We start from the raw sequence: 72,089 nt of genomic DNA, 5'->3' as shown, positions 1-72,089 counted from the left end.
CATTCCTTTCATCACCTTTTCCTTTTACAGCCTTCTTCTCCTCCAATTTTCTTATTTTCAATTCAGTGTTTTCTGAAATGTGAGACAATGTTGTACTTGATACCATCTTAAGAACTAAAGGATTTATTTGCTTCCAAAATAATGAGTTCCATTAAACGATGAGTGTATCTGTTAAGGCTAGAGTTCAATCTTTGCATCTGAAACTGGTGGCTTTGTCTTGTTTTGTGTATGTGTATTGGGGTGTAGAGCCAAACTACAGGCAAATGTTTACAGAATGCTAAATTCATTCACTGTTAAAAGGACACCCATGGAAATTGTGCTAAAGGCTCCTTAGGTTGTTAAGACAGTGACATTTTAAAAACATTTGTTTTATCTTAAATTTTGCCTTTAGCTAAGATGGCTCCAAATAAATTCTATTACAGCTGTTTGCTTGTCATTAGAGAGAGGGACTTCAAGCTCTTCGTCCTGCATTTAGATCAACTGTTTGACGGAGATGGTGATTTTTCTTGACTTTATTTCATGCATTTCCTTGCTTGCACGGACCAACTCAGCCAGCTGTTTGGGATTCACGTGAACTCAGGGTCAAAGTGCTGATGCAGCTGAAGAATTGTGAAAAAAATTAATTCTGAAAATGGAAGCAAAAGGAATAAACACCTAAGCCCGAATCCGTGCTTGGGAGGCTAAAACTGATCAATTTCTTGGTCCCTAATTAAAACAAGCCACCAAACACAACAGCGGCATAAAATCCAGGGCTTTTCCTGGTGATGAATGCGACCAGCCTGCAAATTCCTCCTTGCTGGGAACAGAGATTCCGCGTGCAACAACAGTTAAGCAGAAAGCTTGCTGGCCATTTGTGTTCCCTAATATGCATGTCATCTGCTTCCTGTGCAGACCCTGTCCTTACCCTGCTCCATCCCCAGGGTAGCTGCCCACTGACACTAGACCAATAACCCTAAAATGAAAGAGGGAGTCTCCTTCTCTCACCTGTGTGTCTTTGAAGGAGTCCATTCCTGTCTGTTGAAGGGGTAAACAATTATGGCGGGGTATCTAATCTTTTATATTACTTGAGTTGTGCAAATTTGCATGTGAACCATCTGCTTTTAAATTGAATCCTAGCTTTCCATCAATTAGCACAGTCATCTCAGATGTAAAGTAGGTTAACTTCTGATTGATCTTCAATTAACACTAGTTCTTAACCATTTACTTTATTTCAAATTCATTTCCCCCTCCTAGTTTTACGTGGAAGTTGCAGAATGACCTTCCTGCTTTTGAAATGCTGATAGCTCTTTAGGATGAAAGAATTGCCATTCCACCCACACTCGCTTTATCCCCTGAATTAGTAAAAGCTCCATTAATAAAAGTCAGTATAATTTTATTTTCCAAAAGAGCATCAGGGAAACAGGAAGACCTCATTACGTGCAAATATGTTTGGCTTTCTTTGTTTTGTTTTTGCTTTACTTATTTAGATTTTAGAATTGGTAATTTTCACAAAGTAAGTCACAGAATCATTCTAGAAATCCCCAAAGTAACATCTGTAAAACTTCAGTAATCTAGAGGTGTGCAAAATTATTTGGCTTCTTTTATAGGACAGAAACTCTTGGTTTAAAGTCGCCTCAGATGTCTTCCAGCCCACACTCACCCAGGGCAGGACTGTCTATCAGAGCATCCTCCTGCCCACATTCACCCAGGACTGGACAGTTCACCGGAGCATCCCTGCCAGATGGTCAGCCAGTTTTCCTTGTTGCCATCACTGGACAAAGGGCAGAATCTCCTTGATGAGGTTAACAGTGAAACTCTGGCAGCTGAATAATATTCACCAATTGATATAATTCAGGTATTCTTTTATTGGAATGATGCAAAATGTTATTGATAATTTTTTATGTTAAAAAAAGAAAAATTGAACTGAGTAAAATTAAAAAACTAATTGGCTTTATTCCATGATTCACGAATCAGGAAGCATCCCATCTAATAAATCCTAGGAGCTGTACAAACCAAAATGGATGGTTTTCATAGGCAGAATCAGGATGGGACAAGGAAGTTAAAGAATGGATTATTTCAGGGAAGGTCATCTTCCTAAAGGGGAAGGCAAGGGGTATTATTAAGCAGACTACCTCACTAGTGTTTCAGGACTGGTGGGTTTAAAATTCCACTCCTGGGAGAAGCTGAAACTGCAGTCAGGTTAGACATTTAGTCTTGGTGGGGTTTGGCATAAATGACTCCATTTGGGGACTTTTTTTTTTTTAATTTGACAGTGCTGTGTAGCATGAGAGATTTTAGTTCCCCCATCAGGGATCGAACTAATGTTCCCTGAAGTGGAAGCATGGAGTCTTAACTCCTGGACCTCCAGGGGATTCCCTATGCCTATTGTTTCAACACTTATGGTAGTTTATCACTGTGATATGTTATCCAAGTTTTCTTTTGATTTGATTAAATTAAATAAAAATTTGATTCATAAAGTATTTGTTGTATCTTAAAGTATAATTTCATCACACGGGAACTATTTTTTTCTACAGAAAAACATATAACTTGTTCTCTAATAGTTATCCTTATAGAAATATGATTCTCTTAGTAATCATTTCTGATATGATCAACTTACTGGAAGCTTTTTATACCATTAAGTAAAGATAATTTTTTTTTCATGGAAAAGATGTATGAGTTTTTCCTCTTTATTGTCTTCTTTTTTATATATACATCATTGTTTTTCTTATTAGCATGCTATGTTGAAAATAGAACAACAAGGGTCCCCTTATGAGGTAGACCAAGTAATATTTGCTGCTGTAATAAATCCCAAATCTCAGTGGCCTAAAACAATAAACGTTTACTTCTCACTCATGTTACAGTCCAGTGTCCACGTTCTTCCCTGGATGATGGTCCATAGTATCATTCCACTGTCCAGCAGGGATTTTAAATCTTCTCCATTGAGCTAGCATATAAGGAGAAAAAAAAGAAAGGGAAGACAAAGAGTAGGAGTTTTTGTGGGCCTGAAAGTGGGCTTTATCATTTCTTCATACATTATATGAGCCAGAACTCGGTCACTGGCCATACCCAGTTGCAAGGCTGGCAGGCAAAACAGCCCCGCCATAGCCTCAGGGAGAAGAAACAGGGTTGGTGAGCTACAGCCAGTTTCCACTGCAGTTGCTCTCAGCATCTGGTTTTCCTCTCTACCCTGGACACCTTGTGTATAGAACACTTTCTAGAATTTCTATTGCACGTGTGCTCTGAACTTGACTGGTGAATAAATGACGAGGGTTATGAGGCTCTTAAGTGCCCTGAGTTCCTGGGTATTTGCACTGAAGCATAGGGCATCTAGGGCTCCATCTTGCAGTAACATTGAGGGTGTTCTCTTATTCAAGGAGTCCAATAAAGAAAACAATAGGTGGTTAGATCTTCATGGCATTAACCTATTTCCCTGCCCCTCAATAGAAATAGAAGGGGGAAAACTGAAAAAGGTGACGGATTTTATTTTCTTGGGCTCCAAAATCACTGAGGATGGTGACTGCAGTCACGGGATTAAAAGATGCTTGCTCCTTGGAAGAAAGGCCATGACAAACCTAGACAGCATATTATTAATAAATAACAGAGACATGAGTTTGCTGACAAAGGTCCGTATGGTCAAAGCTATAGCTTTTCCAGTAGTCATGTATGGATGTGAGAGTTGGACCATGAAGAAGGCTGAGTGTGAAAGAATTGATGCTTCTGAACTGTGGTGCTGGAGAAGACTCTTGAGAGTTCCTTGGACTGAAAAGAGATCAAACCGGTCAATCCTAAGGGAAATCAACCCTGAATATTCACTGGAAGGACAGATGCTGAAGTGAAGCTCCAATACTTTGGCCATGTGATGCAAAAAGTCGACTCATTGGAAAAGACCCTGATGCTGGGAAAAATTGAAGGGAAGAGAAAGGGATGACCAAGAATGAGATAGTTGGATGGCATCACTGACTCCACGGACATGAGTTTGAGCAAGTTCCAGGAGATAGTGAAAGACAGGGAAGCCTGGCATGCTGAGGTCCATGGGGTTGCAAATAGTTGGACAGGACTTAGCAACAGAACAACCACAGCAACTTTAGGAAGTATAAGAAGCAAGCATTACTTTTTTTTTTTTTTTTTTGACCTAGTCTTTCATGGACTTTATTTTTTATAAAAGTCCAAATTTTAGTGAAACAGTAATAGGTAGAAGTAACTTAAATAATACTTTGTACATTGCCTTTTACATTGTTTGGGGGTATTTTTTGAATAGTCATATTATAAATTTTAAAAGTATTTTTAAAAACTTCATTTTTATTTTTAAATTGTTTCTTCTAGTTGTATTGAGGTATAACAGACTGTTTAAGTTTAAGCTGTATAGAATAATGGCTTGACTTATATATGATGAAATGGTTATCACTATAAGTTTTGTGACCACCTGTCATCTTCTATGGATAAGAAACTTCAAAAATAGAAAAAAAACTTTTTTCTTGTGTTGAGAACTCTTAGGATTTACTCTTTTAGCAACTTTGATATATAATGTACAGTAGAAGACTGCAGTCCATGGGGTCGCTGAGGGTCGGACACGACTGAGCAACTTCACTTTCACTTTTCACTTTCCTGCATTGGAGAAGGAAATGGCAACCCACTCCAGTGTTCTTGCCTGGAGAATCCCAGGGACGGGGGAGCCTGGTGGACTGCCATCCATTGGGTCGCACAGAGTCGGACATGACTGAAGCGACTTAGCAGCAGTGTTAATTATATTTATCATGTTGTACATTACACCCATAGTAATTATTTATCTTATAACTGGAAGTTTGTACCTTTTGACTGTTTTCTCCCAGTTCCCTGTCCCCCTATTCCCACTTTTGGTAACCACAAATCTGATCTTTTTTATTTTTTCTCAGTTTGTTTGTTTTTGAAGTATCACTGACCTACAACACTATGTTGGTTCCTGTTACTCAACACAGTGATTTGACATTTCCATACATTTCAAAATGGTCACCATGATAAGTCTAGGTATAATATGTCACCATACAAAGGTATTACAAGTTATTGATTAGTTATTTCCCATGCTGTGCATAGCTATCTATCATCTATTTATCTATCTGATAATTTTTTAGTTGCTGATCTCTTAAGTTCAAATGCATTTTAACAACCCTGCATTTTTACTCCCCTCCTACCACATTGACTGCTTTTGACCTCATATTTTACAATTCTGTTTTCTGCTTCCCTTAACTACTTATTGGATATACAGATAATTTAACTATTGTTTTTAACCTTCCTGCCAGCTTTATACATGGCTAACTCATGGTTTGTACTATATACTTTTCCTTACCAATGATAATTTCCCTTTTGTAATTTTCATGTTTCTACTTGTGGCCTCTTTTTTGGGGGGTTAGAGGAGTCCCTTAAACATTTCTTGTAAAAGTGGTTTGGTGGTGCTGAACTCATTTAGCTTTTGCTTGTCTATAAAAGAGATTCCTTGGTAGCTCAGCTGGTAAAGAATCTGCCTGTAATGCAGATAGACCCTGGTTCAATTCCTGGGTCAAGAAGATCCCATGGAGAAGGGATAGGCTACCCACTCTAAAACTTTTAATCTCTACTTCAAATCTGAATGAAAAGCTTGCTGGGTGGAGTATTCTTGGTTGCATTTTTTCCCCTTCCATCACTTTAAATAAATTCTACCACGGCTTTCTGGCCTGCAGAGTTTCTGCTGATAAGTCACGTGATAGCCCTATGGGAGTTCCCTTGTATGTAAACTGGCTATTTTCCTGTAGCTTTTCCCATGCTCCTTTTAATACTCTCTATTTATCTGTTATTTTTGCCATTTTAATTATGATGTGTTTTGGTGTTGTGGGCTTCTCTTGTGGCTCAGCTGGTAAAGAATCTGCCTGCAATGAGGGAGACCTGGGTTCGATTCCTGAGTTGGGAAGATCTCGTGGAGAAGGGAAAGGCTACCCACTCCAGTATTCTGGCCTGGAGAATTCCATGGACTGTTACAGTCCCTGGGGTCACAAAGAGTCAGGCAGACTGAGCGACTTTCACTTTCACTTTTCTTTCACTTTGGTGTTGTGTTCTTTGGATTCATCCTGTTTGGGACTCTCTATGCTTCCTGGAACTGTATGTCTATTTTCTTTCCCAGGTTAGGGAAATTTTCAGCTGTCATCTCTTCAAATATATTTTCTGCCTCTTTTTCTATCTCTTGCTCCTTCTGGAATCTCTATAAGGAGAACTTTAGAACACTTGATGCTGGCCGAGACATCTCTTAAATTGTCCTCATCTCTTTTCATTATTTTTTCCTGTTCTACTAAGCGTTTTCCACTATTCTGTCTTCCAACTCACTGATCTATTCCTCCATATCATCTATTCTACTGTTAATTCCTTCAAATGTGGTGTTGCCCTGCTGATGAGTGGGACTGGATCCCAGGGCAGCTGCTGAGGTGTCTTATAGCTTGCATAGGCCTGCTGGTGGATAGAACCCTGGCCCAGGGAGCCTAAGGGTTGTCTATCTGCTGGTGGGCAGAGCCGGGTCTCAGTGTCTCTGAGTGCAGTGCTCTGGGTGTCCCGGGGTTAGTGCCAGTGCACTGCTAGTCAGGTGTAGGCATCCATGTGGACAGGACAGCTCTGGGCTCAGGGTGTCTTAAGGCAGTGGGCTTGCTGGTAGGGGCTGTGTCTCTACCTTGCTAGCTGCTTGACCTGAGGCATCCAAGTACTGGCACCAACAGGCTGGTGGGCGGCACAGGGTCCCAGTGCTACTACGCTAAAAGGAGAATTTCAAAACGACACCTGCCAGCACTACTGTCCACATAGTAGTTGGAGCCCCTCAAACGGCTGCTGCCAGTGTCTGTACCCCCAGAATGAGCTCCAGTTGTCCCCTGCCTCTCTGGGAGGCTCTCCAAGAACAGCAGGTGAGTCAGATCCAGGATCCTTTCAAATGACTACTACTGCCTTGGGTACCAGAGCCTGTAAGATTTTGTGAGTGCCCTTTAAGAGTGGAGTGTCTATTTCTCAGAGTCCTCTGGCTCTCCTGAAAATAAGCCCCACTGGCTTTCAAAATCAAATATTCTGGGGGGTTGTCTTCCAGTTGTAGGATTCCCAGGCTGCAGATTCCTATGTGGGACTCAGACCACTTGTTCTTTGAGAAAATCCTCTGCACTTGTAATTATCCTCTCGTTTGTAGGTTGCCCCCTCATTTGCAGGTATGAGTCCTGACTATATCACATCTCTGCCCCTCCTGTCTGTCTTATTGTGATTAGTCCTTTATGACTTTAGGAGTCCCCTTCTCCTACTTTGTTATAGGAGTCTTTTCTACTAGCTTTCCTAAATTTTCTCATCTGTAGTTGCTCTGTAAATGTTGTAAGTTTGGTGTGTCATGGGAGGAGATGAGTTCAGAGTCTTCCTATTCTGCCATCTTGGCCATTCTCCTGGCACTATTCTTGTGAAACTGAGTTACAAGGAGATTCGGCTTCATTGGTTTGATATTGGTGCAACCGCTATATTTGGTTTGGAAAGATGTGGCTGACTTTGATGTATATAATTTGAAAGAGCTAGTGTAACTCTTACCATGGGTCTCCAGCACATGAATATCTAACTAGTAGCCACTTTCCTCTCTGGCATCCTGTCATACCTGCTCATTCTAGAACCTGCAATAAAACGGATGACCCTCCCTGACCAAAAGAGAACTCAGAGCTTTTTCAGAGTTCATAGGCTACCGGGCCAACGTCCGTCCATCCATCAGCACTGTCCTCACCCTGTTTGGGCCAATAAGAACTATAGCCCTGGGCCAGAGATGTTCACTTCTCTCCACTTGGGCTTGGGGTAGAGGGGGCAGCATTAAGGCTTGTTGGTATACTACTTACGTCTAGTGAACCTCCGGGAACTTCAGTGTGAATTTATGTGAACTTCCTGTGAAATGACCAATTTGGTTAAAGGAAAACTCTGCTTGTGGTTATTCCTTTAGCACTGGACATTAATCTTTTGTTTTGCTTTGGTCTTGATTTTTTTTTTCATTTTTTATTGGAGTATAATTGCTTTACAATGTTGTTTGGTTTCTGCCGTACAATAAAGTGAATCAGCTATATGTATACACATCATCCTTTCTCTTGAGCCTCCCTCGTGTTCCCCTATCCCATCCCTCTGGGTCATCACAGAGCAGCGAAGTGAGCTCGCAGTACAGCAGCTTCCCACTGGCTGTCTATTTTACACATGGCAGTGTGTATATGTCAATGCTATTCTGAAATTAATCTATTTTTGCTTTTGTTTTGTTTTTGGCATTAATCTTTATTAGGACTAAAGTAGAGCGTCATTCCTGGTGGGCTTCCCTGGTGGCTCAGAGGGTAAAGTATCTGCCAGCAATGCAGGAGACCTGGGTTCGATCCCTGGGTTGGGAAGATCCCATGGAGAAGGAAATGGCAACCCACTCTGGTACTCTTGCCTGGAAAATCCCATGGATGGAGAAGCCTGTAGGCTACAGTCTATGGGGTCGAAAAGAGTCAGACACGACTGAGCAACTTCACTTCACTAGAGCATCATTCAATAACCCCAGTTCTGAATTGTAGCCAAGAATAAGGAAGCAGATAAAAGAGATTCTCAGTTTGAGTGGCTCCAATGGTAAAGGATCTGCCTGCAATGTAGGAGACCTGGGTTTGATCCTTGGGTTGCGAAGATCCCCTGGAGAAGAGAATGGCAACCTGCTCCAGTGTTCTTGCCTGGAGAATCCCATGGACAGAGGACAGAGAACTAACGGGCTATAGTCCATGGGATTGCAAAGAGTCAGACATGACTGAGCAACTAACACTGATCACTTAATCAGTTCGAAAAAGCTGCCACTATCTAAATTCAATAGTCAGAAAGGAGTGTCAATGAAAAATTAACCAGTTAACCTAAGAAAGAAATAGGAAATTTTATTCAAGCCAAATTTGAGGATTATAGCTCAAGAAGAACATCTCAGAAAACTCTGAGAAAGATTCTGCCCATTTGAAATCAAAGCACAGTTATATTCATTTTTTGAGCCCCCATGGCTGAACATTAACTGAACTATTATTGACAGTTTACACAATCAAGATCTAAGTACCACATGACGCCTTATCAAGAATGAATGTTATCTTTAAAATGTTGTCTTTTGGTGCTAAGAGAACGTTGCCCTCTATGACTGAGCAGGTATTTCTGCCCGTGGTGATGTGTGTGTGTGCTGTGTGTGATTAGTCGCTCAGTCATGCCCCACTCTTTGCGGCCCCGTGTACTGTAGCCCGCCAGGCTCCTCTACCCATGAAAATTTCCTGGCAAGAATACTGGACTGGATTGCCATTTCCTACTCCAGGGGTTCTTCCTGATGCAAGGATCGAACCTGCCTCTCTTGCATCTCCTGAATTGGCAAGTGGATTCTTTACCACTAGCACCACTTGGGAAGCCCACCCACTGGGGAGGTTTAGTCAATGCATAATATAGATACACAATGCACATTGTGGGGAGAGAGGGGACCAAAGGGCAGAGAAAATGTTTTATGTTTAAATTTTTCTTGACTTGCCATAAAATATGAATTTTATTTCATGTGAGAGGTTATGCAGGCAAAGCACTACTTCCTACACAGGAGGCCTTGGAGCCTCAAGAAGATGTAGAGAACGTTCCCTTGTCTTGGGCAGTTGAGAGTTGGCTCCATCCACTTCTTGAGGGTCACAGGGATGAAAGGAGGCAGGGAGAGGATTGTAGCCCTGCTGTCAAAACCAGGTTGGTTTTCCATGTTCTTTTACCAAACTCAATGCCTTTGACTATCTGTGTAAAATCTTCTGCTGTAGAAGTCAATAGTGGTGAAGCCAAAAGCTCAGCCTCTGTGCATCAGTGCTAAATCAAATCACAGAGATAGAGTTTTGGGTTAAGTAGAAAAGAATAGTTTAATTGCTCCATCAGACAAAGGGGACACAGCAGATTTGTGCCCTGAAAAACTGGGTGTCCCAGTGCAAGAGGATTTGATGAGGAGTTTTATAACACTGGTTCAGGGCAGGGCTGCTTAAGGATCAGCGTGTGTGCAGGGGCTCAGGTGGTTTCCTGATCATCTCTGAAGAATGCTTCACCAAGTAGTTAGCATCTTCCATTTGTTGGGAGTTTTAGTTCTGCAGAAAAACTCAGAGATACTGTTGTGTTCCGCCCTTGAGGTGGAACCAGGACTCTCCCCTAAGAAGGCACTACTCTTTCTTGACTGCCCCTCCCTTGTCTCTTCATCACTTTATTCCCTTATTAGCCACTGAAAGGTTTCTGTGACCAGGACCTCCACAAGGTCCCACTTGGTTTCAATAGCAAAACTCACAGAGCTTGCTTTCCTTGCAAAAAATGATTCAGTTATCACACCAAATCTCAAATCTCTCTCTTCTCCGCTCTCTCTTTTCTCTCTTGCCTATTAATGAGGACCTCTATCTTTCCTTTTTCTGGCATTTTCCCCTTATTGGTGAGTATGTTCACTTCTCAGTCTGGCTTAAAAATAGTTTACTTCTTTTCAAAAAGGCAGACAAAGATTTAGTGAGAAACTAATTAATTGGTATGTAGTCTTGAAAAAAAAGTGGCGGGGGACTAAGTTAGGAAATCTAGATTTAAATATTCCTTGATGACTAGCTGTGACTAAAGAACACTTATTCTTGATGACAGCGTGTTACTTGGGGGACATCACAAGCCAATCAGGTAGGTTAAAAGCCTCACTGGCCTTATGAAGAATTTGGCCTTTTACAATGAAAGTGACTGTCCTTGCTCTCTGGTGTGTAGGAATGTGAAACAGCGAAGGTTCAGAGGCAATTTATGCCCCCCGTGCCTATCACAGTGCCTCAGCCATGAGGGACACTGAATTCGTGATTTTTGAGTGCTCTGATGGAGGCTCACCTGCAGGTGTGCGAACAAAAGACAAGGGAAATTATATAGGAGGGGCGGAGGGCAGAAAGAATGGTTTTTCAATTTTAAGAGCCTGTGAAATGCTTGAGAGGGCAGAGGTCAGTGCATTTTGATCTCTGGGGAGATGAAACACCCTGAGTCGGACAAGAGACGAGGAACCCCAGAAAAGCGTGGTTAACTTCGAAGTCTATAAAAGACTTGGCAGGGAGGGTAAGAAGTGCAAATCCCATTAGTGGAGAAAAAAAGTATTTTCACAGCCACCTTTTAAAAAGCTGAAAGGCAAGACACAGAATTTTCTTTCCCTCTGCCCTCCCACCCTGTTGGGACAGAATGAGGTGCCCCAGAGCTGGCACACTCAGAATAATGGCACTAGAGTAATAATGAGACCTTTCTCCAAGGACCGATTTGTCTGCAAAAAGGAGAAGTCATCAGGTATCCATTGTGGATGAATTGCACCTTCTCTTAACAATGGCTCTGATGAAGCTGCTAGAAGGTTCTTATCAGGGAGTAAAGACTCCTCCAAGCAGCAGAAGGGGAGAGGGGGAGAAAAATGAAAGGCTAGCAACCCCCAAATCATCGTCGAGGAGCAGTGGAGAGAATAAGGGAGGCACGCTTCCTGAATGCAAGTAATGTTGGCTGGTCAGTCAAACCGAGCCTCTGAAGAGAGATATTAAAAAAGATGAGCCGGGCCAGCCTTCCCACAGGCAGGCTTTTTGCACGGAGGGTGAGGGTGGCTGGGTTTAAGCTGTGGAATTCTAAGTTCCTCAGGTGGAAGTGAATAGCCAGAGGTCATACCAACACCTCCTCTGTCCTCCACCTCGGGACTTTCTAGACCCCAGAGAAGTAGGGCAGACCCTCAAGATTCAGAACCAGTGGATTTTCAGGGTGCTATTGAAGGGAGAAGAGAAATAGAATTGATTTTGTATTTATTAAATTTGTTAGATGCTTCGCTGTTTTGGGGCTCATTGAGTCTTCATCACCTCTGGAGAGGTGCCTATTATTACTTACCATGGGATCAGTGGACTCTGATAAAGACTCCAATTAAACTTGCATCCCCATCCAAAATACTTCATTGGCTCTTCATATTTAAATTGAGTTAAGCACTGCCCTTCCTCTACCTCCAGAATTCAGTTTCCAGGATGTGACTACCATCCACCTCTCTGGATTTTTTTCCCCCACAACTTATAAGTGTATCTTTGATTTCCTGCTGGAAAGTTGACTCCTTGATGTTGTCCAGTTGAGACCTCACTTTTCCACATTCCTGCCTTGGTTGGTGCTAACCCCTCCACCTGGAATGTTCTTCTGACATTTCAGCCTACTCTACTCACTTGTTGAAGCTCTACCTACCTTTCAAAGTTGGGAGAATTCTCCTCCTTCACGAGATCTTTATCAAAAAGGAAGTAGCATCTCCCTCTCTGAAATGCTTAGGGCACTTCTCTCTCTTCTGGGGCTTCTCCTATTGCACCGTGTTTATGATCATTTACGGTTTTATCTAACCCTCTCTAATGAACCCTGAGTTCTTCAAGGGCAAGGACTGTGTCTTTCTTATCTCTCTTTATCTCCCACTGACTAGCACATTGTAGGTGATCATTAAATAGTGATTAAATAAGAATTTGCATTAGCATCTGTATTTCTAATTTTGAAGTTGCATGAGCTTTCTAAGTCGATTTGAAAAACAAATTTACAGGAAGCAACTGGATCTGGAGAGGCAACATTCAAGTCCTCGATGGACAGTCACACAAGAAGAGTTGTCACTGACTAATATTCTTCCCAGGGACAGACTGCTTATATACTTTGGATTTTGGCACTTTCCCCTTCTTTTCCTCCTTACCTAACGAAGGTGGGATACAGGTGGAATTTATTGCATATTTAACTCTATGTCTACCCCTTTGCTGACCATTTTACATCACTAACCAATTTAATCTTTGCAATAATCCTTTGCAGGTGCATTATTTCCATTGCATAGTTGAGTAAAAAACAAAACAAACAAAAACAAAGACCTGAGAGCCACAAGTCTAGGAGACAGAACATGGATGCTATCCCCAGAAAACTACGGTTCAAGGTCAATCTCTGTCACAAGTCAGTCAAGTGAAGTTTAACCAAGTTATGGAAACTTTGTGGGCTCAGTATTCACATCTGTAGGATGGGGAGCATAATGATCTCTGGAATGTTTGTTGTAAGGATTTAAGGAAAGGATTAAATGTGATTAAATGATCAAAAAAGTGAAATTTCCACCATGGTGCTTGAGACACAATCTATTAGAAATTAAAAAAAAATAAGATGCATTGTTTTGTATTATCTAAAAGTGACCAACTCCATGTGACCCAGTGTTGTATTTTAACCCAGTTCAATCTCTGGGCAGGAAACCATCCTCATTCAGCACTAAGCTACATGTCCTTTCAGGGTGTCCCTGGGATCTCCCTGTGCACACATCTCTCTTCACCCTCTCTCATTCACAAAATTTTTATAGAAGAGTCTTGTCAAGATGACACGCAGGCAGAGGGTAGAACTGGAGAAGTAACAGTGTCCCATTTTTAAGAATACCAAAAAACTGTAACAACTTCTGAGCCCATGTGACTAATTAGAGCCAGAACTAAAGATCAGACCCCAGGGCTCCTCTCTCCTACACCAGGAGACTCAAGAGGACTTGTCCTGGACTAGGGAATAGGTGACAGTCCAGAGACAGATGGGACTGGTCTTCAACTCATCTTTAATTTCCCTTGATTTCTATGCTCTGGTTACATGTTAATGGCTTGGCAGAAACTTCAAAATTAAACTTGGGAAAGACATCACTGTTATTGGACCTCTAGACAATTAGAATAGCTGTCAAAGGTTTTAGAGCCAACACCCAGCTTGACCCTTTCTAAATGACTCAAGAGTGGCATTTTAATGAGAAATGAAAGCAGAAAAGTGTTTTTTTTTTTTTTTTTAAACAGGCGATTTTAATGGGGAAATTGGGACTGAATTTGCCTGCCTATCCAAAGGGTACTGGTGGGAAGGGCGAGCAGAGACCAGGGCTTTTGACTTCTGTTTGTTTCAGCAGCTTCCTTGGTCTCTCCCCCTGGAACCTCAGGAGAAGTCACAAAGAGAGATGCTGAAGAATTACTCCCCGGGAAGGCTTCAAGCTCATGAGTGCATTTGAGATAGCTAGATTACCAGCTCTGGTCAGTCGCCCTTTTCTCCTTCATCTCTGGGCCTGGTCAAGAGTAACCGACTGGGTGCCAAGGCCAAGCTATCTTTTTTTTTAAAAGACAAAATTCATATACCCTAAAATTCACCTATTTAAGGTATACAATTTTGTACATTAACAAAGTTGTGCAACCATCACCATGATCTAATTTTGTAATGTTTTCATCACTCCAAAAAGAAGCTCATACCCATTAGCACTCATTCCCCATTCTTCGTTTCTTTGACCCCTGGAAGCCACTAATCTGCCTGTTTCTATGGATTTGTCTCTTCCAGACATTTTGTAAAAATGGAATAATATGATAGATGGCATTTTGTGTCTGGCTATATTCACTTAGCATAATACATTCAAAGTTGAGAGGTTAAAGGGAGCAGTCTGCAAGATCAATCTCACTTCTGACATCACTTGCAAGTTTGGGGACCCAAAGATTTAAAAGTTAGCTAGAAGGACTCACAAAACTCACTGAAAGCTGTTATACTCATGGTTACTGTTCGTTATAGCTAAAGAAGAGCATTAAAGTCAGCCAAAGGTAGACATACATAGGCAGAGTCCACCAAAGTACCAACTGCGGAAACTTGGTATACAGAGCTGTGGTGTACAAAGTCTATATTGGGGCTTGATTATGTAAACCTGTTTGACTACCCGCGTGGCTGACTTTAGTCTCCAGTCCTCAAAGGTCAACCAATAATATGTGTCCCAAAGCCCCATCCTAAATTCCACTGTTAGACTCTGGCTGGCCCAAGGCTCCAAGTCAAACAAAAACACTTTTAACAGTCAGGACATTCCAAGGGCCCAGATTCCCAGGAGCCAAGGGAAAAGGCCAGATCTCTGTTTGGGTAAAATTGAATTCTTTACTATATAAGCATTCATCCGTGTTGTAGCCTGTATTAGTACTTCTTTCCCTTTTACGGCTGAATAACGCTTGGTTGCAGATATACTTTTTTGTTTATTTGTTCATCACATGATGAGCTTTGGGTTGTTTCTAGTTTGGGGCTAGTATGAATAATGCTACTATGAAAATTTGTGTACAAGTATTTCCATGAGCATATGTTTTCAATTTTCTTGTATATATGCTGCCTGCTAGGAAAAACAGCCTTGTGTGTGTGGTCTTTTGGCCCCTACATGGCTGCAAAAGAAAGGGTTGGACTTGGAGCACTTGTTTACCAAGAGATTAGGGGCTCCCAGCCCGTGCTTCTCACCTTACGTGAGACAGTAGTGGCCCACAGGGACTTCACAACTGTGTCATGGTCATTCTTTTGGAATTGAATTCCAATGAGATAAACTGTTAATGTGAATTACTTTGACATAATTAATAAACATGGACATTGAATAATAGCTGCAAGTTCAATTCTGGAGGGGGAGGAAGCAAGGGAAAAAAGTTCTAGAAGGCAGAAATAGTAAAAAAAAAAAGAAACAAGTAGGGGTTGCTTGTGAGGATCTGTGGGAAGAGTGCCAGGACCCAGGGTTGCCAGAGCAGAAAGGGGCAGTCTACAGGGGAGGTGAGAACGCACTCAGGGCACAGCTCACACACACCACAGTCCTAGATCCATGGAGGCTTGGCTGCTGAAGCAAAGCTATTTGATTTTCTAGGCCAGGCTTGATTTTCCCTTAGTGATTCCCTCAGGATTCTTGTTAGAGGACAGTGGCAACAATGGAATGAGACATGCTCTCTTATCCAATTCTTTTGGAGAGAGGAAGATTGATGGGAAACAATACAAACATCTTCCTGGCACAGATGGGCAGAGCATTTTGCTCGAGGCAGATCAGTCCTAGCATACTGGAGACAGTTCCAAGAACCACATTAGAAGGGCTTCAGGGAATCACGGAGTTGGCTGGGAAAGGAATAACAACAACAGCTAAATATGGACCGGCTGGTTCATCACCTCTGAAGGGGAACCAAGCAGTTATGGCGATGATCTTGTGGGCAAAATGCTACGGGGAATTTGCCTGGGCTGTAGGCATAAGATGAAGCAAATGTACGGGGAAGGAGTAGCTGGGAAGAATACCCCGCACCGATGGATTTACAGCATGCTCTCTCTGCTTCTTTTTCTTCCCCTGACCTGATGCATTCCTCATCTCTGTTGCATGTGCATCTCCAGTGTAAAGAAATGTGAAAAGACAACTTGAAAATTGCCTGAAGAAAGACCACATGGTGCATGCTCGCCTAAGCAGATGATGTGAGTAGCAACACCTGGATCTCCTCCCACGTTTATGCACCTTGATAGGTGGACACCCTTTGGAGCAAGTCTTCTTCATAAAATGCTGAGGCAGTCATCTGCTTTTTTTTTTTTTTTTCATTTCTATTTTGTTTGCTGGAGGGGAGGAAAATAAAATTCTTTCTACCCTTCTAGGCTTTCATCAGGGGATCTGTAACAGAACACAGACTAACAAGAGAGTAGCATATACTCTCATATGTATTTCATATCAATTTTAGGGACTTCCCTGGTCATCCAGGGGTTGAGATTCTGTGACTCCAATTCAGGAGGTGAAGGCTCGAACCGTAGTTGAGGAAAGATCCCACATGCCATGTGGTGTGGCCAACAAAACAAAGGTCTCTTTAAAAAAAAAGTTTATAATTTTATATGCTATGGGAGCCTTCATAAGGAAATGAAGATCTAATGAAATAGTTAAAACTGGAAGTTTTTATACAGGTGTGATGAGGAGCGGACAGTAGTGGGGAAATGTGACAGGACAAAGGAAAACAAGCTAAAAGGAATAAATGGGGCGGACTTGGCAAGGCCCATTCATTCTGACTCCTCTTGCGGTTCCTCTGACTTGGAGCTAGGATGCTCCTCTCCTCTAGGTGTAGGGCGGGCACCTCTCACATGAGGGTCTTATGGACTGCTTCTGGAGAAATTCAGGAAGTCCTACCAGCGCCTATGGTTTCTCAAGTGCCTTTAGCTTAAAATATTCAACATGCCAAGGTGTTGCATTTTGGGGTAACGTGTTCTGAACCTTGTCATTGCAGAGAGAAGAACAGTAAAATAATGAGTGCTTCAAACTCTATTTTTAAGTCCATGAGATAGTTTGGTGGGTGAAAAGAGACTTCAATCGCTCTTGTACCTGGATCATTATCATGATGGCACTCTTAAGCTCATTGCCTTTCTTACTTTTAAAAATAGATTCAAACTGACTCTGGATAATGTCTTTGAAAGCAAACAAACAACTCTGTGATTCCCACCCATAAATTCGTGAGACATTTTGGGAACCGCTGTTGGAGTATTGCCATAACAAGCAAGCGAGGGTGATTCAGGGTCTGTAAATATCAAGGAATTCACTTATGCTTAAATTTTTTTTTAAGTTTCAGGGAACTGGTTTTGAGTCATAGGGCTGCCCTGTTCATTTGGCTTTTACATAGCAGCCCTGTGTCAATAAGGCCAGCAACTTAGGCCTTACTGGTTGGGAGATAACTGGGTGAAACCTTTAGCTCTTGGGTGAAGGAGAATGGAAATTGAGATGCAAGAGGAAGGACAGAAATCTAGACAGCGAGGAGCGGAGCTGAGCCATAAACCTTCCTGGCAGTGGCCCTGATGCTCCAGGACTGCTCGGCTTTCAACAGGGACACAGAGGCTTGAGCACCATTATTTATGGAGAGCACCCCTGGGGCCTGGTCTTGGAGAAACAGCCTGGGCTGTCAGTCTGTAGAAATGGCTGTAAACATTTACGAATCCTGAGTATTTCCAGGATGCAGCGGGCAGGCTTTTCAAAAGCAGACCGTCCACTTGCTGAGCACACCTCTGGCTGCTCGTAAACGCTGTCTCCTTGGAAAATGTGCTGACTTCTATTTCATTCCACCTCACCTCCATCTCCTTTTGACTTCAAGAACTGGAGTTGGAGTTGCAACTAAACCACCTCTTCCTTCCAGGGCTGGGGGTCATCTCGCTGCGAGAATGTTTTTCCTCCTGCAGCCCCCTTTTATGACAATGACCTCCATCTTGTGTGCAGGAAGTATCCATAGTCCCGTGAAAGTAAGCCAGCTAATCATGAGGTAACCGAGGCCTCTGGAGTAGAAAATATGAAGCTGAATGACAGGCATCCAGCCACAGATGTACTAATTTAATTTCATGCCCCGACATCAGCTGCTCCTCGCCACTTAAAAGGAATATTTGCATCCGTCTGTCATCAACTCTCCCTTTTCATTTTAAAATCTCTTTACTCTCTTTTCTTCCCCTTTGCTCCTTCCCCCCTCACTACAATTTGATGAAATAATGGGGCACATTTAAAATCCAAACTCAGGCAATTCAAATACTGAGCGGATGCGATTTTGTTCCATTCTAAGTCAGCCTGGAAGAGTGTCTGGGGAGTAGAAATCAAGGGGCCAAACAAAAAAGCAAGTGAGAGAGAGAGAAGATTTTGAATGCAAATCAACCTCCTCAACCTATTTGAAACAACCTGCTGTGAACCGGGCTAGAACGCATGGCCCATTAGCACCTTGTTAGGCTGTCAGAGCCCTGAGCAGCTTAACAGGGTGATAATGGGGAGGAAATGGCCAGGAACTTTAGGGGCCCAGCCCCAGCTCCTTGCTATTCTACCCAGTCCACTCTTGGGACCCCCAGGTGGGGCTGGTTAGAGTAGCTCCAGAGAAAAGGAGGGGGAGGGAGAGCAACATCATTAAACTTATTGTTGACTTTTTAGGTTAATTTTAGTTTCCTGGAGTTGGGGGGGGGGGGGGGTGGGCAATTTATTTATTCATTTTTGGTGGGGATATCTTTGTGCTTGCTTTCTCTCACTTCATCAAATATTGAGGTTTAGTGAAAAAAAAAAGATAGGATATTAGGGGCTGCATGGTGAAATCTCAGTGATTAAGTTTTAAGTAAAATAATATGGTTGATACACAGGCCAGTGAGCATTCATTTGTGAATGCTTTTAAGAATGCAATACCAGGACTTCCCTGGCGGTCTAGTGGTTAAGATTCTGTGCTTCCAATGCAAGGGTCTCAGGTTTGATCCCTGGTCAGGGAACTAAGATCCCACACACCATGGGGTGAAGCCAAATAAATAAATAAATAAAATGCAGTACTTGCTTTAGAGAGGGAAACACTTGCTAGAACGTCCTCCATTTTCTTCTCTCCCAAGGGTTTTGGTGCCAAGTGGGGTTCGTGACAGTATCTCTAACTCCCTGACATGTAGAAAGTATCAGTTCAGTTCAGTTCAGTTGGTTAGTCGTGTCTGACTCTTTGCGACCCCATGAGCTGCAGCACACCAGGCCTCCCTGTCTAACACCAACTCCTGGAGTTTACCCAAACTTATGTCTGTTGAGTTGGTGATGCCATCCAACCATCTCATCCTCTGTCATCCCCTTCTCCTCCTGCCCTCAATCTTTCTGAGCATCAGGGTCTTTTCAAATGAGTCAGCTTTTCGCATCAGGTGGCCAAAGTATTGGAGTTTCAGTTTCAGCATCAGTCCTTCCAATGAATATTCAGGACTGATTTCCTTTAGGATGGACTGGTTGGATCTCCTTGCAGTCCAAGGGACTCTCAAGAATCTTCTCCAACACCACAGTTCAAAAGCATCAGTTCTTTAGTGCTCAGCTTTCTTTATAGTCCAATACTCACATCCATACATGACCACAGGAAAAACCATAGCCTTGACTAGACGGACCTTTGTTGACAAAGTCATGTCTCTGCTTTTTAATATGCTGTCTAGGTTGGTCATAACTTTCCTTCCAAGGAGTAAACATCTTTTAATTTCATGGCTGCAGTCACCATCTGCAGTGATTTTGGAGCCCCCCAAAATAAAGTCAGCCACTGTTTCCACTGATTCCCCATCTATTTGCCATGAAGTGATGGGACCGGATGCCATGATCTTAGTTTTCTGAATGTTGAGCTTTAAGCCAACTTTTCCACTCTCCTCTTTCACTTTCATCAAGAGGCTCCTCACTTTCTGCCATAAGGGTGGTGTCATCTGCATATCTGAGGTAGAATGTATAGAGGCCACAAATCTAGCTGATGACAATATTTATTTCTAGATATTAGAATTAAATAATATAAAAGAAATTAGCAGATATTCTACTACTAGGGAATGGGAGCATTTTCCTTCCATCCTAAAAATGCACAGTTTATGTGGTTTAGTATGAAACAAACTAGAAGAGTCTTACTGTCTTTAATGGCACTGGGGAAAAAAAATCTGTTGCATGATATTTGCTGAAAAGTTTAACTGAGATGGTGTTGCCTTTAAAGTCAATGTTCTTACAAACTTAGGACTTAGTGCACAGAGGAAAGCCCAATTACCATACAGATTAGTGTGGAGAAGTTTGGGCCAAATGAACTCTGCCATTTTCAAACCAAAGTTCTTTGACGTGTGTTAAAATTATCCTGCTGTCTTTACCAGAATGATTTTTGTGTGATTTTGCTTGGTGGAATAAGGGAATAGATTTCATAACCTCGTAAGGTCACCAGAATATTTCTCCCCTTCTCAGGCTATGCACCAATAAGAGATAAATAACCCAAGGGTATTTGCTTTAGTTCTCATCTCAGAGTGGAGGTGGAGATTAGGATTTACAATGCTAGATTGCTTCTTTTGTCTCACTGTCAAGATAAAAAATGAGTAATAAATAGCCATATTATACTTAATTTGACGAAAGTGCAAAGTAAGTGCAAAATTTTGCAAGTTTTTAAATAGTGCAATGCACGTGCTAAATGCTAATCGTCCTTTGCTTTTATTCCTCAGGGAGCTCTCTCCCACTTCTTTCTACAGGCAGGATCTCTGAGGCTAAGTAGACATTCTGCTTTTCTTAAAGGATATGGAAATGTCCCCGGGACAGCTGTTCTCTGCTGGCTGAGGAGCCCACAAGGTTAATGAACACCCACAAAGACTGAGGAGGAGAGGGGGCATTCTCCGCTGGGCGATTAGCATGCCCACATTCTTTCCTTTGTGGTAATGATGGTCAAGAAGGTGCCTGGCGATAGAAGGGAGAATGGAGGGCTTCTGCTTCTTCTGCCTCCAAAGCTTATTAAAATTCATTTCCATTCAAATAGCCATCCTCTGATTTTCATCATCAAATAAGCACACACTGTACATATTTAACAGGCAGGAGACCTGTGCCGAGTTCATGTCTCTTTGAAGTGAAGGCCTGTTCTCTTAATGACTGTCCATGCTTGTCTCTGTATGTAAATTTTGCGCCCTCCTCTTTCTCACCCCCTCCACTCTACTGCTACCCCAGTTCTGGGGTCTTTGATGAGCAGCCTAGATGCCTATTATAATGATAATTTACTTGGAGCGGAATGGAATCTCCTTGTCTAGTCTAGCTCATTATAAAGGTGAAGCCCTCGGGAGGGCAGGCTGAGAAGGAACAGGTTTACAGAGCTATTTTTTTTTTCTTCTACAAGAGGCAGAGGCAGGATGGGGGGTGGTTTCCTTCCCTCTGTTCCCTTGTGTTTATCTCCGTTTGGGGCTGACCCCTGTCCCTAGACGTGGCGACTGTTCTCTAGCACTCCTGGGGACCATCATCAGCTGGAAGGCATTTCAGCCCAGCCAGTTCTATACTGAACAGCTGCTGGGAACAGCTGGGCCTGCCCTGCTGTTGCCAGTGAGAAACCAAGTGGCAATGTGAGCATACTGGGCTTCCTTAAACGGTTCACATGATCTGATAATTCACTAGGCACAACACAAATAAGTCGGCCTCTGGTAGTGCGCCAGGTAGATACTTGTAAGACTTATTTTCATTTTATTTAAATATAAGGGACATAAGACATCTCTGAGAGCTTGGAAATCTCAGAGAGCATGATCGAGAAGGGTATCAAGAAAGCAATCTTATTAATGGTGAGAATTCTCTTAAACTCATGGCAAGACTGCATTTTCTAGCATAATTCAATTTGTAAATGATCTCATGATAATTATAGTCCAATCAGGGCAGAACAGCCAGTAACTTCCTTTTACTTTTTTTTGTTTTTCTCTCACTTGCCTTACAAAACAAACAAACAAACAAAATGCAACACTTTAGGTCTAAAATTATCTAACTCAGTCTCATAGGTTGAAAAATCATCTCTACATCTATAAAGAGTCTTGGTGAGGAGAGTGGGGGAAGAAATTAGTTCTACAAAGCATATGCTGAAACAATATAAGATGGATGAGATACGAGGTAAAGCAAAGAAAAAAATTTCTTGCTCAGGGTCTGGTTCTTGTGATTTCTTTCTTCTGTTGAAACACATCATGTCTCCTAATTTGAGAGAATTGATAATTCATAGGAAGTTCATGCCTTTTTTTTAAGTTGAAATATTTGGTTGATTTGCAATAATTTCTGCTGTACAGCAAAGTGATTCAGTGATACATATATACATTCCTTTTAATATTCTTTTCCAGTATGGTGTATCACAGGATACTGAATATAATTCCCTGTGCTATACAGTAGGAAGAAATTTCATTCTGATGAGGCAATTTTCCTGTTTCTCAACAAAGAAGTGGGATACAGTCAGGTTTGTCTAATCTCCTTATCTGAATGCTTGGAGTGAATCACGGCTACCACTATTTGGTAGCATTTGCTAGAAGCTCATCTCTAAGAGTTGCCTGGCCCAGTCTCATTTAGGCACACAAATGATTTGGTGATATCTGATTCTTTATTGTTTTGGCACATTCTTTTTTTTTTTTACACTTGGGGGTTGTTGCCCAAATCCCAAGGACAGAAGAGTTTGGCAGGCTACCTTCCATGGAGTTGCAAAGTCTGACAAGACTTAGTGACTGAGCCCAAGAATTAAGTTGTATGGATGTAGAATTATTAGAGTAGCTGTTTCAGTCTCATCGGTATCAAGGTTGTCAAATGTTTCCCTTTCTTATCTGTAACAAAAACCAACCAAGGCAGTGTGAAGGATTCCAAAAGAACCAATATGAATGAAGCTGTTTATTAGATTTATAAGAGCAGAAGGAAAGCACTAAAGCTATCCATCTTCTATACTTTATTGAGAATAGGAGCAATGACTCAGATTATCAAGACAATATCTCCAAGGCAGAATTGAAGTACTAAGGTAAACTGAGAATAAGTTCAGACATTTTAGGAGAAAAGGGATCAAAAAGTCAGAGTGAAAAGTGCATGTAAGACTCCAAATACATTGTATTTGAGTAAAGGGAATAAGAAAATGACACAATGTATTAATACTTTCTTCTGAGACAAAATGATACAAGTACCATAATAAAGGTACATACACGAAGCTATGGGCATTTATAGGAAAGACATGCCAGTTTCAGCAGAGACGGAGGTGGTCAGAAGAAGTTTAGTTAAAGAAGAGTGAAGATGCATTCTTTAAGAATGAATATAAATTTGAAAGGCAGAAATGTTCATTTATTTAACAAATATGTATTGAGTACCTGCCAGATACTCCTTCATGTGTTAGAGATTCAGCTGTGAGCATACACCTGAATTGCTTTGCTTGGTGGAACTAGGAAGGAATATTTGAATGAATGCTCTTTGGATCTGAAAAAAAAAATCTAAATTTTATGATGACAAGTAACAGCGATTTCTGAATAAATATCTTAAAAATCACAATACCTCACCTCTATTCAACAAGCATAAAATTGTGATCCATTTCTCAAATTTAGAAAATTAGAGGCAAAACTTTATAGATAGACATAAAGGTATAAAATCTTGAAGCAGAAAGTATAGTCTGTTTCCTTGACTCATCCTCACATCCATTAAGTTTTTCTATTTGACATAGAGATAATAATTTTCTCTATATATCTGTATCTATATTTATAATCTTTCCATCTCTCAGTATTTTTTTTTTTTTTTGAGAACAGCATATCTAAGCTAAGTTCTTTCATAACTAAGAGTCTGCATTTTATTTTCTATCTTGCCCACTTAGCACATTTCAGTTCCTGCCCCTTTATTTCTGCTTCTAGCTCATAGCACAGCACTCTGAAATGTGTCTCCATAGTATTCAAGACAAGTTACTGAAAGAAACGAAAAAATCCAGTTATGAAATAGTACCTTTAATGATGGTCTCACCTCTCAGTCTTCTCAAGGGAATGAGGGAGAAACCTAATGCTGATGTATCCTGGCACTCTGCTTCTAAAATACTAATTATTAGATTAAATTCAACATAATTGTTAGCAAATCAGGTGACATCATGATTTGTAAAAAATACATTGTCTATTGGACTGGCACATTTGCCCTTGGTCTGCTTGAAGGCTTTAGCCCCCTGGGCAATATCGATCTTCATTGAATTTTGAAATCCCAGTGGCTCGTGCAAACCAGATGGCCCCCCGAAATTAAGATGAATGTGTGTAATTGCCACTCAAAACTCTCAATACCCAGTGTTGCCGTATGCAGTGAGAATTTTGCTGCTTGTGTGTGTTCCTGTCCATGGTCCTGAAAAGCTCTCTGTGACCAGATGTAGGAGAGCCATTAATGAAGACAGTAGTAGATATCAGAAAAGCATGTTTGAAAATAAAGTTCTGGCAGTACTGTTTCTCGAAGATATATGCACTTCATTTCTAACTATTTTTCATAATGCTTATTTACTAGCACTTTTTAAATTAGCATCCCCTCTCTTTTTCTGATTGATTGACCTTGGGTCACAGGAAGAAAAAGTCAGGGTTTGCAGGGGAAAGGAACGTGTATTTATTAAAGGCAGATGGTTGAACTGAGCTAGGATTTGTCGCTTCCTATTATAAAATCCTATTTTCAAAGGTTTTACAACTCAACCATAAAAAAATTATACTGCCGGATAAAATTTAGAAAAGAAATGACTCTTTGCAGGCTAACTAATTAGGGGAAAGTCCTGTAACCTAGAAGTTATGCTCATGGAAATAAAGCAATGCTGGACTCTAAGCGCCTAACTATTTACCACTTATTGTGTAGAATTATATAATTCGGAAATTGATAACTGGTAGTCTATTTAAGACTTCCAACCACAGAGTTGTACAACGTTAACCAATTAGAACTGGTATTTGGGGAAAAACATTGATAGTGGTGCAAAGAAATGGCTGAGATGCGGAAGTTCATGAGCCAGCTGTTACGCATCTGGTGTACTTTTTCACCAATATCATTATGAGGAAGAGAGTTAGTGAGTTGGCAAGAAAACCTAATGCCTGATGCCTTTGAAATCATTAAATAAGATGGCATTACTTCAGCTCATATCAGGGCCGCCTGAGCCCTTTTAGACTAGGTACAGGGATGTCTTTAAACAGAATTTAAAAATGGAAGACAGGACAGGTTCAAATTCAAGAGTTCTAGTCTTATACAATAAATTGGCTTATATCTCTCTTGCTCAACAGAAAAATAAAGAGCAAACTATTTTTTTCCCCCTCTTGGAGTGGCTGAAAAAATAAAACCCATAATTCTACTGTAAGAAATGCTTGAAACTCGTATTTCAGATCTCTACAACCATTAATATGTTTGTTCTTAAAAAATAAATTACTAGTATTTAATTGTATGGCAAATTCTTCACAGCTGTGAATAGATAAAAGAACATGGAAAGGATAATTGTGTGAAAGTGGTTCATTAATTCTTGTGAATGAGTTAATTTATTAAATGACTTACGTTGAGCCCTTAGAACAATGAATGGCACAAAACAAGCCCTTTTATCACAAATATATTTTGTTGTTGCTGATGTTGTTTTCCTTATTGTTGTCATTATGACAGATATGATAAAGAAGCTCATTCCCACGGCCTAAACCCCACACCGTCAGTTAAATATAATCAACAGAGGTGCTTGGACAACCTTCTTCCCTTTTCTCCTTCTCTTTGTCTCCACTCCTCTATCTCAACATGTGGTTTCTCATCCTGATCATCTTGGGTGAAATTACTATAGCTTAAAAGTGAAAGTCAAAATGCTAATCAGTCTTTGAGACCCCATGGAATGTAGCTCACCAGGCTCCTCTGTCCAGGAGACTCTCCAGGCAAGAATACTGGACTGGATTGCCTTTACCTCCTCCAGGGATCTTCCTGAACCAGGAATCGAATGCAGGTCTTCTGAATTGCAAGCAGATTCTTTACAGTCTGAGCCACCAGGGAAGCCTCAATATAGCTTAAACAAAAGGCAATTGTAAAGAGGCAAAAAACTCTCTCTGAAGAATCTCAGAGTGACAGAATGATCCTTGGTTCAAATAGTAAAAATGTATTCTAAAGGATAGTCAGAGTTTTAGTTTGGAATCTAAAAATTAAAGTAATACCTCAGTTTCCTCATTTGGAAAATGGGAATAATAAGATCTATCTCATACAGTGTAATAAGAATTAAATTAAATATCTTCAAAGTAATTAGTACTATGCTTGGCACTTGGTATCTAAATGTTTTTAAACCATTTTTAAATATAAAATTAAAATTTTTTTTATGATTCTTATTCTTATTTTCTCATTAGCACCAAAGTAGATATAGAGATCTCAAAGTATCTGAAATTGTTATGAGTAGAAGCCAGACAGTGAAGCCCTCCTTCAGCAAACTCTCCTGTCAGGTAATAAAATTAACTCAGTCGCCAAGGCCAAGGCAGTTCTCATGCCAGGCCCCCACTTAATATAAACTTTTGCTTATGGGTCTCTCCAAGGTAAACCTTCCTCCTAAATAGAGAATACACTTAAGATCAGATCTGCTCAGTCAACCATGGGGCATGTATAACCACTTTAGTCATATAAGGGGAGAAGGTCATACCTGGTAGTGATTTACAGACTTCAGGAGTCTCTGAATCCAAAAAGACTCTGCTGAAGGCAATGCTCAGGATTTCAGGGTAGCTTCTATACTTTGTTTTCTAATTCTGCCTTGGTTTTCACCTCTACTCCGAACTACAGGCCACCTCTTTCTATTTCCTTGAGGATGGAGGCAGCTGTCACACCTAGTTTCTGGCTGGTATGTATCAGACAATGTGTAATCCAGTTTTCAGTATTCTGAGTGTCCCTGTCCTATAACCATTTCTAACCATCTTCTTAAAATTCTTTTGTTTTTGCAAGTCACACATTCTATGACCATTTCTTTGTTTCAAGTTTTCCTAGGTAACTGTCTCCCTGTAACTCCCCAATCTATATAGTTTTCTGATTTTCATTTTTTTCCCACATCCAACCCTCTACAACCAACTGTGGTTTGTTTGTTTAACTTGACTTCTAGCTTTAGTTTTCCTCACATATGCAAAAGCGACTGAGCCCATACATAACATGTTTAATTCCATATTTATATTATAATTCTGCCAAAGTTAGGCATATGTTTATAATTTGGAAGCATCTGCATCATAACTCAGGAGAACTGATAGAAGTATTTATACTTTAGGTGATTTGAACTAATGTTTTGATCTGTGTAAAGATTATGTATCTGTTTTCTGTATTCAACCATTTTTTTTCCTGGTAAACATTTTTTTAAGCTGGTTTTTGCACACTGACTCCATTTCTGTAGCTGCATATCAGAAGACAACACAAATTCTTGTATCTTCACTGCTTGAAATGTGATTTACAAACTTTGTTTTGGTAACTGTTGATTTGTTTTAGGTAGGGCAATTTAATCTGCCTATAGATTCAAGATGACAAAATGGAAAGATAAAAGCAAGAAGAGTTATTTTCCTAGGCAATAGTCAAGAAAAAGGCCAATGTTTTTCAGGGGTGGCAGAATGGCAAGCATTCTTCTGAGTTCTCACCTCTTCTGGGTCCAGTTCTTTGAGATAACTCAGCAAGATGACCATGTGTGTACAGATAAGCAATTATCTTTTATTCTGCAGAACGTTCTCCAGGACTTGCTTGTGCAGAAGGCGAATGCAAACCCTGTGTTTTACCATAACAGAAATTTCCTTCTACTGCTAAGTTGCTTTGAATAGTCAATTGTTGAATCTTTGGCTACCCCTGAGTGTAGAGTAAGGAGATAATTGCTCTGATCCCAGGGCGAACCATCTGCTAGAACAAATTGCTCTGCTATCTGCTTCGTTGAAATGATTGCGTTCGTTATATTATGTTGAAATGTTCATCTAACGTGGTTTATCCTAAGCTATGTTCCTGGAAAATTTGATTCTATAAATGGGCAGAACACTCTTAATTGCAAAGGCTCTTCTCTCTCTTAGATTTCTAAACCGCTATGCTGATTTGGTCTGGGTCCCTGGAGAGCCAACATCCTGTGAGGGTGGCTGATTATTGATGCTAGGTGGATACAGCAGTGCAGTCCAAATTTGCAAGACTCATAACAGCTTTTTGTTGTTGTTGTTAGTTTGTTTTTGAGATGGATCTTTTAACAATTATTTATTTACTTATTGTTTTTGGCTGCGCTGGGTCTTCATTGCTGTGCAGGCTTTTCTCTAGTTGCGGTGGGCTGGCTTCTCGTTGCAGAGCACTGTGTCCAGCGTGTGTGGGCTTCAGGAGTTGCAGCTCCCAGACTCTGGCGCACAGGCTCAGTAGTTGTGGTTCACGGGCTTAGTTGCTCTGTGGCATGTGGGATCCTCCTGGGTCAGGGATTGTATCTGTGTCTCTTACATTGGCAGACAGACTTTTCATCACTGGCCACCGGGGAAGCCCTCATAGCAGTTTTCTGAAGCAGAGGTTTCTGAAACCTCCTTGCAAACAGATGTTCCTGAGTTCTGGAATCTGAAAAAAAAAAAAAAAAAAGTCTTGTTATTATGATATAATTTGAATGGTCTTTTTAAATACTACTATTGGAGAGTTCAGTTAGTGCCTCATCCATCAGCTCCATGTTTATATATGTTTATATAATACCAGCCTGGTAACTCAGATGGTAAAGAATTTGCCTGTAATACAGGAGACCTGGGTTCTATTCTATCCTTGGGTCGGGAAGATCCCCTGGAGAAGAAAATGGCAACCCACTCCAGTATTCTTGCCTAGCATTCCATGGACAGAGGAGCCTGGTGGGCTGCAGTCCATGGGGTCGTAAAGAGTCAGACACGACTTACCACCTGACACTTAACTAACCAGTCAGGAGAAAGTATAATTTGATAAATGCTCACTCCCAAACCTTTTATTTTGCTGTGTTAATGTAAGATCAATGACCAGGAGTCCTTGAGAAGAGATCTTGTTGTTGCTTTATGTCTTCCAATATCAGGCACAAAGGGAGAAAATAATGATTTCAGTAGAAAACAGGAGTAGGGCTTTCAATTAACAAGACATTGTTAACATTTGTGGATGGATTTTATAATTCTCCAGGCATATTAGCTAGAAATTTCAGGAGTAAAAGTGGTGAGAGGCAGAGAGACTATGTTAAGACATTAGCAATTTCTTCCTGCCACAATATTTCTTACTCCTTTGTGAACAAATCTAATGCTAATGTATTTATCTATCTATCCTTTGAACTGCAATTTAAAAAGCCATAAAACAAAGATTCAAGCAGGGTGGCAGGTTTTCTCAGATTAAATACTCCAGTGGTTTTTACCATCTGAGATCTATTGATGCATAATGAATATTAGTGAACTTGGAATCACCAACTTGGGTCTCTCTCACTGTTACCTTCATGATTTGTATACACCAAATATTTCTTTGGATGGAGTGACTTTTACAATTGATGCTTGGAATTTTTATATATAAGGCTAAAATTTAGTATGTACAGCTTTGAACAAAAAGTTATGTATATAAGAGTCTTCTATCACTCTCAGATAGACTAGACAGACAGGAATTTAGGCCCTTGTGTGGTGAAGTTAGTTTTAAAATTCCTTCTTTGTCTTTCCCAATAAGAGCCAAGACTGAGAGGAGAGCTATTTATTTGAAACATCTCTCTCCTATCTCTTCCTCATTTTTCATAAAGTTGATTCCTTTTTTATTATCATTATTTATGTTTTGTATAACTAGAAGAAGAATTTGTCATGGATTATGTCTTATTTGCAAGAGACTCCAGGAAGATGGCAACAAGGCATGTCCAATATATCATCATTTAGCAGCTTCTCTGGTAACTCTACTGAAGTAATGGTGGAAAAAAATACATATAAACAACTCTGAGGACAGATTTTGAATGATCCAGTAATTTTGATTTATTCTTGGTGTTTGATGAAACTGTATTAGCAGTTAAAGTCAATGGCTAAATGATTCCCGGCACAAAATGAGCCAGAAGTACAAAAGAAGCTTTACAATACACGATTGAGAGTGCCGAGCCTCCCAGCTTAAATTTCCAAAGTGCAGTGTAAATTACAGGCCTGGTTGTCACTTTCAACTAACAATTCCACCCAATATGGTCTAGCTGGGTAATTTGTCCACTATGCCTTTATGAAGCAGTAAACATCAGCTTAATTCCATTGGCTTTTCTACAGCAATCAGCCCCATTTCTCATATCTACTGCAGAGGAGGGGTGGATCTCCCTCTGATGACAATGAGCCCTCCGTGACAAATGCGTGGAACCTAGGATTGCATAGAAATGCTTTCCATGCCTATTAATAGCATTGGCTGCCAATCATGTGAAAGAGATCTCAACCTTCCTGAGTTCTCTAGAGAACAGGGCTCTCATATTCCCATGTTTATTTCCCTTCCTCCTCCAAGATGCCCTTGCACCCCTAAACAGCCATTTTCTCTTCATTTGCTCCCTCTGTGGCTTTCTCTGTCACAAAGGGGAAATAAACACAAAGTATTGGAAATCAAAATCTATCTCTCTAACTACCAATATTAATAGAAAGGGAAAGTTGTTCCAAATATCAATAAGAGTCTCAAATCCGACCAAGCAAACTATGCAATTAGGCAGGCAGATGCTGGCTCGGCAGTCGCTGAGATAGACTGATTTCTACTACTTCATTACTTTGACTTGGCTACTCTGGGCAATTTGATTCTACCCTCACAGCAGATTCCTTAGCCAGAAACAGATCCCCAAAGATTACAGATGCTATGAGGGAAAGACCATCCAAACATGAGATCTTTGATCTTCCTGGCCCAGGTGGGAAAGCTAATAGATTTGCATAAATGCTTCTCAGGGCATCTGTATTTAGCAATGATGTGAAAAGTTTCATTTAAGAGGTTGGATGAGGACTGGCGAATCTTGTTTCTTCTCTAACACCACCATGGCATTCATGTGCAGGGAAGTTGATCCTTATGTCTACTGGTTTTTATTCGTATGAAACTGAAAGTGTTAGTCACTCAGTTGTGTCTGACTCTTTGTGACCCTGTGGACTGTAGCCCGTGAGGCTCCTTCCTCCATGGAATTCTCTAGACAAAAATACTGGAGTGGATTGCCATTTCCTTCTCCAGGGGATCTTCTCAACACAGGGATGGAAACTGGTTCTCCTGCATTGCAGGCAGATTCTTTACCATCTGAGCCACAGGGAAGCCCTTTTGTTCCTATAGTTTGAATCAATTTTGATATGAGCCCTGATACTGGCTAGGAAGGTTCTTTTGATGCTTAAAATGGAACAACACAAGCTTTATTCAATGGCCAAAGAGTGGAGAAGCAGAAACTTAGTTGACAAATCAACTTCTCAACCCAGTTTGGGCAGAGACACCAAATATATAGGAGGGTCCAGGTAAAAGGGAGGGCATTGGAAAGAGTGGGAGGAATATTTATGAGTTTTCTGAGATCAGGGATGTGATTTGGAGCTGAACTGATGCATTGCTCCCTTGTAGTCCTTTTGTGGGACTTTTCTGGTTGTTGTCATGGCAATCTTCAACTGCCACGTCAATTGTCAACTGTCATGTCACTGGCGGGTGTGTCACTTAGCATGCTAATACATTACAATGAACATACAGCGAGGCTCAAGTCTACAGGAAGTCAATCCCCTATCTCGGTCCTCCTTTGTTCCAACCAGTTGCTTTTCTCTCTTTGCAGCTTCCTCCTGAAACTTAGTTAAGAGTAATTTTTTTCTGTTCAAAGGTGGGACAAAAATACGATTCTGGAGCAATAGCCTTGGTAAAAAAACTATCGTTTATTTGAAAAGACTCATCAGAATTATCCAATCATTCATTTTTTACCAAATATTCACTAATTTACGTTTGCTAAGCACTGCAATGGATATCAGTGAAAGTCGCTCAGTTGTGTCTGACTCTTTGTGACCCCGTGGACCATACAGTCCATGAAATTCTCCAGGGCAGAATACTGGAGTGGGTAGCCATTCCTTTCTCCAGGGGATCTTCCCAACTCAGGGATTGAACCCAGGTCTCCTGTATTGCAGTCAGATTCTTTACCATCTGAGCCACCAGGAAAACTCAAGAAGACTGGAGTGGGTAGCCTATCCCTTCTCCAGTGGATCTTCTTATCCAGGAATCGGAACTGGAGTCTCCTGCTTTGCAGGTGGATTCTTTACCAGCTGAGCTACAAGGGATGCACTTAAAGTAATGGACATTAGGGATGTAAAAATGAACACTGCTTGGTCACTATCCTTGCTTTCCCTCATGGGAAAGTGAGATACATAAATAGACTATTATAACACAATAATTACAATACTATATGTACATAATTGCCCTAAAACCCTGAAGAGGGAGGACAAACTGGGAGAATTATGAAAGGGTTATGTTAGGTAGTTAGAATAGGAAAAAGGAGTCCAGCATGGTGGTGGCTAAAAGACAAGGAAGGGAAAAACCCTTGAAAATAGAACAAAGGAAGGTCTGAAGACTGGAGTGAGGACCTCAGGTAAAACAAACAGCCCTCCTGGCTAGCCCAATTTACGTAGGGCAGGCCCAGGGGGAGGAGAAAAAACATATAAAAAAAGGAGCCAAAGGGTCAGGGATCTCTCTCTGTCTCCTCTTCGCGTCTTTTGGGTTGGCATGTCCTCATGCCTCGAGGATGTATTTTCCTTTATTTTCTAAATAAAACTGAGCTGTCACACGGAGCTGTAACACTGGCCCGTCCGAGGGCTGTAACAGTGTCCGAGGGCTGTAATGCTGGTCCGTCGCTTCAGATGTTTGTTGTGATGAGACAGAACCGAGGAAATTACACGCCCCTCCAACATCCATAAGAATAAATGGTATTTGAGTGTATTTCTAAAAGATGCCCAGGAACTGGCAACTATTGGTAAGGAGTTGTTGTGGTGGGGAGGGTCTGGGGGTGTGTGGTCACCACTCGGGAGGACTTTATTGAGCCAATACTGCCTTCCCAGCATTGTGTTAGGTGAATTCATTATGCTCACACAACTCCATTATTCACCGTCCGATCTTCCTGGGAGGCATCTCCAGGATGGAAAAGAAGCGGGTGGAGCTGTGGGGAGGAAACTCTGAGGTTCATTACCTAAAGGTCATTTGGAGAACAAGGTGACTGTGACGTGGCTCCTCTTCGGAAGCTTCTCCTGAGCTGCCAAAATGCCACCATTTAAGAAGACACTTGCAGAGTTTTACTCTTTAATTTCTCTGCTCATTAAGCCTTCACTTCTGAGGTGTGAAAATGGCTCCAGGCTGGTAATAAACTGCTAGAGAAGTCATTATTTTAAAACCGATCTTGCTCCCAAAGGGGATGGGATGGTACAAAGCACAATTGCTCAAAGATCAGCTCCTGTGTAGGACAATGATTGTTCAAATGTTTCAGTTATCAAAAGAATATGAAAGGGCTGTCTAGTTACAGCAAGAAATGATGAAGCACGAAGCACCCAGAACTACTCAGTAATCACACCAATCTGTTTTGGGGGTTGGGGCGAGGGTACATTTCAATGGAGGAAAATTAGAGCATTGTTAGTCTGTGTATTATAATGCAAAGGAAGCTGAAAGGACCCAAGTAGTCAGAAGTCACTTTCAGTGGTAAAGCAGGGACAAGGACAGGAAGAAGCTGGAATAACAATAGTGCTGTTAATGATAACAAGATTGTCTTGAAGCAGTAAATGTCACTCACCTTTCCTCCCCAGAGAACTTAGTGCTGGATAGATAGGATCTGGTCAGTTTTGCTTGTTCACATGATTCTTATTTTGCCTCCAAATTAGTTAAGGGGCAGGGAAATTTCTCTTGACTAGGACTTTCCCAAGGCAGTAAGTCCCAGACCTTTGGGACATTAACCTTCTGTGTCCTTTCTCTTCCTTCTGTATCCGTCCCTCCTTCCCTCTCTTTCTCTCTCTTTTTTCCCCATCTTCCTTTTTTTCTTCTTTCTTCCTGTCTTTTTTTGTTGTTGTTCAATGCTTAAGGCTATATTTTTCCTCTCAAAACCATCATGTAGAATTTCTCTCTAAATAAAAGTGGATTAAGACAATTTAATTTCGAGAAATTTTTGAGTGCACAGTGAAACCCAGGGAGATAATCAGAGAGGTCCTGTGTTGTTGCCTAAGTGGGGGTTGTGAGAGGTGTAGAGAATGAAACATGATTGATTAAATGAGGATAAAATGTTATTCTAGGGGTTTTGCTTTTCATCCCTTTGAGCAATCAGCCCCCTCTGCTTGGACCAATTAAGGGGCATGATTAGAGGGAAACTGAAGTTTCTGGCTGGTGATACAGAGATGCTGTCCCTCAGGAGACAGTCTCTTCTCTGGGGCAGGAAAGTCACGCTGTCACCTCACGTCTGACCTAGGGCCAATGAATCTGAAGGGGAGCGGGAACTGTAAAACGCCTGTGGTCTATGCAAGGTTTTGGCTTTTCTCCCGAGGTTACTAATCATTTCCCTCGATGGCAGTTTGGTCACATGTCCTCACTGTAAATCACCAGGGACCTCCCCTTCACCTCTAAAGATCCAGTCTCAGGTTTCCCTGCTCACCAAGTGCATGGCCTTGTTCAAACACATAGCAGATGTTATCAAGGCATAAAATGATTAACTGTTCTTTTGGTAACTGCTCTCGGATTCTATGGTCCCATCAGTAATCAGAAGTAATATAGCTCACCTCTTCTCAGAGCCCATATGTTATGTGGCCAACTTCCCTTTGAAAATCAGTTCAGTACCAGATGGCAACTAATGAGAAGATTGAATTTTAGGGATCTAATCAGAGCACAAAGGAAAGAAGAGAGAACACACAGTGATCTCAAGTGGAAGGATGTGATCAAATTTCTCATGTTTTTTGGCTCATATTGATGACTAAGGCTTGTCTGTTGCCTAGGAAGTTTGGCAGATAGAACCTCTATGGTCTGTGGGAACAGCTCCAAGAACTTGACTATCACAGCCCCGACCAGAATATGACCACTATCTCCAGCACCAACTTCACCACCACCTCTTCTCCACCTCTACCACCTCCTCCATTGCCAATGTCACCTCCACAGCCACAGTGATCCCCAGGACCATCACCTTCATCCTCTCACTCCCATCCCCTCACCATCACCAGCACCACCACCCCACCCACTTCCCATCAGCACATGAGCAGGTGGCAGCGTTGTCCCTATGTTTGAATGAGGGCTCTGTGAGTCTCCCTTCCCTCTAGATCCTTTTGACAACTTTGGCTAACATTTTTTTTTTTAATTCAAAATTTTATTTACTTTTTTTTAAAAAATGCAACTTTCATTTTGTTTAAAAAACAGAAATTATGAAGAGTATAAGCACTGAAAATCTCAAACTCTAAATAGATCCCTTTTACACAAATGGTAGCAGATTTTATACGTTAGTTTTTAACTCTTCACAAGATGTCTTGGACACCATCCCTGAAGTGTTCACAAATAACTTCATTCTTTTAAAAATGTTTTTTAAGATTAAATTTCAACTCTTACCTATATTAATTCTTTCCCTCTCTGCTCTATTGAGTTAATTTTGGTATTTTTAATTCTAATTTCTTCTGAGAGATGCTTAGCTCATTGATTTTTCAACCTTTTCTAATATGAATAATTATGGCTATGCTTATATATATGTGTGTGTGTATATATTATATATATATATAAACTTATATTCCATTTTTATATATTTTATTAGTTTCATCCCAGGTCATGGTATATACATAATTTTGTAATATTTTTGTTCAAAATATTTAAAAACTTTTATTATGCTTTATTCTTTGTCCGATTTTAAAGTATATTTCTTAACTTTACCAAACAAGCTTTTTCAAGTTTTCTTTTGTTATTGATTTTTACCTTGATTGCGTTGTTGTCAGAGAGCATATTCTGTGAAGCTTATTTTTTAAGTTATTCACTTTGCTTTATATCCCAGTATATAATTACATTCAAAAATGCTCAATTTTGTATGCTTCAAAATATATATTCTATAGGTCTTGAATGGAGTCTTCTACATATGTCTATCAAACTAATTTTGCTAATTTTCTTGTTCAAATATGCTGTAATTTATTGATTTTTCTTGTTATATAAATTCCTTGTAGTTATAATTTTTGTTTTATGTATTTTGATATATAATATTTTGCTTTTATGTATTTTGCTTCTGTATCATGAAGCACATGCAAATGTAAAATTGTTATACTTTACAGTTTAAATTTGGCCTTTCCAGGTGGTGCTAGTGGAAAAGAACCTGCTTGCCAATACAGGAGACCCAGGTTCCATCCCTGGGTCGGGAAGATCCTCTGGAGGAGGAGGGCATGACAATCCACTCCAGTATTCTTGCCTGGAGAATTCCATGGACAGAGAAGCCTGGTGGGTTATAGTCCATGGTCTGCTAGTCGCTTCAGTTGTGTCCGACTCTGCGCAACCCCATAGACGGCAGCTCACCAGGCTCCCCCGTCCCTGGGAGTCTCCAGGCAAGAACACTGGAGTGGGTTGCCATTTCCTTCTCCAATGCATGAAAGTGAAAAGTGAAAGTAAAGTCGCTCAGTCATGTCCAACTCTTAGCGACTCCATGGACTGCAGCCTACCAGGCTCCTCTGTCCATGAGATTTTCCAGGCAAGTCGCAAAGGCTGGGACATAACTGAAGTGACTGAGTACTGCACGCACAGTTTAAATTTAGCTTTTTTCCTTGTAATGTTGTCTTTATTGCTAGCGAAGCTTTTCATTTGAAAGTCAACTTTGACTGATATTAATATAGCTATGTGAGATTTTGCTTAAATTTTTCAATTTTTAAAAGCCTTTCATACCCTTAACTTTTAGATATGTTTCTTTTAAATAACATATAACTATGCTTTTGAATGGAGACGGCAATGGCACCCCACTCCAATACTCTTGCCTGGAAAAATCTCATGGACAGAGGAGCCTGGTAGGCTGCAGTCCATGGAGTCGCTAAGAGTTGGACATGACTGAGTGACTTCACTTTCACTTTTCACTTTCATGCATTGGAGAAGGAAATGGCAACCCACTCCAGTGTTCTTGCCTGGAGACTCCCAGGGACAGGGGAGCCTGGTGAGCTGCCGTCTATGGGGTCGCGCAGAGTCGGACACGACTGAAGCGACTTAGCAAATGCTTTTTGAAAGTCAATTTTTTGTCTAGAATATTTTGTCTACTTATACACAATGTAATTCCTGGAGCTTTTGGGTTTAAATACAGCATCTTATTAATATTTGTGCTTTTTGTTTCTATACCTTCCCTTGGCTTTCCCCCATGGCTCAGTGGTAAAGAATTGGACTGCAATGCAGGAGATGCAAGAGACGTGGGTTCAATCCCTGGGTTGGGAAGATCCCCTGGAAGAAGGCATGGCAACCCCCCTCCAGTATTCTTGCCTAGAAAATCCCATGGACAGAAGAGACTGGTGGGTTACAGTCCATGGGGTCATAAAGGGTCAGACATGATGGAGCATGCAGTACATATTCAGTTCAGTTCAGTCACTCAGTCATGTCTGACTCTTTGCAACCCCGTGGACTGCAGCACACCAGGCTTCCCTGTTCTTCACCATTTCCTGGAGTTTGTTCAAACTCACGTCCATTGTGTCAGTGATGCCATCCAACTGTCTCATCCTCTGTTGTCCCTTTCTCCTCCTGCCTTCAATCTTTCCCAGCATCAGGGTCTTTTCCAATGAGTCAGCTCTTCGTATCAGGCAGCCAAAGTATTGGAGTCTCAGTTTCAGCATCAGTCCTTCCAATGAATGTTCAGGACTGATTTCCTTTAGGATTGACTGGTAGGATCTCCTTGCATTTCAAGGGACTCAAGAGTCTTCTCCAACACCACAGTTCAAAAGCATCAATTCTTTGGTGCTCAGCTTTCTTTATAGGCCAACTCTCACATCCATACATGACTACTGGAAAAACCATAGCTTTGACTAGCTGGACCTTTGTTGGCAAAGTAATGTTTCTACTTTTAAATATGCTGTCTAGGTTGATCATAGTTTTTCTTTCAAGGAGCAAGCATCTTTTAATTTCATGGCTGCAGTCACCGTCTGCAGTGATTTTAGAGCCCCCCAAAATAAAGCCTCTCACTGTTTACACTGTTTCCCCATCTACTTGCTTTGAAGTGATGGGACCAGATGCCATGATCTTAGTTTTCTGAATATTGAGTTTTAAGCCACCTTTTTTACTCTCCTCTTTCATTTTCATCAAGAGGCTCTTTATTGCTTTTTCACTTTCTGCCATAAGGGTGGTGTCATCTGCATATCTGAAGTTATTGATCTTTCTCCTGGAAATCTTGATTCCAGTTTGTGCTTCATCTAGGCTGGCATTTGGCATGATATACTCTGCATATAAGTTAAATAAGCAGGGTGACAATATATAGCCTTGACATACTTCTTTCCTGATTTGGTACCAGCCTGTCATTCCATGTCCATTTCTAACTGTTGCTTCTTGACCTGCATACAGATTTCTCAGGAGGCAGCTCAGGTGGTCTGGTATTCCCATCTCTCTAAGACTTTTCCAGTTTATTGTGATCTACACAGTCAAATGTTTTGGCATATTCAATAAAGCAGATGTTTTTCTGGAACTCTCTTGGTTTTTTGATGATCTAATGGATGTTGGCAATCTGATCTCTGGTTCCTCTGCCGTTTCTAAATCCAGCTTGAACATCTGGAAGTTCACAGTTCATGTACTGCTGAAGCCTGGCTTGGAGAATTTTGAGCATTAGAGATGAGCGCAATTGTGCTGTAGTTTGAGCATTCTTTGGCACTGCTTTTCTTTGGGATTGGAATGAAAACTGATCTTTTCCAATCCTGTGGCCACTGCTGAGTTTTCCAAATTTGCTGGCTTATTGAGTGCAGCACCCTCGCAGCATCATCTTGTAAGATCTGAAATAGCTCAACTGTAACTCCATCACCTCCACTAGCTTTGTTCATAGTGATGCTTCCTAAGGCCCACTTGACTTCACATTCAAAGATGTCTGGCTCTAGGTGAGTGATCACACCATCATGGTTATCTGGGTCATGAAGATCTTTTTTGTACAGTTCTTCTGTGTATTCTTACCTCCTCTTCTTAACATCTTCTGCTGAAAATATTAAGATCTGAGGCATACAGTTTTTTCAGTTCTATTTCCTCTGTTATTATATAGGAATCCTAATGATGTAAAGTGTGAGGGAAGAGAAGTGTTTTATAATCTTACGATTAGCTGTCAGTCCTTCACAGAGCCTGGGCTCCTGGGCTACGACCTTCACAAGTGCTTTTTGTTTTGTCTTGTTTTTCCCCGCCTTTACATGAGGCAGGATGCTAGCATCGGCTGAAATTTGGTATTTCCCTACCTCCAGGTCAGTTAAGGTTTGATATAAATCAGTGTGTTAGACTCTGTTAAAATAGTTTCTCTTAAAGGGACGCCTTGTTAAAAAGAACAGAATGCTCTAGTGTACTTAGAAATGGTTTCTTGAGGGGATTTTTCTCTAATATTAACTGTGAGATCTTGATAGACCTTCTGGAGGGAAAACTCACAAATGTGAGTGTGCCCTCAAATACTGAGCCTCTCTGGAGTTTTTAACTTTCGGAATTGTCCACACTGAGTTTTCAGCAATTCATCAGTTAGAGTTCAGGTTTTCCTACTCTAGTCCTGGATCCTGGGAAGGTTTTTTGTTTAAGTTGTGCTTCTTTATATCTGCCTATGTGTCTCTCCAATTCTGAGATATCCATATGCCCTGTGACCTCAATTCTCTGATGGATCTAAATTGCTGATTTTCAGTTTGTTCAGCTTTTTTCGTGAGTATGGGAATGATGATTTCCAAGCTCCTTATGTACTGAGTTCAGAACAGTTTTCCTCAAATGCTATCATTTTTAAAAACAGATATTTTAACTTCTGTTTTCTTTAAATAGTAAGTACAATGGTTTAAAATAGATTTCTAATGGTTTCAGCATTGGACGGCTTTCAGGATCAGTTTCTGCTCACTGTTTTCTGTTGCTCTGTATTGGTTCCCACTCCTGTTATCCTTTTTCTTGACATAACTGAAAGCTGTTCTGTGTCTCTTATGGCCTTTGAGAATTATGTTTAGGCTCTCTGAGGCCCTGGATGAAGATACAAACATCCAGAGTTTATCTGAGTTTGCCTTTTCAATTATTTTGTGTTCTTTGTCATGCAATTCATGTATCTCCATTTCTTCCAGGGGGCTTCCCTGATAGCTCAGATGGTAAAGAATCTGCCTGCAATGCAGGAGACCCAGGTTCAATCCCTGGATTGGGAAGATCCTCTGGAGAAGGAAATGGCTACCCACTCCAGTGTTCTTGTCTGGGGAATTCCACAGACAGAGGAGACTGGTCGGCTAGTCCATGGGGTTGCAAAGAGTTGGACACAACCGAGCAACTAACACAGTTACCCTGGGAGTTTGTCGTGTTCCTTTGGTGGTGTCAAGTTTTCCTGATTTTCTTGATCCCTGTAGCCTTGGGTGGGTGTCTGTGCATTTGAAGAATTCTTTCAGAATTTATGGACTAATTTCAGTAAGGAGAGACATTCACCGGGGGTGGGGCTGCACTGTGACTCCAGTCTGGGGGTGCAGGGCACCAAGAGCAGGGGCATGAAGGGGGTTCCAGCTAGGGAAGGTGTGATGTCTCACCAGCTCAGGCAGCTGGGGGCCACACACTGAGCACTGTGTGATTCTTTTCAAGGGAGCTGTGGGGGGTCCACAGTGGCTGTTAGAGGTGCTGGGGTCCATAGCAGCACCCCAAGAGCCAGAGACCTGGACAGCCAGGAGTGGGGGGTGTGCACATGCTTGATTGCTGGGGCCTGGCTGCAGATGCTTGTGTAGCGGCAAGGGCCGGGTGCAGACGCACACAGAGGCAGGGGCTGGGGTTGTCACCAGAGGGCCAGGCCGCCTGCAGGCTCAGTAGTAGTTGGAGGTCCCTGGCTGTCAGCACACACTCATGTCGCTGCAGTTTCTCACCCGGGGAGACTCATGATGGGCGTCTGGATGGCAGTGTGCAGGGACACAGCTGTAGGGGCTAGCTGCCAGTGAACCCAGAGGTGCCCGCCAGTGACAGGAGTCAGGGTTGGATCCATTCAGGCTCCCAAACATCTGTGGGGGTGGAGGGTGTTGGCTGTCAGTGTGCACTCCTGGGCTTCCGGGGATAGCCAAGCATACATGGTGCTGGGAGTCATCAGTGAGTTTTTACAAGGGTGTCTTACGTGCCCACAGCTGGGAAGGCTGGAGCTGGCTGTCTGTGTGGCATCCTGGGCTCTGGAGAAAGGAGAAGATAGGGAGTCAGGAGTGACTCTTGGCAGCTGGCATCTGTAAAGGTGAAAACCCATGAGGAGACAACTTCAGCAGTGAAGTCTGATGGGTATCCAGGGTGGCCATACTGACTGTTGGTTTCCTCTCAGGTGAAGCTCTCGGGATCTGCTGCAGAGCAGTCTCTTGGGGTCTGTGGCAAGGTTTCCAGTGACAAAAGTTGGGCGTGTGTGCAGTATCCAAAGAGGCCACTGAGGTCCTTAGCAGTGGAGGCTACTGGAGACTGTGAAAGAGCAGGACATGGTGGCTCCTGCTGTGTGGCTGATACTGGTGACCCCTGCCCATCTTGTTCCTAGCATTTTCTAGATATCTCAGCTCTGAAACTCCAATACGTAGGCCACCTGATGGGAAGCGCTGACTCATTTGAAAGGACCCTGATGCTGGGAAAGATTGAAGACAGGAGGGGAAGGGGACGACAGAGGATGAGATGGTTGGATGGCATCACCGACTCAGTGGACATGAATTTGGGTAAACTGTGGGAGTTGGTGATGGACAGGGAGGCCTGGCGTGCTGCGGTCCATGGGGTCACAAAGAGTCGGACATGACTGAGTGACTGAACTGAACTGAATGGGGTGAAATCAAAGCAGGTTCTTTGTGCAGTGCCCTGAAAGGTGGAGATGGTGGTTGCTCACTGCACTCTCCCTCTGCTGGCCAAGGAAATTGTTTCTGAGTTGGGAGTTTCCTATTGGCACTGAGCGGTGCTGGCCAGGGGCATGGGATGGTGCAGGCAAAACGGAGCCATCCTTTTTATACTTGGTGTGTGTGGTGGTATTCTCAGGTTTTTTGGTTTGCTTCACTGTGTTGCAGCAGCTTCTTTTCTTTTTTTTTTTTGCAGGAAAAAAAAAAGTCTTAACTGAACTTCTGAGCTCTCCCAGAGCTGTTTTCAGTCATGGATAAGCTATCTAGTTCTTTGTTGGGGGATGGAGTCCGGGGTCTCCTACTCTGCCATCTTGGTGAAGTCACTGCCTCAGCTCTTTAACACTTTAAAGAAAACATTCAAAAATATTTTGTCCAGCATTTTTTTTTCTTGGCTAGAGAATTAGTTCAAATAACCTGATGTGCCATTACTATTCAATAGAAACCAAAGTCCTCTGTATGTTTTCAAACTATCCCTTGGTTACATGTTTGAACTTTGTTTCAAAGGTATGTCAGTATATGTTTTCCACCAACCCCCAAAACCTATTTTTAAAACCATTTAAAGTTGGAATTCTTTAGAGCAAAGTCTAGACAGGCAGTTTAGTCTCTGCTGCTGTTTATTCATTTACACAGAGAAGGGGATGAATACAACCCCGGAGATCTGATCTACTTGACTAGTTCTGATCCTGGGCAGAGGGTGGGAGAGAGGAGGGGTTCTGACCTCACTTGGGTGGTCCAGTTGGATGTTTGGTCCTGTAGGCATGAGATTTCAAAGACACCAAATCATCTTCTTCACCCTCAGACTTTTATTCCACCGAGGATTTTTCTCTTCTTGGATCATTGCTGACTTTCCAGTTTGCTTTGTCTTTCTTGGATCTACATTGTCTCTTTAGAATGCCAGTTCTTTTTTTTTTTTTTTTTCAGACTGTTTCCTAATTTGCTACTCTTTCTTTCTGAACTACATCAGGAGTCAAAAAGGCCTGGATCCAAATGAATGCCTTTCTACTTTCTAGGCAAAAGCACCTTGTTGAGTCATAAACAATATTTATTGAGTGCTTACTATATGTGCTAAGTATTTTTACTCATTATCTTGCTGAAACTTTATTCACTTGTCATATATGATTACCTTGGTTATTTTGAAGATTAGTGTATATGTGAACAATTTTGTCATATATGTGCACATTTCAATTTCATTGTCTTGTTTTATTTAAGTGGTGTCTCTCTTTGCTTCAGTTTGAATCTTTGGGGGTCACTGATCTAAAATTTTCAAAGATGAATAAACTGAGACTCGAGTTTAATTTTTTGAGATCATACAGGTAACAAGTTAAGTCTAGATGTACAAAATGTTGCAGTAATAGTGCAGAGAGTTTCCTTCAGCCCCAATTCCCCCAATGCTAATATTTCACATGATCGTATAACGGAGATTGAAACTAAGAAATTCATGTTGGTATAATAGGTGGCGCTAGTGATGAAGAATCTGCCTGACAATCCAGGAGATTCAAGAGATGCCTGTTAGATCCCTGGGTGGGAAAGATCCCCTGGAGTAGGAAATGGCAACCCACTCCACTATTCTTGCCTGGTAAATAGGAGCTATTTCCTCCTGGGAAAGAGGAGCCTGGTGGGCTACAATCCATGGGGTCAAGAGAGTCAGATACGACTGAGCAAATGAGCATAATGCTACTGGTTAAGCCAAAAACTGTATTGTGAATTCACCAGTGTTTCCTCTGATTTCCTTCTTGTGTTCTGGGATCCAGTCCAGGATGCTACGTTGCATTTAGTTTCATGTCTTTTTAGTTTCCTGTAATCTTTGACAGCTCCTGTTTTTCCTTGTCTTTTATGATCAGGCTATTTTTGAAGAGTGCTGGTCAGATATTTTGTACAATTTTCCTCAATTTGTGTTTGTCTGATGTTTTCTCATGACTGATTGGGATGATACATTTGGGGTGAAAAACCCTCGGCTGCAATATGCCTTTCTCAGTACAGGCAGACCTCGTGTAGAGGTCGTGTAGAGGCAGACCTTCCCTCTATTGCCCTTTGCAGATACTGTGTGCTTTACAAATTGAAGGTTTGTGGCAACCCGCATCAAGCAGGTCTGTCGGAACCATTTTTTCAGCAGCATTTCCTCACTTTGCTCTCTGTGTCACATTTTGGTAATTCTTGCAATATTTTAACTTTTTCATTATTATTATGTTTGATAAGGTGATCTGTGATCCGTGATCACTGATGTTACTATTATACTTGCTGAAGTCTCAGATGATGGTTAGAATTTCTTTAGTAATATTTTTTAATTAAGGTATATATATATGCAGGGTTTTTTTAGACATGCTATTGCACACTTAATAGTATAGATACAACAACTTTTAAAAATAATTTTTTATTGAGATATACTTGATGTACAAGTATTACATAAGTTACAGGTGTAAAACATAGAGATTCACAGGTTTCAAAGGTTATGCTCCTTTTATAATTATTTTTCATATTAGCTATATTCCCTGTGTTGTATGATAGATCATCTTAGCTTATTTATTTTATGCATACCTCTTAATCCCCCACCCCTGTCTTGCCCTTTCCTCTCCTCATTGGTAACCACTAGTTTTTTCTCTACATCTGTGATAGACATAACTTTTATATGCATTGGGAAACCAAAAAATTTGTGTGCCCTGCAATATTGCAATATTGGCTTTATTGTGGTGGTCTAGAGCTGAATTGGAGAAGGCAATGACAACCCACTCCAGTGCTCTTGCCTGGAAAATCCCATGGACGGAGGAGCCTGGTAAGCTGCAGTCCATGGGGTCGCTAGGAGTTGGACACAACTGAGCGACTTCACTTTCACTTTTCACTCTCATGCACTGGAGAAAGAAATGGCAACCCACTCCAGTATTCTTGCCTGGAGAAGCCCAGGGACGGGGGAGCCTGTTGGGCTGCCATCTATAGGGTCCCACAGAGTCGGACATGACTGAAGCAACTTAGCAGTAGCAGCAGCAGCAGAGCTGAATACACAGTCTCTCCAAGGTAAGCTTATGCATCATACCAGGGCATACAAGATATATGTCTTATAACTGGGGATGTTGACTTTGACCGTTTGATTAAAGTTGTGTCTACCAGGCTTTTCCCTGAAAAGGTATCATTTTCCTTTTATAAATATACATTTTGGGGAAGATACTTTTCTTGTTTCTCCATAAACTTTTACCCACTAATTTTAGCATCCACGGATTGCTTCCTGTATATTTTACGTTTTATAGAGTGCACTTGTCTGGAACAGGAATGGTATCAGATTTTCAGATTCTGCCTGAGGGACCAAGGTGACAATATGGGCCAGTTTCAGTTGAGATCAGAAGAAGGTTGAAATATGAGTTTGAACCGTTATGGAAAAGTGATGTGTCAGAGTAGGGTGTAATCTGGAAATACAGATCAAAAGTAGAGGTGAAACCAAGGTGCAGCTGGCATGCATTGCTAAGATGAGGCTGTCACAATAACAGAGAAATAAAGGAAACTTGGACAAGACTTAGAACCTAAAGGCATGCAAAATAATAAAGGCAACCACTCAATTTGAATATAAGGGTAGAAGGTGAGTGACTGGAACCACCTATGTGCTGTGAAAGGTGTGTTAAAGGGGAAAAGGTATTTGCCAAGGAGAAAGATTATACAAGGGTTTTGGTAGAGCTGCATTGTAATCAATTAACGGGAGATTTTGTAATAACAGAGAAACAGTCAATTTAAGCAGATATTGTAATTATTCAGGGAGAATGGTTACTTTGTCATATCCATTAAGAGATGAATAATTGGAACCTAATTGTCATTGTTCTTGTTTTGCTTTACGCATCCATTATTTCTTCCCCTTTCTTCTCTTTCCCTTCTCATCTCAGAGAGGGACTCTAATGGGGTCAGGAACAAGAGGACCCAAAGGGGACATCACAGAGTAATTCCCCCCTTTGCCTCCTTCTCTGGGTAGAGAATCCTTTAATAGGAGAAGGAGAAATTGTGTTACTATTTCTCATTGTTTCTTGGCTTCCCTTTTCCACTTCTCTGAAAGAATGGAAGCTGGAGCAGATCCTGTCTTTCAGAAGAAAGCCAGCCAGAGAAAGGGGGAATCAGGAGGTCAAAAGTGGGGAGTACAGATCTGCTCAGTCCAGAGCTCTGGGACAAGAGAACGGCAAGGGATTCTAGGAAGCAGGGTGTGCAATTGTCTGGAGTATCCTTATGGCACATTTCTCAGGATTCCAAGCAATGGGGATAAGCATAGGTGCCGTTGAGGCAATCCTAACCGTACAGATTGGGGATCCCTTGCCAATTTTTGCTCTGTACCTTCATGTTGATAACGTTAATCCCAATATTTTAAGTTTGTTGATAGAGAGCAAAGGTACCCAGGTCTTTGTGATGGGTACCCCAGTCTCAGAATCTTTCATTTTTTCCATATTGCTCCCAAGTTTGAAGAGGAATTTTCTCTGAAGAAGGGTAAGATAGCCAGTCCAAAGCACCTTAAAGTTAATCTGCTTGTCAGGGACAAACAGAACAATTATCTTTGAAACACTTAAGGCGCCGTACTAGTTTTCTATTACCACTTTAGCAAATTAGCATGAATAAGCTGCTTTCACTAACACAAGTTTATATTTCACCGAATCTTTAGCTCAGAAGTCGGAAATAACTCCCACAGGACGAAAATCAAGATGTCTGCAGAGCTGTGTTCTTTGCTGGAGGCTCTGGGCAAGAATCTGTGTCCAGTCCTCTCGGGTTGTTGGCGGAATCCAGTTCCATGTGGTTGTAGGACTGAGGCCTTGGTGATTTCTTTGCTGATTGTTGGACAGGGGTTGTTTTCAGCTCTTAGAGACTACCTGCCTTCCTTCATTCACGGTCCTCTTCATCATCAAGTCCTGCAACAATGCATCAAGTCCTTCCCACACTTTCATCTCCCTGACCTCCACTTTTGCCTCATCTTTTCTGCTTCTTTTTTCGTCACATTTCTGATTGACTCAAGCTGGAGGGACTTCTTACCTTGTAAGGGCTCAAGTGATTAGATTGTGCCTGCATGGATAATCCAGGATAATCTATCTTCAGGCCTCTAACAATTAAATCTTCGAAGTCCCTTTTGCTCTGTAATAGAATATCAACACAGTCACAGATGCCAGGATTTAAGGTACGGATGTTTTTGGTGGGGAGGGACATTATTTGGCCCACCATAAGTTCAAATACAAGAAGGCTTTACAAAGAGTTGGGGGAAGAGATGTGAGGTCAGGCCAAGTCAAGGACTGCTGCCTGTGATAAACCAAAGGACTCTTGGGAAGACACCACAGGGCAGTACAGAGGCGGCGTTGAACTATTAATGCTGTTATTCATCGCTCACACGGACATCATGACGAAACAAAGTGGAACGCCTCGGATGAAGCAGTTAGCCAAAGGACTTGATTTCTGTATTTCAGGCCTGTTCTTTGGAAGGAGAGGAGGCCGAAGAATAGAGAGAGAGTCCACATATGGAGCTTAAGGATTGAGTTTTCTTTAGGGGTGGTTAAAAGGCCAGATTCTATAAGGCTGGAATGAAGACATACACCCTAGAAAAGAAGAGTCCTTGGCTGTGGATGAAATACAGAGTCTTAAAAGTGCTTCTTCCTGTTGGACATCATTTCTGGTGATTTATCATTTGTGAATCATATTTTTCTTGTCTGAAATTTGTCAATAGTAGCAATTGTATTCTGATGACATTGGATAAGCATCAGATGATATGATGTCTGTAAACCAAAATTAACATAAAACAAACATTTGGTAAGAACCGACTCTGTACCAGGACTGCCCTGGGCATGGCAGGATCCAGAGATGAATGGAACATGGTCCTTGCCTCTGAGAAACTCCCAGGGTATGAAGACAGGAACAGGTGTGAATTTACACAGAAGGCAATGGCACTGATAGAGGGAAGAAGAACCTGAGGAATCCAGAAGAGAAGCAATCCACTTTTCTGGGTGTGGGAAATGAGGAGTTGACATCTAATCTAGCAGGTTAGTAGTTTTCTTAATACATAGATAGAAATGAAATATGGTGGGGAAGGTAAGAACATTCCCCAAAATGGAAAAACAGAACTAAAGGCATATATGATGCAAGTGAGAAACAGAATGAAGAAAATAATACTTGTGTTTTGGAATTTATTAAATTTAAAATTCCCACAGAGCTTCCACAGTGTTATTATTCAATAAGAAGTTGGATTTAAGAGTCAGAGAATTGAGGGGGAATGGAACTGGACAGAAGGATTTGGAAGTAATTTGCATGCACATAATTGTTGCCGTGAGATTGGAAAAACTGCTCAAGAAGGCAAATATATTGAGTAAAGCAATAATTGGCTCAAGGACAGAAATTTGTGGAATACCAATATTTGGGTGGTGGAGAAAGGAAGATGAAACAGGATATTAAACTGGAAGCTTTCACTGAGTCAAGGAAAAAATAAGTATAAAAATTGCAATACAATATATCAGATCATCAGGAAGAAATTTAAAAGTAAGTGTCTGAAAATGTTTTGCTGAGTTTCATGTCAACAAGGAAAGTATGAAAGGATCTGTAGAGATGGATGAAAGAGTTTATGATGGAGGCTTCTTTGGGAAGAATCTATTCTGGGATTTCTATTGTTTCTCACCCTGATCTGTTAGGCAGAGCCTCAAAGGAGATCACTTGGACACCGTGGTATGTAAACCTTGTGTTTGGGTGTGGGGTGGGGATCATGTGACATCTAACACATGCCTTAGGAGTCACAATGTGAGGGAGAGGCCAGAGGAACCAACCTCTGGTGGTGGTGACGTGAGAGATGACTGCATTTCCTTCTGATAACAGGGCCAAGGCAGATGCTTCTGGAGGAGGGATGTGGAGCTCACAATACGATGTCATTTAAACAGTTATTTTGGCCAAGAGACCTTATGTCAGAGAGTGTTCTAGTTCTGGAGGCTTTGTAGAGGAGCTTCCAAAATACCCACTTGTTTGCTCATGAGAGACTCAGCTTTACATTCCTGCCAAGCCCAGAGACCTCTGAAGACAACAACAGTGAAGAAAGAACCTTCTCACTCCTCTGCCCTCTTTCTTTCATCCTATCCCCAGTTCAACTGTGGTAAGTTTAAAAAATGGCAACTAGCATGAGGCACTGAAGAAAAAGAGGAAAAATTGAACCTCACCTCCTCTCTTGAAGGTAGTTATTCTGCTTTCAACTGTGACTTATTTGGAGTATGAAGAGCAGAAAGAGGATAATTTAACTTTGAATAAAGATTAAAATTCCAATTAACAATTTTTAACCAGGAATTTCTAATTTTCAAATTGAGACTCTGTGACTTAACTAATCCTTTGATTTATTTATTTCCCGAGAGTGACTGTCCCAGTGTTTTTCCCAGGGACTTGGGAAAGATGCCTTCTAATGAAAAAGCATAAATGGATAGGAAAGACTCAAATTTTTGCATTTTGAATAGGTCCCACAAATTGTGCTTTTCCAAGCTTGATATGAAGAGGATTCGGACAAAGAAAGAGAATAAAAAACTAGAGAAGTCAGTAGGGTTAGTGTTGCAGAAACTTAAGGGAAAGAAAAGTATCAAAAACAGGGCTGGTGCAGGAGACAGTAGTTTTCATCCTAACAATGAGGACAATCTGGATAAACTATAAAATTATAGTGTTTTTTGAAATGCCTGTCAGCGAACTGAAGATTTGAAGAATTCTGAATCAATTAAATCCAGAAAGAGATGAGTCCTTTCTAAGAGAAAAGAGTCTCATGGCTGCTTTAATTGCTGAAGACATATTAGAAAATAAAGTGAACCCACCATGAAAGTGTAATGAGATGTCAGCCTAACACTTTTTTTTTTTTTTGCCCATACCATCTAGCATGTGGGACCCTGGCCAGGGATTGAACTCATGCCCCAGCAGTGGAAGCGTGGAGTCTTAACCACTGGACCACCAGGGAAGTCTCCCAGCCTAACTCTTAATGAACATTTAATGGCTACATATGGACTGGCATAACAAGACAGAATTTTGAAAAGCCCCAGTCACAGAGTGATTCTGCATATAACCACCAGATCTTTTCCATGGGTGTTTACTGTATCATCCTGCCACACCAGGACCATATGCCAAAAGCTGGGGCAGGACAGAAAAATAGAGACAATTAACCTTGAGTGCAAGGGGTATTTTCTAAGGGAAAGGCAGTGGTCCAGCAAGGTATAGGTAGAAGTGGTAGAAATGCCTTTAAGTTCCACTAGAACTTTACCAAGTACCAGTACCAAGTGACCCAATAAAGGCTGCTGCTGCTAAGTCACTTCAGTCATGTCCAACTCTGTGTGACCCCATAGATGGCAGCCCACCAGTCTCCCCAGTCCCTGGGATTCTCCAGACAAGAATACTGGAGTGGGTTGGCATTTCCTTCTCCAATGCATGAAAGTGAAAAGTGAAAGAGAAGTCGCTTAGTCGTGTCTGACTCTTCGTGACCCCATGGACTGCAGCCTACCAGGCTCCTCCATCCATGGGATTTTCCAGGCAAGAGTACTGGAGTGGGGTGCCATCACCTTCTCCACAATAAAGGCTAGATATAAGCTGAAATCAAGATTGCCGGGAGAAATACCAATGACCTCAGATATGCAGATGACACCACCCTAATGGCAGAAATGGAAGAGGAATTAAAGAGCCTCTTGATGAAGGTAAAAGAGGAGAGTGAAAAAGCTGGCTTAAAACTCAACATTCAAAAAACTAAAAATCATGGCATCTAGTCTCATCGCTTCATGGCGAATAGATGGGGAAAAAATGGGAACAGTGACAGATTTCATTTTCTTGGGCTCCAAAATCACTGAAGCCATGAAATTAAAAATGGCTGCTCCTTGGAACAAAAGCTATGACAAACCTAGATATCGTTATTAAAAAGCAGAGACGTCACTTTGCTGACAAAGGTCCATATAGTCAAAGCTACAGTTTTTCCAGTAGTCATGTATGGATGTGAGAATTGGACCATAAAAAAGGCTGAGCACTAACAAATTGATGCTTTTGAACTGTGGTGCTGGAGAAGACTCCTATGACTCCTTGCTCTCCATTGGACAGCAAGAAAGGAGATCAAACCAGTTAATCCTAAAGGAAATCAACTCTGAAGATTCGTTGGAAGGATGGATGTTGAAGCTGAAGCTCCAACACTTTGGCCACCTGATGCCAAGAGCCAACTCACTGGTAAAGACCCTGATGCTGGGAAAGACTGAGGGCAGGAGGAGAAGAGAGCAACATAGAATGAGATGGCTGGATGGTCTCACTGACGCAATGGACGTAGTTGGAGCAAACTCCAGGAAATAGTGAAGGACAGGGAAGCCTGGGGTGCTGCAGTCCTTGGGGTTGCAAAGAGTAGGACAACGACTTAGTGACTGAACAACAATATCCTTCTGATACCGGATAGTTTTCCATAAAGAATGCCACAAAGGGTGGGACTGTGGGTAAATCTAAAAGATCTTTATATTTTCTTTAAACTTCCCTATTAAACTAAAGACTATCAACATAAAATTTTAACAATGTAAGCTGAGTTGTGAAGAACTGACCACTTGTTCAGTATGTCTTATGGGGCCAGGGATAAGAAATTTACTTGGAGTGATCTAGTGGGGTGAAAGCTAATAAACCATTTTTTATGGTCAGGAGGAGTGTGGCTATGGCCAAGGAAAGGATAAATGCAGGGAGATGGGGCAAATAGCAAACATTTTGAGGAGTGTTGGGGGCAATTTTCTGTTACCCAGGTGAATTACAAATATATAGACAGAAGTGGCCATAATAAGCCTGTGGTGTTGGGTTACAACTGGAGTGTTGTTGCAAACTCATGCTTTTATATCTACCTCTATCTGTCTGGCTACCTGCCTATTGATATACATATAAATGGAGTACATGCGTGCATGCTCAGTTGCTTCAGTCATGTTTGACTCTTTGCAACCCCATGGACTTTATTTAGCCTGGATCCTCTGTCCATGGGGTTTCCCAGGCAAAAATACTGGAGCAAGTTGCCATTTCTCCCTCCAGGGGATCTTCGCAACCCAGTGACTGAACTTGGGTCTCCCGAAGTTCCTGAATTGGCAGGTGGATTCTTTACTACTGAGCTACCTGGGAAGCCCTGTATGAATGGAGAAATGGAAATATGGATGTTGTGTGTATACCCACCAATGTATTTGCTAACTTTTCCCATTGAGAGGACATAGAATCAATGATGTGTCAGGAACAATGAACGCACCTTAATTTTGCTCTCTAATTACCATTGCCAGGATTTCTTGAAGAAATAATCAATTCTTGGAATGGGTCAGGGGATGTACCAGTTGAGTCTGCCACATCTCAATGCATCAGAAAGTAAGAAAGTGCTCAAAGAATGTTAAAAGTTTTGACAACAGCATATAAGAGCCTGCTTGTGTGAACTCCTACTGGTTAAAAATGGCAATTTGAGTATCAAAATAAATAAAGATAGTAACAGTAAATAAAATAACAATCCATGTTTCCATATTAATATAAATTAATGAATAAATGGAAGAGAAGGGTAAGCTATAGTTTCTGGTAGGATGCCAACTAGTAAATGTAGAAGTGGTATAAGCATTTAAAAGCCACCATTTCTGTACCATCATAATATTAATTAATTCAGGCAAATATCCACAGATATGTAGTTCAGTTCAGTTCAATTCAGTCACTCAGTTGTGTCCGACTCTTTGCGACCCCATGAATCGCAGCACGCCAGGCCTCCCTGTCCATCACCAACTCCCGGAGTTCACTCAGACTCATGTCCATCGAGTCAGTGATGCCATCCAGCCATCTCATCCTCTGTCGTCCCCTTCTCCTCCTGCCCCCAATCCCTCCCAGCATCAGAATCTTTTCCAGTGAGTCAACTCTTCACATGAGGTGGCCAAAGTCCTGGAGTTTCAGCTTTAGCATCATTCCTTCCAAAGAAATCCCAGGGCTGATCTCCTTCAGAATGGACTGGTTGGATCTCCTTGCAGTTCAAGGGACTCTCAAGAGTCTTCCCCAACACCACAGTTCTAAAGCATCAATTCTTCGGCACTCAGCTTTCTTCACATTCCAACTCTCACATCCATACATGACCACTGGAAAAACCATAGCCTTGACTAGATGGACCTTTTTTGGCAAAGTAATGTCTCTGCTTTTGAATATACTATCTAGGTTGGCCACAACTTTTCTTCCAAGGAGTAAGCATCTTTTAATTTCATGGCTGTAGTCACCATCTGCAGTGATTTTGGAGCCCCCAAAATAAAGTCTGACACTGTTTCCACTGTTTCCCTAACTATTTCCCATGAAGTAATGGGACCAGATGCCATGATCTGCGTTTTCTGAATGTTGAGCTTTAAGCCAACTAGACATGCAGAGCGGTTGTCAAAAGTCTGAATAGGAACAAGTAATTGATGTATCATCAAAGCATCTCCCACAAACTGCTTATTGATTAATAAATACAAAATACTTAGTAATTAACTTTATAGTGGAGTCACCAGGAAGGCTTCATTCTAATCAAGAGATAAACTTTAACATCACCAGTAATAGGACACACAGACATTATGCTTCCTGTTGCGTTTCATTGAGAGGAACACAACATCACTGCTGTGGCATTTCTGCAAAAAAACACACACATAACCTTAAAATAATTATGAGGAAATGTCAAACAGTTCCAAATTGAAGGTTTTTCTACAAAGTGACTGGCTGTATACAGCAATGATTTCTATTTTTAAAGAAGCAGCCAGGTGGATTGCCAGCGTCCACTGCAGTTCAACATATAAATGGTAAGCTTTCAATAGACTGAGCCAAAAAGAGCAGCAGTCTAACCAGGCTTAGAGGAGGCCATTTCTTTCCCGTGCATTTTGGACATCCATTAGGGACTTACTTTATGGTTAATGAGCTTCCTGTTTAAGACAAAACCCTTATAAGAGTTAAACTTCATATTCTCACCTTAGTATGAATTTCTTTAATCAGATAATTAAATGCTTTATTTTGGGCACTTCTCAGAATCACAAACTGTGAAAATCTCCCCCCCCCCTTTTAATTAAAAAGCTTTTGGGGTGTGATTATGGGAGCGTGTGGCATTTAGGAGAAAGAAGGTGCCTAATCAGAGAGGGGGATGTTTAAGGGCAGCTGAAGGGTAGCTGCTCAGCCTGCACGTGTGAGGAGAGTGGGAGGAAAAGTTGAAGATTGGGAGAGGAGAAAGCTCCACCAAAATTTTTGCAACCTTTTTTTTTTTTTTTTTCCTTTTGTGGACTCAGCTATCTGCCTTCATGCCCCGGAAAATCACCCAAATGGCCATTGTCCTATGGGAAGAAAGTAATTACCAATCCCCTGAACAGAACTAATGGCCAGTCAAGACAGTTTCCGAGGAAATAAGTGGTGAGGTTGCAGCAGCCACCCACCCATCTGATCACAGTACTAAAGAAAATCATCTTCATCGGGAGGGGTTGTTGCCCTGTTGGATACACATGTCTGGAAAGTCATCTGGTCCTAGAAACATCTTACAAAATGCCACAGAGTCTGGTTTTTCTGTTGGCCTCAGAAATCTGTCTCCTCTGACAACCTGATCATCAGCCCTGAAAAGGAAGACTGTCTCCAAATAGGATCTGAGACACTGAAATCTCAGATAAATAAAAAGCAAAACAAAGAAAAAAATCCTGCTCTCGGTCACTTAATAATGCTGGCTATGAGCAGCCGGGGAGGCCATGCTTTCAGTATGATGAGACAAGAGGTTGTTCTCATCAAACAAAGCTTGGCAGAGAGGAAAATCATGCCTGGGAAGCTTTGCTGTGTCCAAATAGCTTTTGATTTTATTGTCTTAGATTCTGGGAGGCAAGACTCTTATTTGAATGACTGTGGGCAGTTGTCTAAAGATCCATTCTCTTGTTCAGTGGAACCCTACAGGGCAGAATGCAGACACATAGTTACAGCCTAAAGTTCCTGCAATGGAATTTACTAAATGAGAATGTCCCAAGTGTCCTACTGTTGAAGGTTTTCAAGTTAGAATACTGAGGGATGGAGAATAAATGTCAGCGTCATTTGGCAATGAGCTTGGGTGACCAACCCACCTTGGTTTGCCTGGGACCCTCCTGGTTTTGAGCCCATGTCTCAAACACCCCCTCAATCTCGGGCTAAACAAGATGTCCAGTCACCCACCCACCAGGTTGGCCTCAGTGGTTTGTAATTCCTTCCACAAACTCTAGAACCCTTTCAGTCTGATGCCTGTGTGTGTAAGTGCAGGACTGCCTTCATGAACTCTGGGCTTGGTATAACAGGAAACAAAACTTGTGTCATTATTTTGGTTTGGGGGGCCAAGTGTTAGACTGGGAGTTGGTGGCTTTACCAATAAACCAATAAAATGTGTAATCTTAGGAAAAAAAAAATCTTTCCTCTCTGAATGTTTTATTTTTCCCCAGAGTGAAGAACCTCAGATGGAAGTTTTATAAGATTTCTTCCAACTGTACCACACCCTGGCTTTTTCCTATGAATTTAAATCGTCTCATGTGAGTCCTAAGAAGATGCTGTTAGATACCAATTCTCTGCTTCTCTGTGCATATGTGGAGGGGCAAGGGGGTGTGGGGGGAGGTGAGGAAAGTAATTTGATAGAAGCCAAAATAAAGTGTAGAAAGGAGAGCGAAAAAAAAAAAAAAAAAAAAAAAACAATAGGAGAAATTCTGATCTTTTATTCCAAGGCGGTCAGAGGACATATACATTTATTTACTTACCACTGGAGACTTTTTAGGTAACTAACAAGCAAAATCTCTGCTTTCCCCACCTTTAGGCCCAGAGAGGAAAAGAAGTTTGTCCAAGGTAACACAGGAAAATTGTCATAGTAAGCAGTGGCGATTATATCTCCTGAACTGTGCTGTTTTCCTACCAAGCTGTGCTAATTGCAAGGTGCCCCTAATTAGAGTAACGGCTCCTTTCTCCTTTCATTTTGAACCAAAGAGAGGAGCCTTATGTCTGATAAAAGAAAACACAGTAGACAGGGAATAATTTTCAGGCTCCTGCCTTCTCACAACTCATTGTCCAACCCTTGGCTTTGTTGACAATTTCAGATGCGGGTTAAATACAGCAAGGGGAAGTCAATGCTACACCTTAAAAATTAATTGTTCAAGTACTAGGTCATTTCAGAGTAATGCACCGTGAAATGATGTTATTCTCCAGAAGAATTTCCATAAAGTTTAACACGCCATGACACATTCTTTTGCCACTGGAGTTGGTTTTTAAAAAAATAATAATAATAATACATAAAAAGAGTCTTTGGAGCCTAGGGGTGTGTGTATCCGTGGCTGCAGACAAAGCAGGACCAGTTAGACATGATTCTCAGAGCACCAGATGCTTTGGGGTTGCTGCTAAAAAAGACCCCATTACCAAGACATGTCCCATAAAAGCACAGCCTGGCTGGGCTCAGCGGAGGCAAGTGCAGAAGAAGTCATTAGTCTTGGTGCTTTTTTACTGTTATTCACACTGGGATAATGAGATTATTGGAATATTTTTTTTTTTCCTAATGAGAATGAGACAGAATACCTTGGTCCCTAAATGATTTAGTCACAGAGGGAACACATTACTCTTCCCTTGATTGTTGTCAAATGCTGGAAAATTGGAATATTATACTGATATTTATCGTGATGGGCAATATTTTTCCTGCCTTCTCAGTGTCAAATGCGATGGGAAAAATATTTGTCTGAAAAGAAGACTCCTTTACAAGATTTGTAGAAGGAAGACAGATGAGGATGCAGGATAAAAAACCAGGGGTGGAGGTTAGCAGGCAGGTAATTGGAGGATGGCTTTTTGCTATTTCTTTTTCTTTTTTTTTTCATCAGTAAAGCTAGGCCTTATTTTAATTCCATGGATCCTTCTCTTCTAGTTAGCTCACCCGTGCTTGGGGCTAATTAGACATTGTTTAGATTCAGAATAGAAGGTTAATTTCAAGGGGAAGTGGGTTTGTGTTGGTCTGGAGGTCATTAGTGGCAGCTGGTTAATTTGTGTTTCTTGGAAAGAAATAGCATTCTGGGGAGAGAGAGTTCCTTGTACAGGAAAGAAGATTTTTGTGCTCTTACTTTCAAGAACCTTTCACTTGAGCCTCGTCAGCCCAGAGTGTATGGAGCTGGTACAGAGTAATCGGGTGTCCTGGTATGCTGAGATTCAACCAGGTCATAGGTGGCTTGTGGCCAGGCTGGATAAAGAGATCTTGGGGTCTAACTGCCACACCATCCTGCCACATCCCTAACTCATCCTCAAGCAGATCTGAGACTTCAAGAAAACAACCACCAAAAGAAATTAGCAAGTACAACACTCTCTGTCGTCATTGCTTGCTGCTATTCAGAAGGAAGGCGTCACAGTATATCTACATCACAATCAGGAAATTTCATTGATCTCAGCCTAACGGGTAGAAGAAACTTCACCATGAGCGTTCGTCTTGTGAGTTACAGATATAACTGTTCCTTAGATTATTTGGGGATTCTGCCATAAATAGAGAAATTCCGAATGACCCCTTATGGTCCTGATCCAGTTAGTTGAGGTGGGGGTGGATTCATCTGTATTTTAACAGGCTCCCAAGAGGCTTTCTTGCAGCCAGGGATGCAAATGATGCCTCTTTCAGGAGATGCCTTAAGTGCTTTGGAGAGTTGGGGAGGGGACCAGAAATCAACGTAGAAGACAAAGTCAGAATGAGTGAGACTCATGACTGTGGCTGCATCGCGTGGCCAAACTTTACACCTAGAAATATCTAGAAGCAGTTTTGCATCATCAACCAATTTATCATTTTGCACCACTGTTTCCTTTGAGATGAAGAATTGTATCTTTTTTCCATGAACCCCTGGAAAGAAAAAAATTCCATCATGCCAGGAAAGAGGGCATCCATTTGCCTTAGATGATGTTCAAATTCCAGCTGCTCTATGACATTCACCACCCCCAGCAAAAAAAATCTCTTCTTCTTTGAAACCAGCGTATACCCCTACGGTCAACTTAGTAATGTCCAACTTGTAATATTGGTATTTGTGCCTGTAATTTAGCCCCAATTGAACTGTATGCAAGTTGAGAGCAGAAAACATATATCTCGTTCATCTCTATATATCTCATCCATGAGGATTTCTAGGGAGCCTTGCCTATAATTGGTGCTCAATCTGTTTGTACCGAATTAAGTGGAGAAAAAAATGCCGCAGAGAGAGACCACCTCACTCAGTGAACGGCCCTCTGCTGCGCCTGTCATGTACCCTCTCTCTGTCTCTTGCTACTTTTTCCCCCTACCACCCCACCTTCCATCATCCCAGTTTCCCGGATGATGGCTTATATCTTTTCTTCTTTTATTGCCTTCTCCCCTTCCTTAGTCACTCTGTCATGTCCGACTCTTTGTGACCCCATGGACTGCAGCCTGCCAGGCTCCTCTGCCCATGGAATTTTCCAGGCAAGGATACGAGAATGGATTCCACTCTCCTGGAGATCTTCCTGACCCAAGGATTGAACCCGGGTCTCCTGCATTGCAGGTAGATTCTTACCATCTGAGCCACTCCTTCCTTATTCCTTTTCCTTGCTTAGAGTCACCAATAGGAACATTACTTAGCCCATCACTGGGTCAGTGTTCCTTACTGCTGCTGAGGATCATGATGGAGTTTGGGACTCCAGCATCACCTTGCATCAGAACTCGAATGATTTCCTGGGAGGTAGGGGATGGTGTATTCTGGTCACGTTCAGTTAGTTTCAAGATAGCTTGCATCTCACTTCCAGTAAAACCACTTATTTATAACATATCAATGTATCGATGGGGTCGCAGAGCAAGACTGTCCTAAGGTGAGATGCAAATTCCAAAGGGGTAAGCACTAATTGTTCAATTGATTGCTTATTTATTGGTTATGACATAATTACTCTCCTTGGGGTCATGCATTCACCTCCCGGTCACTACGTGGCTGTGCCCTTGGGATCAGACGAGGGCAGAGTGTGGTTACTGAGACTCAAACTCCCAAAGCCATCAGCAAGAACCTCCGAGAGAAGGTGGCAGACCCTGATTTCTGAGGGATTTTTGAGTGGTACAAGGGGTGGCTTGGATCTTGACCATGCTCTGGAAACTTGCCTGGTCTTCTTGGAGTGTTGCAAAATACTGTGTGGGCCCAGGGTGTGTTTCAAATAATCACAGATGTACATGAATACAGCAGATGAGTGAGGAGCCTGGTCCTGAGAAGTTAGTACGGGGCTCTGCATTCAGAGATGTGTGACAAGCATCTCCCATTAGCTGTCCTTTTTATTTTGTAAGGACCTGAAGCCCCACAATTACACAGCTAGAGATGCACACCCGATGGGTAATGGATGGATATTTCTGAAGCAGATTCATTTAACCTCTATCCATCCAGCCCCAGAGAATAGATACCAGGCTCTGTTTCTGACTGGTAAGCAGTCATTTCCTGGCCGCCTGGCTGAGATCACTCTGGACCCTTTCAGGGACCTGCTGATATCCTTAGGATCAGGGAAGATGAGACACTTAGGGCTCATCTGCCACAGCCTCCCCGGGGGCTTCGACACAAAGATGAATAGGTCTAATTTTTTTTTTCCAACTGAAGCACACTTGCAAGGATCAGCACAAAACTGGAAACCCAGTGGGCTCTTCCGGCTGCAGCAGCCAACCAGCTGGACCCCAGGCCCACAGCACTCTGGGCCCAGCAGCAGACCAGGGCTGGGGCTTGGGTTGAGTTTCATTTGCACTGCTGTCTTGCATGCTGGCAGCTCTCTCTGCGAGGCTGAAGAGCTGATGCAGGGAAATAGCTGAGCGTGGGAGAAATGGGTTTCCACCAAAGCGATTTGCCCAGTTTTTAAATTGTTTTTTTTTTTTTCCTTATACATTTTTAAAGCAGATTTATTGCTAGCAAAAGTGCTGTCTGGACAAAGCTCTCTGAGGCTACGCATTTGCTTTTTCTTCTCTTGAATGTTTTAAACCTCTTTAGGTGTTTTGTCTCTCTGACACAGACTGGCAGGGAAACAGTGTAGACAGCCTGGATTCCCAGATCACTGCTATAAAGGCTTTGCTGCTTGCTGGCTGCCCTGCATGGTCAGCCCCAGTCCTGCAGGCCCCACGCAGCCGGGCGTGCAGTGCCAGATGGAGAGAGGGAAGGCCGACCCAGCGAGAACCCTCTCGAAGAGGAGCGAACAGCCCAGGGAGAAGAAAGATGGGGCCAGACCAGCTGGCCAAGAGCCCAGCTCTGAGTAACTCCCCCTATTCAGGGGAAATAAAATCACAGATGAGAACAGTTAGGGGCCAAGAACCAGCTGGAGACAAAGGGGTGTGAGCTTCAGGGAGGGGGCTGTGAGACAAGAAAGGCTCTGCCGAGATGTTCAAAAGTCTGGCCTGCCGTGGACAGCTGCCACCCCAGCTCCAGGCCCCTAGCATTGTCACAAGCCTGGTGAGCTATGCCGTCTACTTGGTACCAGGGCCTGGGAGACTGATGAGACCGGAGAGGCTTTGGTCTCCTGCCCTCCTCATCTTTCAGCCTTGCAGGTCCATCCCTGGCCGCTATGTGGGTGGGACCAAGACCCCTCCTCTCAGGTGACTGACAATCAGAAGAGGAGTGGGAGGAGGCAGAGAAGGAGAAGGATGCGAGGGAGGAGGAGCGGGAGGAGGGAGAAGAAGAGGAGTGGGAGGAGGGAGAGGAGGAGAAGGATGCGAGGCAGGTGGAGGGGGAGGAGGGGGAGGAGGAGGGAGAAGAAGGGGAGGAAGAGGAGAGGGAGGTGGTGAGGGGCTATGGGATCCAGTGAGTCTCAGAGCAGAGGCTGCTCCTCCTCACCCCCACTTTGGGGACTCTGTCTCAGGTCAGCAACTGAAAAGGTCTTTCTGGAATGTTTCAGGCTCTCCAAATTTCGGCTCGTGGAACAGAAGCATAAGCGCACAGCAGGAGGATGACCGGGGCCTGGCAGCCCCCGCCCGGTTGTGCCTGCCACGTGCTCTGTCCAGGTCTTGATGGACAAGCCATTCCGGCTTGTGTTCTGGCTGAACTTTTCATGCTGGGAAGATCACACGGCAAGTTCTACGTCAGAGAGCTTCTCTCACTGCATATCCCGGCTGCCCACCACTCGGGGAGATTAAAGCCGTCCTCCGCTGCAGCCCTGCTCAGAAACCAGCGCGCTGCCAAGTGCCCTTTAGTCGTTTCTTCCCATTAACTGGTGGCCATCCCTTGATCTGACTCGAGGCTTCCAGGGCACTTTCCTACCTGGATAAAGACAGATGAGGCTGAAAAAGAGTCCCGTGTGGAGAAGGAGGATGTTTACGTTCTCCTAAGCATGTTATGCAGCACACACATAATACACACACACACACACACACACACACAATACATATGTATGCATGCATTATATAAACATACACATAGATGCATACAATCTATGTGTAAGTGAAATATTTATACAATCTTTAAAATATTCATTATATGCTTTATATTTATAAAGTATTTCCATGCCTATTACTACCTTTGATATGACTCACGTGAGAGCCTGGAAGGATGTGCAACGTCAGAATGTTCGTTTTAGAGACGAAATGAATGTTCAGAGAGGTCGTGACCTGCATCAGGTCACACAGCTCCTGGGTGGTGTAACTGGAATTCAAACCTAATTTTCTTTCTTTTTTTTTTTTTTAACGTAACGTTTTACGTTCTTTCCATTGTGTGAGTCTGCCTTTCTCATAGCAGGTGGAAGAATGGGGGTGGGACAGGGTACTCGTAAAAGTGGTTCTTTTATCTTTCCCAGGGAATGCCCTGGAGAGCTGTTTTATCTAATTTAGTTCTTAAAATAGTTATTTAAGATTAAAATTATTCTTCTACAAGCATGTAAATGGTAGAGTCAGGATTCGCTGCAGATCTGGTTGACCCTATAGCTATGCTCTCTCCATGACTCTGGAAATCAGACAAGGGGACACTCTGCAGGTCAGTGGGGGCAGAGGAGTCCAGTGGAAAGGTGTACGCTTTGTTGTCAGTCAACCCTGGGTCAGAATTCTAGGTCTATAGTTTATTAGCTCTGGGCACTTGGGTGAGACGCTTAGTCAGTTTGAGCTTCAATTTCATCAGTTATGGCAATGGGATTGATTGTGATCCTACTGTGTGCTTTGTAAGATAGGTCTCTAGCATAGTGTCTGACATAGTAGGTAGTCAATACATGACATCTCTTGACCTTCTGTCTGTGTTCTATCTTTATTGCTGATTTGGGTCTAATTCCCTACTCCTCACTTAGACCAAATAACCCATATGGATTGAAAAGCTTTGTCTAAGTAAAAACAAGACATTAAGATCCAGAAGAGGGAGTTGAAGGTAAAACTGAGACTCTAAGGGAAGAAGAGGGAGGGAAGTCTGAGAGCAGAGAGGTTCTGAGACCTGTCATTCTTGGTTCTCTCCTTTCTACTTTATCCAACTTTCTGCTCAAAAGTGAATGGGGCGGGGGGAGGTGACTTAGAAGCACCACACAGATGCCTCCAGCCCTGCTCTGCATTCCAACCAGCCCAGGGAGGTGCTGTCAATCACGCCTTCCCACAACGTGCCCCTCCATGCAAGCTGGCGGTAGTTCTTTGGCTTTGCCTTTCTAAATGAGAGAAAAGGGAATAGTAGCTTGACCAGTATATATTGGGGGTGGTGGGAAATTCCAAGGCAAACCATCTCCCCTTCCAAGTCAGCAGGCTTCACCCTCATCCCACCTTTATGCTCATCCACAGCTCTGTCACCACCTCTGGGCAATAACAGAGACTCCAAGACAGTGACTAGACACAGACTAAGGGCTGCCCCCCACTTTCTCTTCTTTGCAGATGCTATATTCCTTTAGAAGCTTCAGATTAAGGAAGGTTTCTCTTTTTGTTTCCTTGTATTTTAAATCAGTTTTTTTACTTTTCTGTCTTAAAAAAGTATCACATTTGTTGCCAGCTCCTTCTCTCCTCTGACACATGCAGAAGCTACACCTTTAGGCCCTTAATCCTGTTTTTCCTCTGATGCACGGGACATCTTAATAATTCTAACACCGGGGGTGGAGAAAGGAAAAGGAGAACAGCGTGACAAAATACTTCTGGGCCATTTTGGAATTAGTGATATTTTTCAGGAGTGATCAATTACATTACTTAACTGGAGAGCTCAGATTACAAAGAGAAATATAATTAGCAGCAAATGTGGTGAGCTATATAAAGACAGATAGACGGGCCAAGGAACAGGAGCTCATCAATTTTTCCAGTTTCCAACAGGAGGGCAATTGTTTTTCTGCAAGCCTCCATCCCAGTGATTGGAAAGCAACAGCAAGCGCACTCTGAGCATCGTCAGTCCTCAAAGGGAAACACATCAGGAGAAAAATCAGTGGCTCAGCCTCGGGTCCACCATTGATTCCTGGGCAACTCACTTACCCTGACTGTGTCTCAGTTTCCTCCTCTGTAGAAGGATTACTAACGCCTTCTCTTCTTGCCTCCCTGGGAGCTGCTGTGAGGCTTAAATAAACCATATGGACTTGGACATGCTTTGAAAATTCAAAGACCTACATATATGCAAAGGAGGATTAAGAATATTATCACTATTTTGAGCTAGATCTTGCAGAATAAGTAGGATTTGACTTTCTGGAAATAGATACGAGGGATAACAATTAAAGGATACAGAACAAGGAATACACCAAACCCATACATTAGTTTGGCCGTAGCACAGAATATTGAAACAGAAGAGGAAAACATTACATCCAAAGTGTGGGCTGGAACAAGAACATTAGAGGCTTAGGAGCTGCTGCTTTTTGCCAAAGCCAGAACAGCCTCTGAGTAGTTCAGGCGGGGAAAAACAGGGTGCAGGCAGCTTTGCAGAAAGATGAAGCTGGGAGTGCAGAGCAGAAGGCATTTGTCCGAGGGGAGCTCATTTAGAAATTTATGGTAAGAAATTAGAGATGCCTACACCATGGCATTGGGTATGAAAAAAGAGGAATTACTGGGGCAGAACTCACAGGGCTGATGGCAATGCCATGGGAGGAGCTGGGGATATGAGGATACAGGGAGAAATCAGAGATTACTTCAAGAATTGAACTCTGAGTTCCTGGGAGGATGGCCAAGCTGTTGATAAAATCGAGAATGCCATTAAGGGGCACTTTAGGGAGGGGATGGAAAAGGGAATAAATGTGATAGATCCTTCCAATGTTGATTTTAAGGTGCTGATGTGAGACCTACAGCTAAACCCTGCCACTTAACTGGTGAAAATCACCAGACTAGAGCTTAGGAGAGCAGTCAAAGCATTTTGAAATCATTAGAAAAGAGGAAAAGCCAGGTGTATTAGGGTGCTCTATGAAGGGTTTCAGAAGAGATGAGAGAATGGAGGCAAGATTTTCAGGAAGTTTACTGGAAGATGAGGTGGGTGTGTAGCTTTAACTTGGCCATGGAATTTCCTGCTTCCGTTCCAAAGCATCTTTCCTTTCTTCCAAGGACAGGAAGACAGAGGGGGTCAGTATTATCTCCTTCTGTGAGGAAGCAAGCTTCTGGCCACAGAGACTCTAAGAATGTTTGCTGAGATGCATTCAATCACCAGTGTGGCACTTAAGGCAGAAAGGGATGCGACTCTGTTGGAGTCCTTTAAAGCCATGGTCAGCCCCTCTGGCCTCAGGGCGTCTGGGAGATTACTCTGCAGCTAATTAGGAGTCACTCTTGAGGATCAATACCACAGTTTGATTCTCTGTGTCCAGAGCCAGAAAATTAGCTCTTCTCTGAGAATACGAATGGTCTGGGTGGCTGCTTTGTTAATAGAAACCTATGCGCCTCTTGACTCAAGTGTTTTTCACACCAGCAGCTTATAGATACGGAGCAGACATGGGCTTGCTGTGTCTTCCCTGAAAGACAGTGGCAAGCTCGACACTGTCATGGAAGGAAGGAAAGTAATTGTACCAGCACATTAGAAACTATACCCATACAAATTTCCACTTCATGGCTCAAAACTCCACCCCCAGTTTGCAGTGCCAAAGATGGGCATCGCTGCTTTGGTATCTACCAGTGCCTGGGTGTTCTTTTCATTGCTCTGTTGATGTATGTTCATGTGCTTGAGTGTTTATTTTTGAAATCTCAGACACGCGTTTTACAGGAAGAGTACCGGCATTTCAGAAGCCATTGATGTTTTGGGTTGTTGTTTATCGGGGATGTGGGTCATTGCCAAACAACCTGACAAAACAGCATCAGGCTTACAAACCTGTTTCCAAGTGAGATGTTCTAAAGCAATATTTATAGCAAAATTATGACCTCAAGGCATCTAAGTGGAATCCACTTTTTAAATCTCATTTTTTCCCTCTGAATCCTTCAATCTAATTAGGCTCACATCAGTATATTATTACAGGGAGTAATCATTCCTTTCTTCTAATAACATTCATGGATAATTTTATTTCTCATTTCCAGCCTCCTACTCCTGTGGTGTAATTAGTGTCTTTGGCACCTCGTGATGCTCAGAATGAGTTGCAGCTGCTAATTGCTAATTGAAAAATTAGAAACTCAGTTAGAAAAAGGATCTAATTAAAATGAAATTAGATAAAATCCCTTCAAACCAGCTCCTTTCTCTCTCACTCTCTTTTCTTTTCTTTGTTTCTCCTTTTTCCCCTTATGCCTTCATTTTTTTTTTTTTTTCTTTTCACTACAGAACTATTAGCACTTCCAAAATATGTGTAATTGCTTAAGGTAAAATACCTTTTCATATCAGGCTACCCGATGGTCTTTGGGAAGGAACTAGGGAGAGGTTTTGAACAATTGAATTCAGCGTCAGCAGTTGGGTTTTCTTTCTGTTCCTGTTCCAGCTGTGAGACATGAGTTCTACCTTATAAATAAGACTCCAGGCTCCCTTTGGAGGACAAGAGTAGGGTCAGCCCCAGGTCCTTTTCCTGTGTGTTTGGAAGGGTCATTGCCAGCCTCATAACTGTGAGCTAGTGAGATTCACTCGCTTCTTGTGGCAAATCCATTCTCTATGCGTTATCCCATCTGACAATTAATAACCTAGTAAATTCCCAGGCCTATAGGAGACACAGAATAATCCAGGTGCCTTCTGCTTCCACAGTGCTTATAACCTGTTGGGAAGTCGAGATGGATAGGCATAACAACAGAATAAGAAAAACACATTACCAAATGCAAAATATGTAATTCAGCCCTTCAAATGCTTTTGAGCACTATCTTACTACATGCCAGGCACTAGTCACACAAAATACACACTGCATATTTCCTATCCACAAGCAGTTTTTATCTTGCTATACATGAAGAAGTGGTTTATATTATCATATGAAAAAAGGCAAAAATAGCAAACAATTCAGTTGTTGAATTAATGCAGAAATATGGTTTATGAATTCTTGTGGGTCAGTGAGGTTATTAGGGAATACTTAGAAGAAGTGACATGCCCATAGGATTTTGAAGGATGAGTAGGAGTCCACCCAGAGGACAGGTATTTTAGACAAAAAAATCTGTTTCAGAAAAACAGACACACAAAACAATATGATGATTTCTGGAACTATGAATAATTTGGCATTCTGAAGCTCAAATTAAGAAGTGGGTAGAAGGAGATGAGACTGGGGAAAAGGTTAGAGTGAATTACAAAGAATCTTATGTGATTTTAAGGGTTAAAGGAGATAACCCTTGGATATTTGGGGAAAGTTTCTTAGACAATATAGGATTTAAATGATAGCAGGATCCATGAAGGGCTTCCCAGGTGGCATTAGTAGTAAAGAAACTGCCTGCCAATGCAGGAGACATAAGAGATCAGGAAGATCCCCTGAAGGAGGGCTTGGGAACCCACTCCAGTGTTCTTGCCTGGAGAATCCCATGGACAGAGAATCCTGGCGGGCTATATAGTCCATAGTTTGCAAGTCAGACATGACTTAGCAACTGAACCACCACCACCACACACACACACACACACAAACACACACATAGAGAGAGAGAACGTGAATTCAGATTATGATTAAAAGTCAAACAAGGAAGATTATTTTATAAACAATAAAAATAGGCACTTTCATTGCCTGCCTTCCTTTGCAGATGTGAATATCCAAACTTGGAAAGCTTGAATAATTTATCCAAGGTGACATAGTTAATCTGTGACTTTGGGGGTTTCCAACTCAACTTCTGAAGCTCTTCTGTCTACACTTAATCAGCCTCTTGCTGCAGGCCCCCAACTCAGGTCAGCATCAATTGCACATGTCTACCCTCTATACCGTCTGAAGGAGGCAGCTGAGACCCTGATGACTGGCAGGCACTCTTTTCTTCAGTCCATGGCAGGGGTGGGAAGTGGATCCTGGCCTTCTTTGACTTGCCAGCCCTTCCTGGTTCAGCAAAAGATAGTCATTACCTACTGACCTGCAAGCTGACACGTAGGGAAAGTCATTCCATCCTTTAAGAATTGTCACTTGACATAAAGCAAGGAGATTAAAAGGAAAGGGTGGTGGACTCGTGGGTCAAGGGACTACTTCCCTGCATGTCCTGTGGAAGGAGCAAGCCTGGAACAGCTAAAACCAGGATTTCATTTACCAATAATTTAATGTCTCTGGAAAGCTGCTACATAAGTAATCTATTTTCTGCTTTAGGAATGACTACCCAAACAACTCTGAAAATGTAGGTATAAATGTTCTGTTCCTCATAACTTATTCTAAATCCAAAAGATAATGGGATGACAATTTAAAATACGCCTTACCTTTAAGAAGTCCTTCTTCATAACTAACTTATATTTTTCATACTGCAATTCAGTTTATTTCCTTCTAGCTTATCACAATGAATCTTGCTGCTTTTAACCAACCTATTATATCTTATTGAATAATTAAAGAACTCTCTTTTTCTCATGATTCAGCATGCTGAACAAAGTTAAGGTCAATGGGTGGGGAAATATAAAGTGATGTTAGTGTGTAAGCATCCTATCAGACTACCTGGATTCAGATCTGAACTCTTTCACCTGCTTGGGCAAGTTGATAAGCCCCTCCATGATGATGATGATGGCAAAAGTGATGGTAAGCATTTATACAGTTTGGGGACAAGAAAATGACACAGGTACTTGTTCAGCACATGCTTAACGTCCCCCTGTTCAGTAAATGTTAGCTATTATTGTTACTGGGCCAGGAGAGTAGGAAGGGGGAAAAAAAAGGTGAAGTGAGAAGAACAGAAGAGAATGATGGCTGACCCTGTTTATAGCTCTCAGTGCTGTGCCTGGCAGAGACTAAGACCCCCGTGCTTGTGGCTTGATTATAGAATGAATGCCAGGATAGCACCAATTCCTTGCCTGATCTGCGAAATGTCATTTGTAGTCATCTAAGCTAAGCAGTACGGCTTGGAGAATCCCCACAGACAGAGGAGCCTGATGGGCTACAGTCCATAAGGTCACAAAGAGTCGGACATGACTGAAGTGACTTAGCACTCACTCATACAAGCTAAGTGTGTCCTATGTTATTTAATTGGAGTCAGATGTTCTGAGGCATACTGAGATAGGAAATAACACACTGATGATCTCTCCTGGTTGTCACTTCTGGAAGGAGACTGAACAGGTAAGAAAACAGCATGGTGAACTGGTCAAGAGAGTCAGGTTAAATTCAATTTTAGGAACCGACCCTGGAGGCAGCTCCTTCTGGGACAGCAGCAGCAGATGCCCGGCTCTCCTGCCCCTTTGCTTCCTCACACTGGCTGGGTCTTCTCTCAGGGGAGAACCTGGGGCTCTTCTGTTAAGCTCCTGAGATGTTTTCTTCACCTTCCTATGACTTACTCACTTTTGGGGAGAAGTCTGATAACTGGAAAATTCTGAGAGAGAATTTTCTCTCTCAAAGAGATGGAAATAGCAGACCACCTGACTTGCCTCTTGAGAAATCTACATGCAGGTCAGGAAGCAACAGTTAGAACTGGACATGGAACAACAGACTAGTTCCAAACCGGGAAAGGAGTACGTCAAGGCTGTACCTTGTCACCCTGCTTATTTAACTTCTATGCAGAGTACATCATGAGAAACACTGGGCTGAAAGAAACACAAGCTGGAATAAAGATTGCGGGGAGAAATATCAATAACTTCAGATATGCAGATGACACCACCCCTATGGCAGAAAGTGAAGAACTAAAGAGGCTCTTGATGAAGGTGAAAGAGGAGAGTGAAAAAGTTGGCTTAAAGCTCCACATTCAGAAAACTAAGATCATGGCATCCAGTCCCATCACTTCATGGCAAAGAGATGGGGAAACAGTGGAAACAATGAGAAACTTTATTTTTCTGGGCTCCAAAATCACTGCAGATGGTGATTGCAGCCATGAAATTAAGAGACACTTGCTCCTTGGAAGACAAGTTATGACCAACCTAGACAGCATATTGAAAAGCAGAGACATTACTTTGCCAACAAAGGTCCATCTAGTCAAGGCTATGGTTTTTCCAGTAATCATGTATGGATGTTAGAGTTGGACTATAAAGAAAGCTGAGCACTGAAGAATTGATGCTTTTGAACTGTGGTGTGGGAGAAGACTCTTGAGAGTTCCTTGGACTGCAAGGAGATCCAAACAGTCAATCCTAAAGGAAATCAGTCCTGAATATTCTTTGGAAGGACTGATGTTGAAGCTGAAACTCCAATACTTCGGCCACCTGATGCAAAGAACTGACTCATTTGAAAAGAGCCTGATGCTGGGAAAGATTGAAGGCAGGAGGATAAGGGGATGACAGAGGATGAGATGGTTGGATGGCATCACCGACTCAATGGACATGAGTTTGAATAAACTCTGGGAGTTGGTGATGGACAAGGAGGCCTGGCGTGCTGCAGCCTGTGGGTTTGCAAAGAGTTGGACACGACTGAGCGACTGAACTGAACTGAACTGATAACTGGATAAGATGTAAATAAAAACCATGGGAAAGTTAGGAAAATCACCCCTTCCTGGAAAAGAAAGTTAAAGAAGGATTTTTCTATATATGCCAATTTACTCCAAGGGGTGTATTTTAGGAACAAGAAACACCTGGAGTAACAGGCAAATTTGGCCTTGGAATATGGAATGAAGCAGGGCAAAGACTAATAGAGTTTTGCCAAGAAAATGCACTGGTCATAACAAACACCCTCTTCCAACAACACATGAGAAGACTCTATACATGGACATCACCAGATGGTCAACACCAAAATCAGATTGATTATATTCTTTGCAGCCAAAGATGGAGAAGCTCTATACAGTCAGCAAAAACAAGACCAGGAGCTGACTGTGGCTCAGACCATGAACTCCTTATTGCCAAATTCAGACTGAAATTGAAGAAAGTAGGGAAAAGCACTAGACCATTCAGGTATGACCTAAATCAAATCCCTTATGATTATACAGTGGAAGTGAGAAATAGATTTAAGGGCCTAGATCTGATAGATAGAGTGCCTGATGAACTATGGACTGAGGTTTGTGACATTGTACAGGAGACAGGGATCAAGACCATCCCCATAGAAAAGAAATGCAAAAAAGCAAAATGGCTGTCTGGGGAGGCCTAACAAATAGCTGTGGAAAGAAGAGAAGGGAAAAGCAAAGGAGAAAAGGAAAGATATAAACATCTGAATGCAGAATTCCAAAGAATAGCAAGGAGAGATAAGAAAGCCTTCCTCGGCCATCAATGCAAAGAAATAGAGGAAAACAACAGAATGGGAAAGACTAGGGATCTCTTCAAGAAAATCAGAGATACCAAGGGAACATTTCATGGAAAGATGAGCTCGAAAAAGGACAGAAATGGTATGGACCTAACAGAAGCAGAAGATATTAAGAAGAGGTGGCAAGAATACACAGAAGAACTGTACAAAAAAGATCTTCACGACCCAGATAATCACAATGGTGTGCTCACTGACCTAGAGCCAGACATCCTGGAATGTGAAGTCAAGTGGGCCTTAGAAAGCATCACTACGAACAAAGCTAGTGGCGGTGATGGAATTCCAGTTGAGCTATTCCAAATCCTGAAAGATGATGCTGTGAAAGTGCTGCACTCAATATGCCAGCAAATTTGGAAAACTCAGCAGTGGCCACAGGACTGGAAAAGGTCAGTTTTCATTCCAATCCCAAAGAAAGGCAATGCCAAAGAATGCTCAAACTACTGCACAATTGCACTCATCTCACACGCTAGTAAAGTAATGCTCAAAATTCTCCAAGCCAGGCTTCAGCAATATGTGAACCGTGAACTTCCTGATGTTCAAGCTGGTTTTAGAAAAGGCAGAGGAACCAGAGATCAAATTGCCAACATCCACTGGATCATGGAAAAAGCAAGAGAGTTCCAGAAAAACATCTATTTCTGCTTTATTGACTATGCCAAAGCCTTTGACTGTGTGGATCACAATAAACTGTGGACAATTCTGAAAGAGATGGGAATACCAGACCACCTGACCTGCCTCTTGAGAAACCTATATGCAGGTCAGGAAGCAACAGTTAGAACTGGACATGGAACAACAGACTGGTTCCAAATAGGAAAAGGAGTTCGTAAAGGCTGTATATTTTCACCCTGTTTATTAACTTATATGCAGAGTACATCATGAGAAATGCTGGACTGGAAGAAACACAAACTGGAATCAAGACTGCCGGGAGAAATATCAATAACCTCAGATATGCAGATGACACCACCCTTATGGCAGAAAGTGAAGAGGAACTCAAAAGCCTCTCGATGAAAGTGAAAGTGGAGAATGAAAAAGTTGGCTTAAAGCTCAACATTCAGAAAACGAAGATCACGGCATCCGGTCCCACCACTTCACGGGAAATAGATGGGGAAACGGTGGAAACAGTGTCAGACTTTATTTTTCTGGGCTCCAAAATCACTGCAGATGGTGACTGCAGCCATGTAATTAAAGGACGCTTACTCCTTGAAAGGAAAGTTATGACCAACCTAGATAGCATATTGAAAAGCAGACACATTACTTTGCCAACAAAGGTTCATCTAGTCAAGGCTATGGTTTTTCCTGTGGTCATGTATGGATGTGAGAGTTGGACTGTGAAGAAGGCTGAGGGCCGAAGAATTGATGCTTTTGAACTGTGGTGTTGGAGAAGACTCTTGTGAGTCCCTTGGACTGCAAGGAGATCCAACCAGTCCATTCTGAAGGAGATCAGCCCTGGGATTTCTTTGGAAGGAATGATGCTAAAGCTGAAACTCCAATACTTTGGCTATCTCATGCGAAGAGTTGACTCGTTGGAAAAGACTCAGATGCTGGGAGGGATTGGGGGCAGGAGGAGAAGGGGATGACAGAGGATGAGATGGCTGGATGGCATCGCTGACTCGATGGAAGTGAGTCTCAGTGAACTCCGGGAGTTGGTGATGGACAGGGAGGCCTGGCGTTTTGTGATTCATGGGGTCGCA

At 42.0% G+C, this 72,089-nt stretch overlaps 1 long non-coding RNA gene across 1 annotated transcript; it reads left to right on the top strand.

Moving 5' to 3' along the window:
* The first annotated feature begins 14,802 nt into the window (after positions 1-14,802).
* On the top strand, positions 14,803-56,260 carry LOC112585036. The gene is made up of 3 exons (XR_003109333.3): positions 14,803-14,865; positions 16,129-16,206; positions 55,251-56,260. It is a non-coding gene; the product is annotated as an uncharacterized LOC112585036 (long non-coding RNA).
* Positions 56,261-72,089: the final 15,829 nt, after the last annotated feature.

This window comes from Bubalus bubalis, chromosome 5 (assembly GCF_019923935.1).
Source record: "Bubalus bubalis isolate 160015118507 breed Murrah chromosome 5, NDDB_SH_1, whole genome shotgun sequence".
Lineage (NCBI taxonomy): Eukaryota > Metazoa > Chordata > Mammalia > Artiodactyla > Bovidae > Bubalus > Bubalus bubalis.
This window is presented reverse-complemented; position numbering and strand designations above follow the sequence as displayed.